We start from the raw sequence: 72,089 nt of genomic DNA, 5'->3' as shown, positions 1-72,089 counted from the left end.
TATGATTCACATTTAAAGATTTATTCCAAGATGGTGTCTTACCACAATTTCTGAACTTTTTCACAGACATTATTTCCTCAGGCTATTTTAGTGAAAACCCAGATAGTTTATTTTTCTGCCTTCTCAATTTGTGGGGCTACATATGCTTTACAGTTCAGAGATGTGTGTGATTTGCCAGGCACACAGTAATTTTGCACTTAGGTTATTTAACTATGCTGCTTAAGCTTCACAATAAACAATATAACTGATTATCTTCCTAATATAACTCCTTTATTACACGTCTCTAATCTCTTGTCAAAAAGGACACTTATTTGATATGTTTCCTTATCTCTCAGTGTGCATAAAACATCTCAGAGCTCTTGAGTAAAAGAAAACAAAGCAAAAGAAATAAACAAAAGATGCAAAAACCTCACCCTGACATACTCAAGTTAGGCAACCAGTTTATACCTCTTCATCACTATTATACTTTCTACTATTTAGAAAATTACTTACTTTTTCCTAGTTAGCCAATGCTCAAATTTGTGGATCTTAATAGCACGTAGTGACACTTTGCTCTCCCACAGATCTCTATTGTAAATTCAACTGTTTGAATTTCTAATGTATATATTTTCCTACCTTAATTTTTTGATGTGCTATTTGTTATATTTTATACCATTTTTGTTTAGCCTAGATTTTTTAGCTTACCATACTATATTTAGCAGATCATAAAATGTCATGATTAGTAAAAATCCCAAATATTCTTTTTTCCCCAAATATTCTTTTTAAATAAGATCTCTGAAAGATCAAGAAGATTCTGAGGGCTGGTTGTGAATTAAAAAAAAAAATGCACTCTGTTAGATTATGGATTAATTGCTAGAAAGCTGCCTCAAATTATCCATAAATTAATGCATTTGATCATACTTTCTACAAGTATTTACTGAATACATAGGATAATAAAGACACTGTGTTAATATCTAGCATGCAGCACAAACTAAACATACATAGCCCTTGCATTCATGAAGCATCCTTGTGAGGTGTGGATAATAAAAAACAAACAAGCAAACAAACAAACAAACAAAAAACTTAAGCAACAAACAAAAAACCTCCTTAGTTATGGTAAGTGCTCTAAATGATAATAGGGTATATATAAGAGAGAAAAATGGGGCAGCCCAGGTGGCTCAGTGGTTTAGCGCCACCTCCGGCCCAGGGCGTGATCCTGGAGCCCTGGGATAGAGTCCCACATTGGGCTCCCTGCATGGAGCCTGCTTTTCCCTCTGCCTATGTCTCACCTCTCTTTCTCTGTCTCTGTCTCTGTCTCTCATGAATATATAAATAAAATCTTCTAAAAAATATTTTAGAAAAATAGGAAGGATCTGTACTATTGTATCTTTGTCAAACAGTGAGAATCTCTTGGAAGGTGACATAAATTGAGAGTGGTAACTGAAGAATATCTAGAAAGAAGAATGAGGCCTCCCAGAAGGAGGACACACCATATGTAACATCCCTTAGGAAAATATGTGCTCATGAAACAAAGGAAAAGTAGGACAAAATGTAGGGAGAGTGGGTAAGGGTAGGATTAGATAAAATTTGACAGACTTTGACCAGAACTTGAACAATTTTTTGAAGTCATCATGAAGAGTCTGGATTCTCTTTCCATGTTGGAGGAGGTCATTAAAGGAGGTAACCACCAGTTGACTCTGAGTTACACTTGGGCAGTTAGAGGCTCCTCACCTGTCTCCTTTCTTTGGAATATATGTTTTGTCCATTATTCTCTTCCATTATTCAATGGAAGCCATTTTTAAGGTCATAGCCTTGAGAAAGCAATGTGTTGTTGAAACCATCTGGATATTATACATGACAAAACCTAGTTAAGGCCTCCATAGAAACTTTTAAAATTTTGGCAAGTGGGTCCAGAGATCTACTTGTCTTGCAGCCACCCAAGTTTGTATGTAAGATCCCTTGCTTATTAAAACTACCACCTACTAATCTGGAATGGTCTGCCTCTTTCTCCCATTTTCCTCACCCTCAGTACACAGGGATGAGTTCGAGAACCATCATACCATTGCAATGTGATGTAGTTTTTAATGAAATGAGGTGACTTTATTTTCTTAGAGAGCACCCTAGGTACTACGGGAAAAGAGATGGGAGTCTAGATATTCCCATTTTAAAGTAAAAAAACAATAAACAAAAACAAACTAAAAAAATACACTGGTTTTGTTATTCTCATTGTTATAGTCAATAAAGTTGACAATTTAATTTTTAAACATATTTTATTTATTTGAGAGAGAAAGCACAAGCAGATGAGATGCAGAGGGAGAGGGAGAAGCAGATTCACTGAGCTGAGCACGGGTGCCATCCCAGGACCCTGGGATCATGATCTGAGCCAAAGGCAGATGCTTAAGCAAGTGAGTTACCCAAGCACTCTGATCATTTAAATTTTAAACCTGTAACTATTTTCCATGAAATCAGTAATTTAATTTAATTTAATTATTTAATTTAATTTAATTTAAGTGAAAGTAAAGCCACCCAAAGATTCTGATTTGTCTTCAGTTGATTTTTCTTCATAAACTGTTACTCAATCCAAAACAGTGAAAGCATGGAAAACATTACATGTCAATTACTCTGTTTACCCTCTTAGGAAAGTTGTGTGGCTAATCTTAATACAGCATATTCTCAGTAGAGATTACTTTATTTTTTTCCCTTTTATAATGCTTTTATAAAATTTCTTTTTTATTCTGGATCTAAAATTATTGCTCTATTTATAGATAGTGTGTTTCTTAAAAGAAGAAGACATCAGATTTTGGACAGATTTGGATTTAGGCCATTATATTTCCTCCCCATCACATACAATTGATTCTTAAATTAAAATCCCTAAATAGAATTTTTCCTTAGTTTACATGCTAACAATTATTTACATCTAATGTAAGCACCCTAAAGAACTAAATCTTAATGCGTAAGTTTGAGGCTAGACAAACAGATGTCTCCAAATATAATAAGATTTTGCCAAAGATCTGATTAAGAAAATGAACATTGCCTAATATATTATAAATAAGGAATAAATGCCAGTCAGTGAGTAGCAATCAATCCAAATCTCAATAAGTTCTATGCAAATAGAGATGTAAAAATGATTGTTTGCTATGGCATGCAGTAGCAATAATTATAGTACTGCCAGGAACAACAGCACTAATATAAAGAACACCAGTAGGATCAGGAAGAGGAAGAGGATGTTGAGGAAAAAGAAAAAGAAGATGGGAATGAGTAAGAATAATAGCAACAGAAGCAATGTTAATAATAATCTGAATTCAAGTAAATTATGGACACAAATGGATTTCTAGTCAAAAGTCATAGCTGATTGGTCTTAATTAGCTTGGATACTACATGGTAATTTCTTTCATTCTTTTTGTTGGCTTCACTTTGGTTTCATCAATTTGGATAATTCAAAATAGGTTCTGCCAAGAAGGCTGTACTGGCCACTTGTAAATTCAGTGAGAATTACTCTCAGTGACAGCCTCAGTGGTTTTATTCAGGTTGGAAGCAGTGAAGTTTAAATGAGTGATTAATTCATTAAAACTTATATCATGAGAAATATAGTAACAGGCTGAATACATTTCTCGCCTATAAAACTAATTAATCTGAACTATACTTGTCTTGTAAACACTTGTCATAAAATAGAACTGACTTAAAGAATGAAAGCAGATGTTCTTATTGTTTGTTTAATGATCTTTTTAGTGGAATGACTTATTAATGGAGGACCGCAAAACACAATTGTAACAAAACTTTGTTGTGTGTAGACGAAATGATATGGAGATTTGTGTAAATTATCTTTGTTGAGATTAATAGATGCTCTTTTGCTGGAAATGTTAGATATCCATGAGCATAATATAATTTTATGTTGTGTTGACAGGGTAAATATCATATAAAGATGCAGAGTTAATTATTTAAGGAAGTAAGCAAATGGTATCCCCATTTTACAGAGTTCTTCCAAGAAATTATTCACTGTTACTTAAAATATTAAGTCCAGGTATAAAAGCTAAACAAATATCAATGTAGAAATCATGTAGTTTCTCTCACATTCATTATGGTCTATCAAAATCTAATTTTTATATTTAATTTTCTTCTAGTTGCCTGGCATTAATTTGAGAGTGCTACTCTTGCAATTTTCATATTGATTTTCATTACCAAAAGAAATGGGTCTTTTTATAGCTGTTTCCTCTTCTTGCATTTGTTCCTAAAAATTACAGCACTTTAATTAAACATTTGTGTTAATGGGCTTAGGACTAGTCCCTACCTCAATAAATCAGAACTACCAAATCTGTTCAGTTTACTCAAAGTGCAATCAATGCTAATTTCCTTTTGGTTCAGCAATTTCATTTACTTGTGTATTGGAAGTTCAATTATTTGCAATTATAGTTTCAGTGTGTTAAGATAAATGTGACATACATCTAAATTGTAAATTACTGAAGCTCAATTTTTATTATTTTGTGTGTTGGAACTTATTTAGAAATAATCATAGAAAATAAATATAAATGTTCTTAATTCTAATATTTGTGTATTTTTCCTAGACATTAATTATGCAAATCTACACATAAAACTTCACTTTCAACATATACATTTTAAATGATATGAATAGCAGCATCATGTAGCAAAAGTTGAAGTAATCCACATGTAAGCACTGTTATGTAGCATGAAGATTGATTTTCTGGTTGACTCATTCATTTTTAGTAGCATGGGGGTTACCCTCCATGTATTTGTGGCCTTTCCAAGTTGTTTTGTGTGTGTGTGTGTGTGTGTGTGTGTGTGTGTGTGGTTGACTTCTACTTTCATGACATTGTGGTCAGAAAATGTGCAGGTATGATTTCAAAAATGCATGGAAACAAATGGAAATAAAAACACAATGTCAAAAATCTTTTTGTTACAGAAAAAAGATCTTAAGAGGGAAGTTCATAGCAATACAGGCCCTCCTCAAGAAGCAAGAAAATTCTCAAATAATCAACCTAACATGACACCTAAAGGAGCTAGGATGATAACAACACATGAAGCCTAAAGCCAACAGAGGGCAAGAAATAATAAAGACTAGAGCAGAAATAAGTGATATAGGAATTTAAAAAACAATGGAACAAATCAGTGAATCCAGAAGCTGGTTCATTGAAATAATTATGAAAGTTGAAAAAAAAATTAAAATTGATAATTTTTTTGCCAGACTTATCTAAAAGAAAAAAAAAAAAGAAAGAACCACAAAAAATAAAATCACAACTGAGAGAGGAAAAAAATAACCAACACCACATAAATACAAACAATTATGAGAAAATATTATGAAAAACTACATGCCAACATATTGGACAACCTAGAAGAAATGGACAAATGCCTAGAAAACTTGAACAGACTGCTAACCAGCAAAGAAATTGAATCCATGATCAAAACACTCCCAACAAACAAAAGTCCAAGGCCAGATGGTTTCTCAGGCAAAAACTACCAAACATTTAAACAAGAGTTAAGACCTATTCTTCTCAATCTTTTCCAAAAAAAAAAAAAGAAAGAAAGAAAGAAAGAAAAGGGAGAAAAACTTCCAGATTCATTCTATGAGGCCGGTATTATCCTGATACCAAAACCAGATAAAGATTCTACTAAAAAAGAGAACTACAGGCCAATATCCCTGATGAACACGGATGCAAAAGTTCCCAATAAAATACTAGCAAACCGGATCCAAAACGATACGTTAAAAAAATCACTCATCATAATCAAGTGGGATTTATTCCTGGGGTGCACGCGTGGATCAATATTCACAAATCAATCAGGGTGATACACCACATTAATAAAAGAAAGGATAAGAACCATGTCATCGTTTCAACAGACGCAGAAAAAGCATCTGACAAAGTACAATATCCGTTCATGATTGAAAACCCTCACCAAGGTAGGCTGAGAAGAAACGTGCTTCAACAATATAAAGCCATATGTTCAAAACCACAGCTATTATCATCCACAATGGGCAACAACTGAGAGCTTTCCTCTTTGGTCAGGAACAAGACAGGGATGTCCCCTCTCACTAGTGTTATTTAACACAGTCCTGGAAATCCTAGCCTCAGCAATCAGACAACAACAACAACAACAAAAATAAAAGGCATCCAAATGGGCAAGGAAGAAGTCAAACTTTCACTATTTGCAGATGACACGATACTCTATACAAACAGCATTTTCACAGAACTAGCACAAACAGTCCTAAAATTTGTATGGAACCACAAAAGACCTTGAATATCCAAAGAAACTTTGAAAAAGCAAAGCAAAGCAAAGCTGAAGGTATCACAATTCTGGATATCAAGTTATATTACATGGCTCTGGTGATCAGAGCAGCCAAGTGGTATGTACTGGCTTAAAAATAGACACATAGATCAATGCAATAGAATAGAAAACCCAGAAATGAACCCACCAAATATATGGTCAATTAATATTTGACAAAGCAGGAAATATATCCAGTGGAAAATAGTATCTTCAACAAATGATGTTGGGAAAACTGAACAGCAACATACAAGAGAATGAAACTAGACCACTTTTTTATACCAAACACAAAAATAAATTCTGAATGGGTGAAAGAGCTAAATGTGAGACCTGAAATCATAAAAATGTTTGAGGAGAACCTAGTAACCTCTTTGACATTAGCCATAGCAACTTATTCCTAGAGGCAGGAGAAGCAAAAACAAAAAATGAACTATTGGGGCATTAAATTAAATTAAAAAAAACCTTTTCACAGTAATGGAAATGATTGAAAAAACTAAAAGGCAACCTACAGAATGGGGGAACATATTTGTAAATGACTTATCTGATGAAGACTTAGTATCCAAAATATATTAGGAAGTTCTAGAACTCAAAACCCAAAACTGAATAATCCAATAAAAAAATGGGTAGGAGACATGAATAGATATTTTCCAAAAGACATTCAGATGGCCAATAGACACACGAAAAGCTGTTCAATATCATTCATATACAGGGAAATACAAATCAAAACTACAATGGCATATCACCTCATACCACTGAGAATGGCAAAAATCAACAACACAAGAAACACTATGTGTAGAAATGGGGAACCCTCCTGCACTGTTGGTAGAAATACAAATTGGTGCACTTACTGTGGAAAATAGTATAGAGGTTCCTCAAAAAGTAAAAAAAAATAGAATTATCCTATGATCTAGCAACTAGGCTACCAGGTATTTACCCAAAGAATACAAAATTACTAATACAAAGGGATACATGCACCCTGATGTTTATAGTCGCATTATCTCCAATAGCCAAAGTATGGAAACAGTGCAAGTGTCTATGGACTGATGAATGGATAAAGAAAAAGTATTAATATGTATACACAATGGAATATAAATCAGCCATAGGAAAGAATGAAATTTGCAAATATGTGGATGGTGCTGAGGCTATTATGCTAAGCAAAATAAATCAGTCAGAGAAAGACAAATACCATATGATTTCACCCGTAAGTGGAATTTTAATAAAACAAATGAGCAAAGGTGGGGAGGAGTCAGAGGCAAACCAAGAAACAGATTCTTAATATAGAGAACAAACTGATGGTTACCAGAGGGGAGGGGAGTGGGGGATGAGTTAAATAGGTGATGCGGATTAAGGAGGGCACTTGTGATGAGCATCAGGTGTTGTATGGAAGTGTTGAATCACTATATTGTACAACTGAAACTACTATTACACTGCATGTCAACTATCTAGATAAAAACTTAAAAAGATAACAGGATCAAAAAATGAATATATTATGTACGACCATGAAAAATAAATAAAATAAATGACATATTTTTAGAAAAAATATGTATTTAATATTCAGGTGAAATTTTTTTAAGGGCTCTTAAAATAATTTAAGATATTTCTGCCATCGGGAAAAGGAGAACTTTTTTACTTATTTTCCCTTGCAGTCTCCCTATGTTTCTTATATTTCTAAGGAAAAATTTTCAATCTCTTGAGATTTTAGCTTAAAAAACAGAACATTTTGGGCTCTCTTAATAAAGCAGATCTTTGAAATGGGAAGTATAACCAATTCTGAAAGTAATACTTGAGATTTTTACCATACTGGATTGCCTTCTAGTTGTCTTCTAATATTTTTACATTTATATTAATATCTATAAGTTTTTTATGTTTCTGACATTCAAATATTTGGTTAAGTTTTTATATTCTCACAATGATTCACAACTCTAACTCTGTGAGATTTCTGTTAGCTACACAATAAATGGTTACAATAATAAATGTATTACTTTAAGGACATGTAAATATGATTCTTAACTTCTATGTCTATTCTTTTATTAAAAACTAACTGTATCTCATGTTGAATTAAAAGCCAGTGAACACAGACAGAAAACTCCTAATAATGATTTTTAAAGGAATAGCAACATTTGGGCACTTTACTGGTTAGCTGAAAGTTCACTGGTTAATAACAAGGAATGCACTTATTTTAAAGCTCTAGCTTGGACTCTGTTTACATGACTATTGATGTGTAAAATAGTTGTCTTACTCTACCTAAAGTTACAAACAATTTACTCAGGTTTTTTTTTTCTTTCAAGCCAGTTTTTGACACAGTCTTAAGTTAGAGAGTTGGAAAAAAAAACTCGGAAAACTATATACGACATGGTATTTACAGTTGTTTGCTATTAATTTTAGATGTAATATTTATAGATAATTAAGATACTTAAATTATTAATGTTGATATTTTCCAAATGTAGGATAAGTTGGCTTTTGTGTTATAAGGGACATTTTTAAAATCCCTGTCATTTTATAAGTACTTAACTAAAAGATAAGCTTATTTTATTTTGAAGAAAACACCCATTAATAATTATCTAAGAGATTATGATTACACTTGAGAATATTCAGCAAGATAGCTGGATGTAATATAAAGCAAAAATGAAGAATGCCCATGGTTAATTAAATTGCATTTCTTGAGCAAAACAGAAAGTATGCCAATCAGATATGAGGTTCCTACTCTATCTCCCTGCTAAGCATTTAAGACATCGGAAAAAAATAAAGGAGTAAGTTGGGTTTAGCATTATTAAAGATGTGAACCACATCACAAGGAGATAATACCATATTATTTTTCTGGAATGACAATGAGGACATTCACCTTAAGAGCCTCCTTTTGGTTCAGTCTTTAAAATCTTGAGTGAGAGATGAGTTAGGAACAAAATAGAACCAAAGGTGGTGTTTTGGTTCTCAAGTTCCTAATGCTTCAAATAGGAAGAGTGAATTAACAGATGAAATACAGAATCTGTAGGAAGTCTGGAAGAAACTGTTCAAATATTTAATTTACCTGTTTAGATCTTATTAACAACAAGAAAACACTTTATCACAAACATGAGCAGGGTTCAAGTAATTGCCAGTTAGTGTCATTATCATTTGTGTTCTATTATGTTAATTTTGAGTTTTGTTTTTTAGGACAAGTAAACTCTTCTTTTTTGAAAATTTACTAGTGAACACTTGTTTATAATACTTTAATCACATTTTCTTTAGAGTGCTTTTTTATTATTATTTTTAATCCATTGAGACTTTCCTTCTGGAGTAAAATTTAACTGAGGGGATATTTTTGTTTCTCTTTCCTCGCTATTAAGCTAACAGAGCTATAGTAGATAAGAAGTGCTGTGGATTTCACTTCCGGAAAAGTGCCTCACTGTCAATAACTTGTGGGTGTAGTGGCTAACAGGGATTATCAGTTTGATAGATTATCAGTTTGATTTAGCTCTTTAGCTAAAGAGCTAAAGTCATGTTAACAACACTCCTGGAGTATTTGTAAACTGTTTTAGTGAGTAATGGGAATACTGCTTGTTTTTCTGGGAGACAATAATATATAATGCAAAGGATAAATAAAAGAAATAAAGGAAAACCTTGGAGAATCCTGACCCTCCCCCATAAATTAATCACTTTCAAAAAAAATAATAAAATTCATATAAACTGAAGAAATATGAAGAGAAAAACTGTAATAAACTTCCAGATAATTGTTCAAATGATTGCAAAAGTCATCATTAAAAAGCATACACTTGAGGGCTGTTTTTTATGAATGTATAATAGTATATTTTATGGTAAAAGTTATTACTAAAATGAGGAACATTGTGGTTTAAGACTTTTGTAAAGTCACACACAGGTGGCCTCTGAGACAAAGACAAAAACTTCAAAGATTATATTCCACTATTTCTTCAGTAAAATAATACCTAAAAACTTATGAAAATGCTATGCCTTTATTAAAACATCTAAGTAACTGACAATATCACTTGATTCTAGCATGCGGCTCTTTTTTCAGTCCTTGGCAATGTGTTAAAAATAACCTTTTGAATATTTAAATAATTTAATATGTGTATTTTTTAAAACCTAACTATGTGACTTAAATAATAAGAGGTATTAGGAAATATATCATTGCTAATTTTTGAATAGTTTGGTTTTGATCCTTCTATAAACAAAAACCATAGCAGAGATGTGGGTCCAGGCAGGACTATAGGGTAAATTAAAGAAATTAGCTAGTAGGTCAAAAATCAAACCTTTGTTCTATCAAAAAAGGGTACCTGAACTCCGATATAACATACTGTTCTGTGAAATGTGGGTCAACGTGGCCAAATCTTCTGGTTTTTTTTTTTTTTTTAGAAAGAATAGGAATTCAGTTTCTATGTCGAGTATCCTGAGAATTAAATACAAGCAACAAAATCAAATGTTTTTGAACATTCTGTGCAAATCACGAAATAATGGGTGAGGTTTGTATTTGCATGCATGCCTCTAGTTCTTCTTCTCACGTCATTAAAACAAGAGGGATAAAATATTTGTTTTGAGTGTGTCATTCTCTTCACTGAGATTATTTGTTCTTGTGTGCAATTTATTCAACATTTTAAAATTCTTTGGTATGTTCAAAAGACTATTGTTCAATTTCTGAGAGTTGCAAAAATAAAATTTTAATGATCATCTAGTCTTTAATGGGATACTGCCTAAGTATACATAAGTGCCATAATTTATATGAAGTAGTTTAAGAGTTTGGAAGAGAGATTACATCTGTTTAGTGACACTGAAAAAGTCTACTTATATGGGGTAGAACTAAAATTTGAAATTGAATATTCAACTTAAATATAGCATTTGAACTTGAATATTTTCTTTTACTTCAAACAATTTAGTTTTAACTAATACTATGGCACATCGTTGAAATAAATGTACAATGCTAATAACATTTGGAACAAGATTCCTAATTTTATCCTTTAGTTAGTTTTAAGACTATGAATATTCACAAATTGTTATTTTGAGGTAAATTAGTTTGAGGACTGATTATTCTATTAAGCCCCTATACTCATTCAGATTTCTCACATGCTGCTTCTGTTTACTAAATATTAATCTGGTCTCACAAGTTCTAATGAATTTTTAATTGTGAAGTGATGATATGGCTTTCTGCTAACATTCAGAAGTCATCCATCATTAAATATATTTTACAAACTGATTCTCTTCAGCTCCTGATCATTTGAAGCTTACCTACACCTTTGACAACTTATCGTTTGACTTCTTTGAAATAAAACAAGAAATATAATATTTTGCTTTTGGATTTCTTCCTTATTATGGCAACTTAAATTGCAGTTTCTAATTTATATACAGTAACACCTTAATTGGATTGTTATTTTAGTTTCTCCTGGGAAATCCTCTCTTCATATGAAACTTTGCATTTTAGGCTCATTCTTGTTGATCCTGTTTATTTGCAAACATCTATCTATTTATTATTCATTGAAAAACTGCTTGTTCATATTTTGGATATTTTCATTTTTTAAGCTAAGAGAATCTTTGCAAACTATTTAAATATGTTTAAGATTCTGTCAATTTCCCAATTTAAAAAGTGCTGTTTAGGTTACCTAAAAGATGCCATAAGATTAGTTATGAATATAATCTTCTCACTTCTACATTTGAATAGTCTGCTTTAAAAATGATTATAGCTAGCAGTGAAAACTAGTTTGACAATCAGAAAATATATGCACTGTATAACTAAGATCAAATTCTTTTTTATTAGTGTGGTGTTTTGGATGACATGATTTTCAGGTTTTAGTTTAGAACATTACCATAGGAAAAGAAATATGGCTGATTTAAGAAAAGGTAAAAGGTGAGAGAAATATTAAAATAAGAATAGTTGCAGGGCATTCAAAGAGTCATGAGTAGAGAATCCTAAATTCAATAAATTGTTCTGCATCTTGGAATTAGATGAATTGGCCTTTTAATGTGAATTTCAGTGTAAGTAATACTACTTCTTAGAAATAATTTCAATTAAAATTAACCATTTTGGAGGGTACCTGGGTGGCTCAGTCTGTTAAGCGTCTGCCTTTGGTTCAAGTCATGATCCCTTGGTCCTGGATTTGAGCCCTGCATCAGGCTCCCTGCTCAGCGAAAATCCTGCTTCTCCAGCTTGACTCCTGCTCTCTGTTGCTATCTCTGTGTCTCTCTTTCTCTCTCAAATAAATAGATGCAATCTTAAAAAAATAATGTTTTGTGTAGTCTTTAACCCTAAAAACATATTGAATTTCAAATATGTAATGAGTGGAAATATGTAACTGTTTATATGGTTATTTATTCATCTCTTACTTTGGTTAGATATGGCCCTTATTCAAATCCTACACTAGATACAGGAAATACTAGATAGAACAATAACTCTGAAATTAGGTGCACACAGCACTATGTAAGAAACAAGTTTCACCTTTTATTTTATCTATCCTTTCAATTCTTGTTTCAAAACCTACCCTATGAACATATGAGCCACCACTTTCTAATAAAAGCTTCCTTATGAGTTGAGACCATAGTGGATAATCACAATCTCCAGAGCAAAGCTAGACTTCTGGTTGGAAGACTTGGTCACCATAATTTCTCCCTGATATGCCTGCCAAAGTAAATTCTAACAATTCAATGTCCATTTCTCTGGTTTAAGGTTTTGCCTACAACTGGAAAGCAAATTAAGACATAGTAACCATTAAGCCTCAGCTTGAATTATGATTCCCCAAACATGTGTCTGATCACTGTCATTTCAAATATTAATGTTGAAAACATTAAGCTGGTAGAAAATCACATAATATAGTATTTTGGAAAAACAAAGTTTTGGAGGGGAAAAAAGTATTTGATTTTAATTGCTAGGTCTTCTATTTATGTATAATTTACTTACCTATCTATCCATAACTGACCTGTCTATAAAACTAGGAATGCCACCTCACTTCGCAGGTAGATGGTGGAACTGAAATGAAACAACATACCCATCATGGAATCTGTCCTAAATCAATGGTCTCTCCAAATATTGATGAAGAAGATTAGGGTATGTGGAGCTGAATAGGAGACAGATGTGTGGAGAGAGATGTGAAAATAAGGGAAGAAAGAGCCAAACCTAACAAGTTGAACAGGAAGCATATAGGATCAACAAAGGGAGATAAGACTTTTTTCCCCTAAGAGTTTACTTATTTATTTGAGAGAGAGAGAGAGAGAGAGAGAGAGCACAAGCAGGAGTGAAGGGTCAGAGGGGGAGGGGAAGTAGACTTTCTGCTGAGGAGAGAGCCTGACTTAAGGCTTGATCCCAGGACCCTGAGATCATGACCTGAGCCAAAGGCAGATGCTTAAGTGATTGAGCCACTCAGGCACTCAAGATTATGTAATTTCTATTCTTTTCCTCCTTTAACATTCTACTGCACTAAGAATGAAAATCTATTTTCCATTCTCTGATAGCTTCCACCAATGTGTCCATTCTTCCCTAATAAAAGTAATCCTGACTTAAATTTTGAATCTTTTCTAAATATTTTTAAAATAAAATAATGAAGAGAGAAGACACATAATTAATTTCCCAATTATCTGTTTTCAGAGAAAGGAAAAGCTGAATACCACACAAACTAATTAATTTGGAACATATATATGTTGTTTTTATACCCTTACCCACAAATATCTTCAAAGTTCCTGAGTATTAATAAAATCAGTAATTGGGCCCAAAGGAAAGGGAGAGAAAAACTGTTTTGGTCTCTAGGCTACAAAATTTGCAGTATTCAAGGTAAGAAGCTTTATAGAATATATACAGTTCCTTTTTTTTTTTTTTTGTCCTAGGCTCATTAGCAAATTATTCGGTCTCTAAACCTCATTAAAATCAATAGCTAAGGGAGTGGTTTAAAAAGAGATAATATTATAATATTGTTATTATAGAATTGAATGTATAATAAGCATTTAATAAAGTAGTGAATATTAACTATTTACTCCATATAAGTCACGTTTAAAGTGGTTACAGGGATTAGTTCATTCAACTCTGTGCCAATCCCATTAAAGTAATGCCAGTTGAATACTTGAAATATTTTTTGTTGCTTCGTTAGGATCTGAAGATAAAACTATGAACAAATAGATTCTTCTGAAGACAGGTCTCCACTGTTTCATCTCCCACCAAAACAACTCTGGGTGACCTCTGCTCATCATTCTAGTAATACAAGTAACTTTCATGTGTCTTAAATACAATAAAGATATTTTTAGTCATTATTTTATTTAACTACTGGGAACCGCAAAAATGTCCTGTGCTCTGCTTTGCTAAACTCTTCTTGTTTGTAGTTACTCTGTAACTTTCTTTAGCCATTCTCTGTGGTTATCTCGACAAATTTCTTCATTTCATGAAAGCCAGTGCTTGGCTATTTTCTCTGTGCAGTCTCTCTCTCTGTCTAGGAGGGATTTAATGCATGCCTTGGTTCAGAAGTTATTGAATGGCCCATGTAATATTTCCATTTGGATGTCTTAAAAATATTTTACTTAAAATTCATGGCAAAAACCAGTCTTCATATCTTAAATGGGCTAGTCCAAAAAACAAGTTAAGACAGGGGTTTAGCAGTGGGTCGCTTATTGGAAAGTGTCTTCAGGAAATGAAATGAAGAACTAGAGGGAATGAGAGGCTGAAGAAAGACTGTGAAGTGTGTGTGCCATTGAGCTAGTCCTGTCACTTAGGGCTTACTTCCTCTGGTGACCTAACAAGGGAATGTGTAGAATACATCAGCTTAGACCCTGGAAGGGTAGGGTATTGAAAAAGGAAAGAAAAAGATTAATGAAATGAAATGAAAATTCTGTCCTCTAAAAACACTAACTACCAAAAATTAAAGGATAGAAAAAAAATATTAAGGACTAAATATTGGCTGGGTTTTTTGTTTTGTTTTGTTTATTATTATTATTTTTTATTAGGTTGGCATATGAAGGATTACTTTGCTTTTTCTTACGGCACATTTCTCCATGGGGCCCTATGGAAGCTAAGGCTCCTTTCAGTCTTAAAAATAATACCCTGCAGCTATTTACCTCTTGTGGCTATTACGCTGATAATGTGATCGCTACAAATGGATGTAACAGGTGGCCATCTGCCTTTTCTTGTGTACAAACAAAATCTTCATAGTAGATTGGTCAGTGAAAAATGAAATGTTGTTAGACATTAGAGTATGATTTCTTGAATGATTTTAATAATGAACCAATGTTCATTCTACAACCTATACATTGATTATACGTCCATCAAAAATTCTACTAAGACAGACTATTATGCTTTTTAATTATTGTCAGTTTAATAGCCAGAAGACTCTGTCTTTTCAGTCTCAATTAAGCTTTTTTAATTTTTTAAAAATAGGCTTTTTGGGGATCTCTGGGTGGTGCAGCGGTTTGGCGCCTGCCTTTGGCCCAGGGCACGATCCTGGAGACCCGGGATCGAATCCCACGTTGGGCTCTCGGTGCATGGAGCCTGCTTCTCCCTCTGCCTGTGTCTCTGCCTCTCTCTCTCTCTCTGTGTGACTATCATAAATAAATAAAAATTTAAAACAAATAGGCTTTTTGTTTTGTAAAATATGATTTCCAAAATAGAAGAAGAGAATGAGTTATATACTATTTGACTTTTTCGTTTAATCTAGAGAAGTAAAAATACAGAATAAAATTGATACTGACTACTGATCTCAGTGGTGATACTGTAATGTTTTTGTATAATTTTGTATAATTTGAAAAATGCTTTCATGTTTTTATGACCCCTTCATAATTCTTTATAGTTGAATTTCCAGGTCATTTTCTATCCACATGTTACTTTAGTTTTCTAAATCTCTGTTTCTAATTTATTCAGGAGCTCCTCTTTTTATATATTAGTGTATATATATATGTATATATTTTATATATACTATATATTGCATATTATATCTTACTGTTCTTTGATGCTAATTATCAACTCCAAGCATTTTGAAGATATGGAGCAATCAGAAACTTTGTAGTGGGGGCTTGAGATAGCACACCACCTTTGGAAAATTCTTTGCCAGTTTCTTATTAAAACTAAGCACATACCTAACATATGACTTATAAATTCCACTCCTAGGTATTCACCCTAGATAAATGAAAAGACATGCCCACACAGTGCATTTTTATAACAACTTAAATCATAAAAAAAATACCTAAAAACTGGAAACAACATAGGTCTCCATCAATAGGTGAATTGATGTATGAAGTGAGGCATATTTCTATAATACTATTCATCAATTTTTAAGCACTTACTGCTATGGGAAAAAAACATAAATCAATCTCAAAAACAGTATGTTGAGTGTAAGAACCTTATGCAAATGATTATACATTATATGGTGCCATATTTATGAAGTTACAGAAGAGGGAAAAAAACCCTAATCCACTATGGAAAAAATATCCCAAGTCATTGAACTCTAGTTCAATGCAGTTTATAATAGGGGTGAGGAATGACTGGTAGCAAGAAAGACGATCTGAGGCTGTAATGGGAATTGTTCTAAATCTACCTATAACTTGTGCACACAGATGTACACATTTGTAACAATTCAGTAACTGTATATTCAATATTTTGCATTTTATGTAAACTTTACCTCATATCTACAACTGTAAACACACATTGAAATATAGTTAATGATATTTATGATGAAAAATTTAGGGGGAAATATGCTTGTTTCTGAAATTTATTAAAATTCTTCCTAAAATAAGATAGATTAACTAATAAGCACCTGGGTGGCTCAATCCATTAAGCGTTTGCCTTCCACTCAGGTCATGATCCTGGGGTCCTGGGATCAAGCCTCATATTGGGCTCTCTGCTCAGCAGGGAGTCTGCTTCTCCCTCTGCCTCTCCTCCTTCCTCGTTCTCTCTCTCTCAAATAAATACGTAAAATCTTTTATTTTTTAAAGATAGATTAGGGAAGCCCTGGTGGCTCAGTGGTTTAGCGCAGCCTTTGGCCCAGGGCCTGATCCTGGAGACCCGGGATCGAGTCCCATGTCGGGCTCCCTCCATGGAGCCTGCTTCTCCCTCTGCTTGTGTCTCTGCCTCTCCCTCTCTTTCTCTCTCTGTGTGTCTCTCATGAATAAATAAATACAATCTTTAATAAAATAAATAAATAAAAATAAAAAAGATAGATTAATAGATAAATAGAAGAATGACTAGATTAATATATATGCAACAAAGCAAACATGGTAATTTGTTAATGTTAAAATTTATGTATTGTCTGTTGTATAATTCCATGCTTTATATATGTTGGTGCGCTAATTACTTTTATTTGTCAACCTGATTAACCCACAGTACCCAGAGATTCTGTCAAATATGTCTAGATGTTGCCTTGAAGATATTTTTTAAAGAGATTAATGTTCAGATTACTAGACTTTGAGTAAAGCAGATCATCCTCCTTAATATGGATGGGTTTTATCCAATCAGTTGAAGGTATTAAGAAAAAGATTGAATTCCCTTGAGGAAGAGGGAATTTGGCCAGCCTTTGCCTTCAGATTTTAACTGCAATATAATCTATTTCCTAGGTTCAGACTGCCCATCTATGCTGCAGGTTTTAGACTTGCCAGCCTCTGCATCCAATCATGGGAGCTAATTCCTTAACCATCAATCAGTCATTCTCTCCTCTCACTCCCTCCCTTTGTCTCTCATTAAGCTAGTTTCTGGGTAACTCTCTGAGAATAATGTGCATTGCCCACAACCCTAAGTTTTCTAATTTAAGTGGCTGGATCATGGCATGTTTTATGGTTAATTTTTTCTTTTACTAAAATATTTTTGCAAAAAAATATGCAGTGGAAATTTCTCCATGGTCATTGGTCATCACTATATTTATTAAGTTTGGTTTGGTTTATAATAATAAATTCAAATATATATTATTAGTTTGTAAAGTAAGATAAAGTTAAAATAAGTAAAATACTAAGCTAAAATGGATTAAAATGCAATTCAGCCTTCCTTTTTGCTGGAAAAGAAGAGTTTTCCTGCAACTCTGCAAAGAAGCTACAGGAAAATTCAAAGACCAAGAGAAAATGTGCTCTGTCAGGTAGTAGATTAATGCTATGGGATGTTTGCTCAACATGTCCAGAAATTTAAGACAGAACTATTAGATATTTGAATCTTGGAGAATGGATAAGATATGAAGAGGAGTTGAAAAGCCTTAGGAGTATTTCTATAATATTTGGTAAGAAAAAATATTCATAAAGCCAAAATTTTGCTCCGCAATTAGACCTTAAAAATAATTTTGCTTTATTATGAGGATTTGGCCTTTGCTTTATTTATATTAGGATGTACCTGCTTTATCTTCGCCTTGCCCTTAACTTTTAATTTTTTGATATTTTTATGTGTGTTATTTATGTCTGGCATATTTTATATATATCTTATTTGATAGATTCTCATTGGATATTTAATTTTGAACCAACTGTAATTATTTTTAATAGGAAAGTTTCATTTTTGTATGAAAAGATTTGTGCAAAATATCAAGCTATAAAATATTTAGAATCTATTCACATAAGTAGGATAAAAACATTAACTTATACTTATCAAAAATGATCTATAACTTTCTTTCAGCATTGAGGTGTTATTTTTTTCTTAAAGATTTTACTTATTTATTTGACAGAAAGAGAGAGCACAAACAGGGGGAGCAGCAGGGAGAGAAAGAAGCAGGCTCCCACAGAGCAGGGAGCCCCTGATCCCAGGACCCCAGGATCATGACCCACACAGAAGGCAGATAGATACTCAACCAATTGAGCCACCCAGGTGCCCTGAGGTATGTTATTTTTTCTACTCTTTTTTTTTCTCTTTCAGCTATATGTACTTTATAATGGCATATTACTTATATCCTCCAAAAAGTTTTTGTTTGTTTGTTTTCTTGGTCATTTGAGTTTTTGCTTTTAGACACAATCAAAAGAACTTCTATCAGCTTATAAAGACTTGTAAACACTCTTAATGCAGCAATTAAAAGCAAAAATCTCAAATTACTTGGATATATTAACTATAGGAATAAAATTGACAGTTATTACAAATTTGAAAATCAAATGCACAGCAACATATATAAAGACCTATACACAAAGATCAGATACAATGAGTCATATATATGCAAGGCTGGTTTTATGTCTAGAAAACAATTAATATAAGGCCTCATCATAATAGGATAAAATAAAAAAAGATTATCTCAATAGGTGTAATAAAATAATTTGCTAACATCTAAAACATTCACATTTTTAAAAAAGAGAACCCTCAATAACTAGTAATATAAATTATTTTTCTTACTCTGAAAATGGCATCTACAAAATAAATAAATAAATAAATAAATAAATAAATAAATGACAACAAATAGCACACTTTAAATATTTCCTCTACCCCTAAGATTGAAAAATAAATAAATAAATAAATAAATAAATAAATAAATAAATATTTCCTCTACCCCTAAGATTGGATACATGCCATACAGGAAGTTTTATCTCAGTACTTCTGCTTAACAGTATAATAGAGATTCAAGACAATATAGTAAATTAATAAAGAATAAATAGATTGAAAAAAGAAGAAATAAAAATGGTCCTTTTTCACAAACAACACAATTTCTTATGTAGATATTTTAAAATAATTTACAAATAAATGACTAATAAGGAAATTTTAGCAAAGATGCAAGATACAATTAATGTAAAATGTCAATTGGATTTTTATCTCCTACCAAAAAAAGTCTCTGAATGTGAAATTAAGAAAGCACTCTTATTCACAATGACATAAAAAATAATAAAATATTTAAGAACAATTTCAACAAAAAAGTATAAGACAGGTACACCGAAAACTACAAAACACTCCTGAGGGAAATTAGGTATCTCTAAGTGAATGGAGAAGTATATCAAGCTCATTGATTGGAAGAATAAATATTGATAGTATGGCAATTTTTTCAAACCAATCTGCAGAATCAGTGAAATTCCTATTGAAATCCTTATTTTGTAAATTAGCAAGCTGATGATAACACTTATTTAGAAAACCAAAGGATAGCTACGGCAGTATTTTAAAAATAAGTACAAAACTGAAAGACTATCTGAATTCAAAACTTACTCGAAAACTAAATTAAATCTTACTAATAAAGTATAATATTTTCATAAAGATAAACATATAAATCAATGGAAAATAATAGAAAGTCCAGAAAAACACCAGCATGTTTTTGGTCAGCTGATTTAGGGTAAAAAGTGCCAGAAGATTCAATGAAAAGAGGTCAGCTTCTCAACAAACAATGAGGAAACAACTGGGTGTCCCAAAACATACATACATTTAGTATAAATGGAATGAACTTAGATCCTTACCTCACACCATGCACGAAAACAAAAACAAAAGCAAACAAAAAAATCTAAAAATGAGCAACAGACCTATACACTATATACAAAAACTAAAATTATAAAACTAATAGAGAAAATGCAGGAAAATTTTGCGTGGTCTTAAATTAGGCAAAGGTTACTTATACATGACATCAGATGTATAATTCACAAAAAACAACATTAAAAGTGCAACTTTATCATAATTAAAAACTGACTACTCTGGGGGCACCAGCAGTGTATGAGGGCTCCTCATTATAGTATTATCATTTTGCTGAAGACTAAAAAAGAAAAGGATATTTTCATATACTTATTGTCCATTGGATTTTTTTTTTTTAAATAAAGTTTCTCCCTCCTTTGTAGGGACTGCTTGACGGGAGCAAGCAGTTCAAGGACTATTAGCTGATGGATGTGTCACATTTTAAGTAAAAGTGTTTTCGGGAATAAGTCTTCTCTCTTTTCTTTACTCTTAGGTATTAACTCCATCTGTTATTCTTCACTATAATTTCTCTGATGCTGTCAAAAAAGTTTTTTTTAATAGTTTGCCAAGTTTTTCTAATTCTTCTCAGTAGGAATCTATTAGTCTAATTTACCTAGACCTCCTTTAATAGAAACAGAACATACAATTCACTTTTCAACAATGTCAAGTATTTTTGTTATTTCTAAAAGCAATTATCTAGACTAAAATTTTCACTTACCAACTTACATGATGTTGTGTTGGAAAAGGTTTTTTTTTTTTATTTCCAAGTTTTATAATTTGGGGTCCAGGGTCACCCCCATTTTATTCATAAAATGAAATAAAATATTTTCATCATTTTAAATTTATAATATGTGTTAATTCTTTACAGAAAGATAGAATTAAATGAAATTTTATTTTTTAAAGGTTCTATTGATTGATCAATTTATTAGAGGTCACACAAGTGGGGAAGAGACAAAGGGAGAGGGAGAAGCAGACTCCCCACTGAGCAGGAGATCCCAGGACCCTGAGATCATGACCTGAGCCAAAGGTAGACACTTATCATCTGAGCCACCCAGGTACCCTGAATTAAATGAAATTTTAGTTTATTAAGATGCAATTTTCTGATAAGTATCAGTCTAAACAAGTATTGATATTGATTTTATACCACAGTGGCACAAGAGCAGCCTTACTGTATTACAATCATAGAATGTTACTGAACAAAAATGGGATAGATTAACTAGAGTAATCATATACATTGTTCACAAAGAAAACCTCTGAATAACTTCCAGCTATTTTTACCTTCAAAAAGACCAAATGTCATTTTTTTAAATGATGTGTAGTTGCCTAAAAGCCATTTTTAATGCAAGGAAACAAGAAGGGAGTTTTACAGACTACTGGATTAATCAATTTTAATAAGATATTATTTTATGAGGCTTTTATTTTATTATTATTATTATTATTTTTAATGAACAGATATGTTCACACATGATTTTTTTTTATTTTTTTATTCATGATAGACAGAGAGAGAGGGAGGGGGGCAGAGACACAGGCAAAGGGAGAAGCAGGCTCCATGCTGGGAACCCAGCGTGGGACTCTATCCCAGGATAGAGTCAAAGGCAGGTGCTAAACCGATGAGCCACCCAGGCATCCCCTATAAGAGATTTTTAAAAACCACATCAGTGAATGAAATAATAGCCTAATTGATATAATTAACTTCTACTTTTGTTACAGCAGTTCTCATTTGATTATGCATGGTTTAAGAGTTACTTGAGTTAATTACTTGCTTTTTGTCCTTGTTTATAATTTATGTCATACGACTATTCTCTATATATTCAATACCATGTTAAACATTCTAGATGGAAGATAATCTTTCCATCATTTGAAAGTTTAGTTTGTACTTTTATTTTAGCTTTGACTGCATAATTTAAAAGGTTATAAGAGCTAGTACAGGGATCCCTGGGTGGCGCAGCGGTTTAGCGCCTGCATTTGGCCCAGGGCACGATCCTGGAGACTCGGGATCGAATCCCACGTCGGGCTCCCGGTGCATGGAGCCTGCTTCTCCCTCTGCCTATGTCTCTGCCTCTCTCTCTCTGTGTGTGTGTGACTATCATAAATAAATTTAAAAATTTTTTAAAAAAAAGAAATGAAAAAAAAGAGCTAGTACACAGAACATATTATTTAGAATAATGTTTTTACCCATTTTCTCTTTAGCACAGACTATTTTATAAATTTTGTCATTTGTTAGTATAATATTTTCTTATAGTACTTCAAAAAACTATCATTTACAAATTACTAACAGATTTAATCTATTGTGAAAACAATTTGTGCTATATATATATATATATATACATATATATTTTTAGTATATTTGATATAGCTTATATCTTTGGCAACTATTCATAAAATATTTATTTGTTTTAAAAACACTTAAAAAATAAAAATAATAAATAAATAAATAAAATAAATAAATAAAAACACTTAAATATACTGGCATTTTTCAAGCCTCTAGTTTCTTTAGCTTTGAACTGTCCAATTTATGTGACCTTTGGCTAGCTTTTGAAAATATGCTCTCAACACTTAGTTCACCACTGAGTTCCAATTTGTGATACACAGAGGGAACTCTAGGAGTCCATTTATATGACAGATAGAAACGTCCTTTTTCATTCACTGAATATCACTTTAAGAACCGAATAGGGGGAATGTAGCTTTCAAAATATCTTCAGAGCCTCAAAAACTCAGCTAACTCTATTTTTTTTTAATTAATTTTTATTGGTGTTCAATTTACCAACATACAGAAAAACACCCAGTGCTCATCCCGTCAAGTGTCCACCTCAGTGCCCGTCACCCATTCCCCTCCAACACCCGCCCTCCTCCCCCCTTCCACCACCCCTAGTTCGTTTCCCCGAGTTAGGAGTCTTTATGTTCTGTCTCCCTTCCTGATATTTCCCAACATTTCTTCTCCCTTCCTTTATATTCCCTTTCACTATTATTTATATTCCCCAAATGAATGAGAACATACACTGCTTGTCTATTGAAAATTAGAAGACTGTAGATAGCTGATTTCCCCAACTTTACTCAAATGCACAGTCAACTTTGTATATTTCATGTATTCAGTGTACATTGCTAGCTTTTAAAAGTGTGTATTTTTAGTGTGATTTTAGATCAACTGTAGTTAACCTCTTTTTAAATCTGTTTTTTAAAATGTTTATTTTATAATCTTCTATTGAAATAAAGTCAATAACTAGAGATAGTGCATTAACATATCCAAGATAATTGAGAAACAAACAGATTTATATGTGCCACATCCCTCAAGAATCAACTATATTTTGAAATAATTTTTGCCAAGAAAAATTTTTTAAAACTCCACATTCCCTCCGTAATTAATGAAGTTAGTTATGTCCCCTCTTCTCCAATATGGGCCTGTGTGCAATCACATTGGATTTAAAAAAGACTCTTTCTATAATCAAGCACTTTATAGTATCAGACCTAAGGCATCTTTATGAATAAAGCATGCATGAGCAACAATGTTGGGAATTACGTGTGGTCAATATGAAGTCTTTGTAGCACTACGAGAAAGGTTCTTCCTCAGCCGTGAACTGGTGAGGTGAATAATTCAAGTAAGAATTGACATTGCTGGAGGCCAAAATGCTGAAATATCTCTTGATTAGAATTATAAGAACATGAGAGATTTTTGGAGAGAGAATAAAGGTCATTTGGTCCATCAAGGCATATCCTTTTTAGTACTCCATTTCCCCAAGGATGGCATCTAATTGTTTCTTAAATGACATCCCTGCTTTTTGCCTCAACAACTTTGCCTGCAGGCTCTTCTAAGCATTAATTATTCTCCACATGAAAACGTACTTTCTGAAATATGTGCTGCATTTATTTTTTAATTTCCATTTATGTCTTTTTGCCCTATAATCTGTATTAAAATGGAAATAATAATTTGGGTTGACATTATCTGTGGCAGTTAAGACTTTATATGCCTCAAAACAGACAGCTCCAACTCTGTCCTTAATATTATATGCCCAGATTTATGGTCCTAACCACCAGCACTGCATAGCAAACAGTGGTAGGGGTCCCAGTGAGAACATTTAATACTTTGAAAATTCATAATCCCTCAAGTATATATCTTTTCTTTGTAAAATAGAGATGGGTACTTACTAAAAATAACTGAAAAGTAAATGAATTCATTGGTGTATTCCCTATCACTTGCATATATACATATATATACATGTATTTTTATATACACATTTTTTACCCAAGATCAAATAATTATTTCATATTTGACCAAATATTTACAAAATATAAAATATAATCACAACTTACACAAATTTAGAAATATGCATGTAAAATACATAGTATTTTCAAGTTAACTGAAAGCAAAAAGAAATGCTATTATTCTGTAGACACAGAAATCTGAAAACTCATTTTTTCTAAACAGCAACTAACACCCTTTTATTTTTTGTTTTTTGAAATGTTAGGAAGGGGAAATAATTACTTATACAATACACGTCTCCCTTTTATAACATTAACTAAATTTTAGAAGATCAATTATTCTGTTGCAATGACACTAGTTAACATCTTACTTAGGCCAAATGCTGTAATGAAATCTCCATGACAAAGACAGATCCAGAGTGAGTGGTAATCCAGGAGAGCCAGATAGTTAAACCAATCATTGCTTGACATTATGCTGACCACAGTGATTGGTTCTAGTTGATCCATTTAGATCAATGTTCCAAAGTTTGTTCTGACTTGTGAAAAACAATTATTTGTCTTCCCTTACAAATGAAGGAGGAAATACGTGGCTTCAACTGGTGTCAGCAAATTGCCAATTATAAAATAATCTAAGACATGTGAAAATGTGAAATAGAGCCCTCCCAAAGTGGGAACTGAAGCCCTGGAGACCAATCGAAATTTCAATTTTTCAGTTACAGACCAGAGAAATTTGTTTAAACTCTTTTAGTTTAGGTGTCATTAACTGCAAATGAAAGCATTCAAGCTGGTAATCTAAATTTCATTTTTAAATTAAAATATATCATTTTTGTGTTTATATAATGTTTATGTGCTTCACATCTGTGTGAGTCTAGATATTCATAGTTATATCATAAACTATTTTTAAGGATCATGATAAAATTATGAATAATTAAGATACTCCAATGGCAACAGTTTAAAGGTAGGCAACACACACACACACGCATGCACACGCACACACACACACACACACACACACATAGATATATGCTGGAAAAGAGGTAGATGGACTAAGGAGCCTATGAACATGGTCTACTGGCTGGTCCTGGCAGCATACCTACCTCAACAGTAGCTAGTAGAAACATTAAATCTAATTTAAACTCCCCCACCCTTCGCTTTTTCAGTTATTACAGTATGGTCAATACCAGCACAGTAACCCAAAATAAACTTATCCACGGGATTGACCATTCTTTACAATATCCTGAAATAGAATGTCAGTTTAGACTTCTCACTTACATGTTACTTCTGAAAAAAAAGGACATAGGTGAAGAAAATAATTCTTTTACTATTATTATTGCTTTCACGGCCCTTGTCATTAGTTTTTATTGTCACAAAAGTAGAAGAAAGTTTCATATGATCATGAGAGATTGTTTAATCACAAAGGAAGAGGAAAGTTATGACAAGAGAAGTCTTTTTCTTTTATCACAAGAGCAGCAGGAGTCTCCCTTTATCCTGAGAAAAGTGAATCTCTTTTCCCATTTCTCTTTTTGAAACACCTTTTGGAATAGAGGATCATAAATTTTAGGAAGGAAGAATTGATTCTGAGACAATTTAGAATTTTTAGGCTTATTTTCTAATTTGAAAAAGTTGTTTAACTTCTAAGATTGCTTTTTCAACTATAAAAATCATCCTAATGTATTAAACCCTAATGGCCAAGGAATTAGAAAAATTAAAATAGAAAAATATAGTGATTCATAAATTTGTTTATTCATTCCTGTGATTCCTTGAGTTCTGCAGAACATTCTATGGGCACTTGGTTACTGGAGATAAGACAATATAAAATTAAAGTATGCAATATGTGCAATGTAAGACAAGGTGAGACTTTAGAGTAAGAAGAACTCTTGAAATTTAGTCAACAGTCATTAGATTGAAATGACAAGTGAAAATTGACTTTTTAGTGGGTAAACTATACATTTCTTATCACACTATGTACACACTGTTCAAACTATCCCACTTCTGATTTTTATATTACCCATTAATTATGACTTTATTTGTAAACAAAAAATGGTAAGTAGTAATAGGACTGCTTGAGGACATTCTCAAACTTATATATTCCTTTTTATGACAAATTATACTATTTTTCTAAATCATTTTAGTAATAGAAAAACTGAATTCAATACATTTTCACCATGCCAACTATTCAAATACACAGTTGAATTGATCTTGCATTTTCAAAATAGTTTAAATAAATTTTTGCTATAGTAATGAAGCATAGAGTAGAAATAAACATGCACGCTTCTAAAGATTTAAATATTACATATATTATTCAGCCATTTTTCAATGGCTAGCAATTTCATATAGTTAATAAACACCTATTAGCTATATTAACATAGTTAATAGAAAGACTTTTTTTTTTGCTAATATGTTTGGAAAAGCCAAAAGTCATGAGTATGATTAGAAAATTATATGAGTAATATTCCATTGTATACATAAACCACATCTTCTTTATCCATTCATCTTTCGATGGACACCGAGGCTCCTTCCACAGTTTGGCTATTGTGGCCATTGCTGATAGAAACATCGGGGTGCAGCGATTAGAAACGACAAATACCCACCATTTGCTTCAACGTGGATGGAACTGGAGGGTATTATGCTGAGTGAAATGAGTCAATCGGAGAAGGACAAGCAGTGTATGTTCTCATTCATTTGGGGAATATAAATAATAGTGAAAGGGAATATAAAGGAAGGGAGAAGAAATGTTGGGAAATATCAGGAAGGGAGACAGAACATAAAGACTCCTAACTCGGGGAAACGAACCAGGGGTGGTGGAAGGGGGGAGGAGGGCGGGTGTTGGAGGGGAATGGGTGATGGGCACTGAGGTGGACACTTGACGGGATGAGCACTGGGTGTTTTTCTGTATGTTGGTAAATTGAACACCAATAAAAATTAATAAAAAAGAAAAGAAAATTATATGAATCCTTGCTTTTAATAATTCAATCTAAACAACTGATTTATATTATTTGAAGTAAATGAAGATACGCTTGCCCTTTAGGTGTTAATTATTTCAGCAAAACTATAAATGCTTGATTTACAATGAAGCGTAAAGATTACTGTTCTAACATGAGCTTCATGCTTACCACATACCACAGTTACTCGAATAAATGACACCAGATTTCTTTCTTTTTTTTTTTTGACACCAGATTTCTAAAGCAAATAATTCCCTGTGAGTAAATTGCACTTTGGCTTGACACTGCCTCCCACAGAAGCGGGTATATCTCTTGCCAGTCTCTTCCTTCCCCATGATCTATCCGTTTTCAACAAACACATTTAACAGCTGTGGATACAAACAAGGCACATTTGGCAAAAGTAGGAACCAGATGCCAAAATCCGAATGTATGTTCTATTCAATGCATCCGGCCCTGTTGCTAAGTCCTTGGTGTCACCACTGTTGGCTCCCTCTCTTAATCATCTACTGGCAGGCAACAGAGGCGCATCTGGGGATATTGTCGAGGTGATGTAGCTGTGCTCTGGCTACCTTGTGAGTTGCAACCATTTTGAGGTAGCTTCCTATTTCTAAGAATGTTTTGAAAAAACTATTATGAAATATGTTATACATTATGACATATATTTATATTTTTATACTATATGAAATACACACACACACACACACACACACACATACTGTTATGAAACACTAAAAGAGCTCATTGAAAATAAAATTCCCAAATTTAAGACTTTCAAATTTCTGCCTGGGAGTAAGACACTGTTATCTGAAATAGTTAAAATACATCCTTACAAAGTATGTGTGAACAAATGAAAGGTACAAATTAATAGTGAAATCTGCATGATAAATGACTTTAGCTACCTAGGCAGAGGATTTGTTGTAGCTCAGATTCTCTTATGCCTGAGGCTAGCTTGCATGTGTGGAGTTTATTTGGAATTTGAGCCCAGAGAGCAGAGGGGAGGAACAAAGTAGTGAGGTGAGGTGGGAAGGGGCAGGTAGTTAAAAAGGGAAGTAGGAAATCCAACAGTAAGGTAGGCATCTCTTGATTTTTGCTGGATCCCATGGTACACACTCTGGGGACGCTCCTGAAATATTTTTTTCAGAGATACATATCTGAGGGAGGAAAAGGGGAAACATTGATTTTTATTCCCGCATCTGAGAATTATTTCCTGCTTCCCTGTGCCACTTAGAAATTTTGGAGTTGTGCATGTGAGAATGTTGACTAGATTACTGTGGTCTCCTCATTGTGTGTAAGAGAAGAAAGGAGTATTTCACATGGCACGAGCTTGTGTCAAGGCATTGTTAAATTACACCCAAAGTTGCTGGATTCTGGAATCTAAGGTGGAACTTATGAGATTTGAGTTGGTAAATAAGCAGTAACAAATACACAGCTAATATTTCCTTAGCTTTCTACATACATTGTCACATTAATGTTCACAGTAACTCTAAAAGTAGATATTCTTATCATTATGCTTCTATTTTATAGTTGAAACTAAGGATGTAGAAAAGTAAGGCAGTTTTCCCAGGATCATTCAGATAGAGAGGCCCAAAAGTAGAATTTGACCTTTTTCTGGATGCTGTACAAGATTCAGTCCCTGTTAACAGAGGCTCTTATCTACCAGTGACTTAAAGATCTATTCCTCAGCACAGATGAAATTCTTTGTTCATTCCAGGTGATAGAAGGTCTGCCAGAGTTGCTACACTTGAAAATTACTCCCTAATGCTGACTCCCTAATGCTCATGCCTCATTCTCATCTATCACCCCTGCTCAGTTGACCTTCATTTTTTAACAAGATTTTATTTATTTTTTGAGAGAGAGAGAGAGAGAGCAGGGAGAGGGGCAGAAGGAGAGGGAGAGAATCCCAGGCAGACTGTACTGAGTGCAAAGCCTAGGCAGGGCTTGACTTTCCCAGGACTCTGAGGTCATGACCTGAGCCAAAAGTAAGAGTCAGACACTTACCCAACTGAGTCATCCAGGTGCCCATTAGGTGACCTTCCTATAGTGTCTCCTAGCTCCTCCCTCTGCCCCTAGGCCCTGACCCATTCACATAGTCACTTTCTTAGGGTTCTCAAAAAAGAATTGATAAATAAATCATAGCAAAACCTAACCAAACAGATTAAATATGTTTTTTTTTTCTTTCCACAGTATTGAAATAACCATTTATTCTTCAAAGGAATTATGGGTGCTGTTCAGTCACTGGAAAAGGAAAACTGAAGAAAAATAGACCAAGAAAAGGAACTAAATCATCTATATTACAACCTACCATCATTTTATGTGTAGAAGAATAACCAATTTCTACAAACTATCCCTTTATGGTTTGGTTAAATTTAAGGTCAGAAGCAAGAAAATAATATGAGTGAATTAAATGTGCATTGGTTAACATAGATAATTTAAAATAAAATGCAGATATACACAGAAGTATATGGAAGACAACAGTTATTTTGAGTCTTAACTAGAGGAAAAAGAGTTTGCATTTCATAGGCAGAAGTGAAATCAATCTAAGTCCTCAAAGAGGAGTATGGGAGTATAGAGCATTTGAAAAAAGAAAATCTTTGGGCAGCCCTGGTGGCCCAGCGGTTTAGCCCTGCCTTAAGCCCAGGGCATGATTCTGGAGACCTGGGATTGAGTCCCACATCAGGCTCCCTGCATGGAGCCTGCTTCTCCCTCTGCCTGTGTCTCTGCCTCTCTCTCTCTCTCTCTCTCTCTCTCTCTGTGTGTGTGTGTCTCTCATGAATAAATAAATAAAATCTTTAAAAAAAAAAAAGAAAAGAAAATCCTAATAGCTATGTTAAGGTCTGGTGTGAATCGAAAAATCAAATTACTAAAATAAAAGAAATAAAATAGCTGATTTCTATAAAGTGAGATATGAGTTGGTAAGGGATCCAGATTTATTAAGGACAAAATTACCAAGATTTATTGATGGGAAAAGTTATGAAATACATGTATATATGTGAGTCTAAGTCACATATTAGAGCATCAAGATTTACTTAGAGTGATAGAGACATTAGATAGGACTGACAATTTCTAGGAAAATACATGATGGATGCTACTTTATTAAGAGAAAGAAAAAAGAGACTAGAAATGGCTGATCCTGGTAGAAAAATAAATATAAAAAGAGTTTTATTTTTTTATTTTTATTTTTATTTTTTTTATAAAAAGAGTTTTAGATAGAATGTTGATCATACTACAAGCCTTCAAATGTTTTTCTAGTTAACAATTAAAGGGGAAAAGGTAGTAATGAATGAGACATAAGGTTGCCAGAAATTGAATAGGAGAATCGGGGACATTATCAATATAGAAAAAATAGTGGTGTTGGCATCCAGTCCTGCCAAAAATCCCCCCAAAATATGGAAAAAAAATCCTTAGTGTGAAGTAATTTATATCATAGAATGATTCCAGTGACAAAGAAAGAGCACCAAAATTTAAGAGATGAGGCAGGCATATAGACAAATGCAATGGAATGTTATATCAAGTTAATCTTACATTAACCAGGAAATATGATTCATCTTTAAATCTCTCAAAGTTCATTGTAGTGATAGTTGAATACAGAAATTTATTAGGTATAGTAAAATGTTTTTACTGAAACATTATAAAGTGAGCAAAATAAATGAAATATCTACTGTACTTCTGAAGGATGACCATGAAATTTTAATGCACTATAAGATTAATAATATAGCTCAATAAGATTGATATATTAAAATATATAATCTATTAATACTTAAGGAATTATAGTAGTATTTTTTTAAATTTTATTTATTTATTCATGAGAGACACAGAGAGAGAAGCAGAGACATTGGCAGAGGGAGAAGTATGCTCCCGATGAGGAGCCCGATGTGGGAAGCAATCCCAGAACCCCGGGATCACAGCCTAAGCCAGAGGCAGACATCTAACCACTGAGATACCCAGGTGCCCCAAGGAATTTTAGTAGTTTGTCAGATAAACATGCAACTCCTTTAGTTGTAGACTTCAAAATTTTAACTTCTACACCAGTGAAATTAAGATACATAATTATGTACGTAGTCCATTTTGCTAAGTAACATGCCTACATGCATTTGAATAGATTTTTATCTAGTGAAAGAACTAACAGCATGACAGCTATTCACTGCCTCCTATGAATTGGAAAAACGGTATTGATGGTCTAAGACATGCATTTTTATTGTTGTTCAGTCAGAACTTGAAATATACTAAGAATTCCAGGACTCTGAGAAGTATTCTGAGAAGGCAGATTATATTATTTTAACATTTGAAGCAACTAATAAAAATGTCTATTCTAAACTGACATTCAAGTTTATTAATACATTAATAAGGGCAGCAATATGTTGTCATTTTTTCCTTACAGTCATGAGGAATTATTTCAAATATGAAGCTACATATTATTGATTGAGAAACTTAATATATAAAAATTAAAGATGTCACATGTAAAAAATAAGATGTTCATCAGTTCAAACCAAAATCTCTTTAATATGGTTAAAATTTTATTTTACTAATCATGTATGTAATATGCTTAAGAAGCATGGCGTTCAGAACTATATATGTTAAATACTTCACTTAAGAATTTTATTATGAGGGCAGCCCTGGTGGCTCAGCGGTTTAGTGCCGTCTTTAGCCCAAGGCATGAACCTGGAGACCCGGGATCAAGTCCCACGTCGGGCTCCCCGCATGGAGCCTGCTGCTCCCTCTGCCTATGTCTCTGCCTCTCTCTCTCTATTATGTCTCCCATGAATAAATAAATAAAATCTTTAAAAAAAAAGAATTTGATTATGAGGGACAACTGGGTGGCATAGTGGTTGAGCATCTGCCTTCAGCCTAGGGCATGATCCTGGGGTTCCAGGATCAAGTCCCACATTGGGCTCCCTGCATGGAGTCTGCTTCTCTTTCTGCCTGTGTCTCTCCCTCTCTCTCTCTTTCTCATGAATAAATAAATAAAATATTTTAAAAAAAGAATTTAATTATGACCATGAATGCCTTTTTTTATTTTAAAAGGTAAAGTTATTTTAACACATGCAATAGAGCAATGTCCATTCGTTGAATCATTTTTTTGTTTTTGTATTTTAATGATAAAGTTATAGGTGGGTGCAAGTATTATTTTTGCAATTTTAAATTTTTTTTTTTAATTTTATTTATTTTATGATAGGCACACAGTGAGAGAGAGAGAAGCAGAGACATAGGCAGAGGGAGAAGCAGGCTCCATGCACCGGGAGCCCGACGTGGGATTCGATCCCGGGTCTCCAGGATCGCGCCCCGGGCCAAAGGCAGGCGCCAAACCGCTGCGCCACCCAGGGATCCCTATTTTTGCAATTTTAAAATTGAAAACTTTTACTTTACGAATACTAAATGGTCAACAACTAAACATGAAGAGATGAAAAAAAGAGCAGCAGATGGGGAGGATGTGAAGCCAACCATACTTAAGAAGCCGAAACCAATTAGAAAGATATCACTGAAAGCTATTCTACAGAGCCGACCTAAAATGGAGAGCAAGTATAATAATAAAATGCCATGGTTGATAGCTCCTAAGGCCTGTGGAATGTCAAGAAGCAGTATGAGTGTAATGTTAGCACCTTAATAAGCAATTTATGAGTAATTCAATGCAAGACTGTTTCTGTTTTTGGAAATGAAAATAATCGATCGAAACGAGAGAAGTCAAATCGAAATGAAAATAATCAAATCGAAACGAAAATAATTGAATCGAAAAGAAACGAATTGAATCGAATCGAAAAAATCAAATCGAATCGAAATTAACCAAACTGAAACGAGAGAAATCAAATCGAATCGAAAATAATCGAATCGAATCAAAAATACACAAATCGAAATGAAAATAATCGAATCGAATCGAAAAAATTCGAATCGAAAAGAAACGAATTGAATCGATTCGAAAAAATCAAATAGAATAGAAAATAAACAAATCGAAACGAAAATAATCAATCGAAACGAAAATAAATGAATCGAAATGAAAAAAAATCAAGTAGAAGTGAAAAAATCGAAATGAATCGAAAATAATCAAATCGTATCAAAAATACTCAAATCGAATCAAAAATAATCCAATAGAAACTAAAATAATCGAAAATAATCAAATCGAAACGAAAATAATCGAATCGAATCGAAAATACTCGAATCGAAATGAAAATAATCTAATAGAAATGAAAATAATCGATCGAAACAAGAAAGTCGAATTGAAACGATAATAATCGAATCGAAATGAAAATAATCAAATCCAAACGAAAAAAATCAAATCAAAACGAAAATAATCGAATCGAAAAGAAAAAAATCGAATCAAATAGCATCAAATCGAAAAAAATCGAATCGAATCGAATTGAAAAAATAGAATCGAAACGAAAACAAACAAATCGAAACAATAATAATCGAATCGAAGTGAAAATAAATGAATCGAAACGAAAAAATCATGTAGAAGGAAAAAAAATCAAATCGAATCGAAAATAATCAAATTGAATCGAAATTAATCGAATCAAATCGAGAATAAACAAATAGAAACGAAAATAATCGAATTGCAACGAGAAAAGTCAAATTGAAATGAAAATAATCGAATCGAAACGAAAATAATCGAATCGAAAAGAAACAAATTGAATTGAATCAAATAATATCAAATCGAATCGAAATAATCAAACCGAATTGAAAATAATCAAATTGAAATGAGAAAAATCAAATCGAATCGAAAATAATTGAATCGAATCGAAAATAAACAAATCTAACTGAAAATAATCGAATCAAATTGAAAAAATTCGAATCGAAAAGAAACGAATTGAATCGAATTGAAAAAAATCAAATAGAATCGAAAATAATCAAATTGAAACGAAAGTAATCAATCAAAACGAAAATAATCGAATCGAAACCAAAATAATCAAATCGACATGAAAATAATCGAATCGAATCGAAAATAAATCGAAACTAAAATAATCGAATCGAATCGAAAATAATCAAACCGAATAGAAAATAATTGAATCGAAATGAAAAAAATCAAGTAGAAGTGAAAATAATCGAATCGAAACCAAAATAATTAAATCGACATGAAAATAATCGAATCGAATATAATCGAATCGAAATGAAAATAATCGAATCGAATCGAAAATAATTGAATCAAAACGAAAATATCTGAATCGAAACGAAAATAATTGAATTGAAATGACAAAAATCGAATCGAAACGAAAATAATCGAATCGAAACGTAAATAATCAAATCGAAATGAAAATAAATGAATCGATTTAAAAATTCGAATTGAAACGAAAATAATCGAATCGAATCGAAAATAATTGACTTGAAACGAAAATAATTGAGTTAAAACAAAAATAATCCAATCGAAATGAAAATAATCAAATTGAAACGAAAATAATTGAATAGAATAAAAGAATACAATCAAAAGAAAAATAATCAAATCGAAATGAAAAAAATGGAATGGAATAGAATCGAATCGAAGAAAATCAAATCGCATCGAATCGATAAAAATCGAATGGAATGGAATTGAATTGAAACGAAAATAATCGAATCAAAACGAAGATAATCGAATCAAATAAAAACATAATCGAAATGAAAATAAGCGAATCGAAACGAAAAAAATCGCATCAAAACGAAAATAATCGAATCGAAACCAAAATAATCAATCAAAATGAAAATAATCGAATCGAATCGAAAATAATCACATCAAAACAAAAATAATCGAATCGAATCAAAAAATTAGAATCGAAAGGAAACGAATTGAATCGAATTGAAAAAAATCAAATCGAATAGAAAATAATCGAATTGAAATGAAAAAAATCAAGTAGAAGCGAAAACAATTTAATCGGAACCAAAATAATTATTTCGAAATGAAAATAACCAAATCGAATCGAAAATAATCAAATCGAATTAAAAATAATCAAATCGAAACGAAAATAATCAATCGAAATGAAAATAATGGAATCGAAACCAAAATAATCAAATCGAGATGAAAATAATCTAATCGAATCGAAAATAATCAAATCAAAACTAAAATAATCGAATCGAAAAAAATCAAATCGAATAGAAAATAATCGAATCGAAATGAAAAAAATCAAGTAGAAGCGAAAATAATCAAATAGAAACGAAAATAATTGAATCAAAAAGAAACGAATTGAATTGAATCGAAAAAAATCAAATAGAATAGAAAATAATCAAATCGAAATGAGAAAAATCGAATCGAATAAAAAATAATTGAATCGAATCTAAAATAAACAAATCTAACTGAAAATAATCAAATTGAATAGAAAAAATTCGAATCGAAAAGAAACGAATTGAATCGAATTGAAAAAAATCAAATCGAATCGAAAATAATCAATTGAAACGAAAATAATCGAATCGAAACCAAAATATTCAAATCCACATGAAAATAATCGATCGAACCGAAAATAAAGAACTCAAAACTAAAATAATCGAATCGAATTGAAAATAATCAAATCGAATAGAAAATAATCGAATCGAAATGAAAATAATCAATCGAAACGAAAATTGAATCAAATTAAGAATAATCAAATCGAAACGAATATAATCCAATCGAATCGAAAATAATCAAATCGAAACGAAAATAACCGAATCGAAATGAAAATAATTGAATCGAAACGAAAATAATTAATCAAAACGACAATAATCGAATTGAAACGAAAAAAATCAAATTGAAACAAAAATAATCAAATCGAAAAGAAAAAAATCGAATTAAATAGCATCGAATCGAAAAAATCGAATCGAATTGAATCGAAAATATCGAATCGAAACGAAAATAAATGAATCGAAACAATAATGATTGAATCGAAACGAAAATAAATGAATCGAAACGAAAAAATCATGTAGAAGCGAAAAAAATCGAATCGAAAATAATCAAATCGAAAATAATCAAATAGAAATGAAAATAATTGAATCGAGATGAGAAAAGTCAAATCAAAATGAAAATAATCGAATCGAAACGAAAATAATCGAATTGAAAAGAAACGAATTGAATCGAATCGAAAAAAATCAAATCGAATCGAAAATAATCAAACCGAAATGAGAAAAATCGAATCGAATCGAAAATAATCGAATCGAATCGAAAAAATTCGAATCGAAAAGAAACGAATTAAATCGACATGAAAATAATCAAATCTAATAGAAAATAATCGAATCGAAACAAAAATAATGAATCGAAACGAGAAAAATCTAATCGAAAAGAAAATAATCGAATCGAATCGAAAAAATTTGAATCGAAAAGAAACGAATTGAATGGACATGAAAATAATCGAATCGATACGAAAATATTCAATCGATACAAAAATAATCGAATTGAAACCAAAATAATCAAATCCACATGAAAATAATCGAATCGAATCGAAAATAATGAAATCGAAACTAAAATAATTGAATCGAATCGAAAATAACCAAATTGAATAGAAAATAATCGAATCGACATGAAAAAAAATCAAGTAGAAGGGAAAATAATCGAATTGAAACCAAAATAATTAAATCGACATGAAAATAATCGAATCGAAATAATAAAATAGAAACGAAAATAATCGAATCAAATCGAAAATAACCGAATCGAAACGAAAATAATCGAGTCGCAACCAAAATAATCGAATCGACATGAAAGTAATCGAATCGAAACGAAAATAATCGAATGGAATAAAAAGAATAGAATCTAAACAAAAATAATCAAATCGAAAAAAATGGAATCGAATCGAATCTAAGAAAATCAAATCTCATCGAATCAATAGAAATCGAATGGAATTGAATCGAATCGAATCGAAACAAATCGAATCGAAATGAAAATAATCGAATCGAAACGAAGATAATCGAGTTGAATAAAAACATAATCGAAATGAAAATAATCGAATCGAAACAAAAAAATCCCATCAAAACGAAAATAATCGAATCGAAACCAAAATAATCACACAACATGAAAATAATCGAATCGAATCGAAAATAATCACATCGAAACGAAAATAATCAGATAGAATCAAAAGTAATCAAATTGAACCAAAATAATCAAATCAAATCGAAAATAATCGAGTCGAATAGAAAATAATCAAATAGAAACGAAGATAATCGAATCGAATCGAAAATAATCAAATCGAATAGAAAATAATCAAATCGAAACGAAAATAATCAATCGAAATGAAAATCAAATCGAAACCAAAATAATCAAATCGACATGAAAAAATCAAATCGAATCGAAAATAATCAAATCGAAACAAAAATAATCAAATCGAATCGAAAATAATCAAATCGAATCGAAAATAATCAATCGAAACGAAAATAATCGAAACTAAACCAAAATAATCAAATCGACATGAAAATAATGGAATCGAATCGAAAGTAATCAAATAGAAACTAAAATAATCGAATCGAATAGAAAATGATGAAATCGAAACGAAAATAATCAATCGAAATGAAAATCAAATCGAAAACAAAATAATCAAATCGACATGAAAAAATCAAATCGAATAGAAAATAATCGAATTGAAACAAAAATAATGAATCGAAACGAGAAAAATCGAATCGAAAAGAAAATAATCGGATGGAATCGAAAAAATTCGAATTGAAAAGAAACGAATTGAATCGACATGAAAATAATCGAATCGAAACGAAAATAATCGAATCGAAACGAAAATAATCAAATAGAAACGAAAATAATCGAATCGAAAAGAAACAAATTGAATTGAATCGAAAAAAATCAAATCAAATTGAAAATAATCAAATCGAAATGAGAAAAATCGAATCGAATCAAAAATAATTGAATCGAATCTAAAATAAACAAATCTAACTGAAAATAATCAAATCGAATCGAAAAAATTGGAATGGAAAAGAAACGAATTGAATCGACATGAAAATAATCGAATCGAAACGAAAATAATCAATCGAAACAAAAATAATCGAATCGAATCCAAAATAATCAAATCCACATTAAAATAATCGAATCAAATCCAAAATAATCAAATCAAAACTAAAATAATTGAATCGAATCGAAAATAATCAAATTGAATAGGAAATAATCGAATCGAAATGAAAAAAAAAGCGAAAATAATCGAGTTGAAACCAAAATAATTAAATCGACATGAATATAATCGAATCGAAATAATAAAATAGAAACGAAAATAATCGAATCAAATCGAAAATAACCGAATTGAAACGAAAATAATCGAGTCGCAACCAAAATAATCGAATCGACATGAAAATAATCGAATCGAAATGAAAATAATCGAATGGAATAAAAAGAATAGAATCTAAAGAAAAATAATCAAATCGAAATGAAAAAATGGAATCGAATCGAATCGAATCTAAGAAAATCAAATCGCATCGAATCGATAGAAATCGAATGGAATCGAATCGAATCAAATCGAAAAAATCAAATCGAAACGAAAATAATCGAATCGAAACGAAGATAATCGAATCGAATAAAAACATAATCAAAACGAAAATTATCAAATCGAAACAAAAAAATCGCATCAAAACGAAAATAATCGAATCGAAACCAAAATAATCACACAAAATGAAAATAATCGAATCGAATCGAAAATAATCACATCGAAATGAAAATAATTGGATAGAATCAAAAGTAATCAAATCGAATCGAAAAAATCAAATCGAATAGAAAATAATCGAATCGAAATGAAAATAATCAATCGAAATGAAAATAATCAAATCGAAACCAAAATAATCAAGTCGAGATGAAAATAATCAAATCGAAACTAAAATAATCGAATCGAATTGAAAAAAATCAAATCGAATAGAAAATAATCAAATTGAAATGAAAAAAATCAAGTAGAAGCGAAAATAATTAAATGGAATCGAAAATAATCGAATCGATATGAAAATAATCAAATTGAAACTAAAATCAAATCGAATCGAAAATAATCAAATCGAATCGAAAATAATCAAATCGAAACAAAAATAATCAAATCAAATCGAAAATAATCAAATCAAATCGAAAATAATCGAAACCAAAATAATCGAAACGAAACCAAAATAATCAAATCAACATGAAAATCATGGAATCGAATCGAAAGTAGTCAAATAGAAACTAAAATAATAATCGAATAATAATCGAATAATCGAATTGAATAGAAAATGATCAAATCGAATAGAAAATAATCAATCCAAATGAAAATAATCGAATCGAAACCAAAATGATCAAATCGACATGAAAATAACCGAACGAAATGCTGTGGAAGCGAACCGTACAGGCAGTCAGGATGCGGGAGGGACAGGCCATGAGCTCAACTCTCAGACGTGTGTGAGCTGTGCAGGCCAACGTGTGCTGGACACTTACTGATGGGAGCTAGGACCGAGCTACACTCTCATTGGAGAAGGCTGTTTGCAATCTCTGCATTGAACTCAGATACACGAAGTAGAGTCCTGTCACTTCCACATGCTTTTCACACAACCTCTTCTGGCACCTCACATAAATAAAAAATCTTTTAAAAAAATGAAAGAAGGTGTTCTTGATGTGCTCATAGTTTTAATTAAACATGAATCAAGTGACCTTTTGGCTCCTTGACATGCAGGATTCTATGTATTCAACATATAAATATTACACAGAGGTTGACGTCTAAATATTACAAATAGAAGGAGAGCTAAAGAAAAAAAAATGTGATTTAGCAAGAGAAAGGGGATCCCTGGGTGGCGCAGTGGTTTAGCACCTGCCTTTGACCCAGGGCGCGATCCTGGAGACTCGGGATCGAATCCCACGTCGGGCTCCCGGTGCATGGATCCTGCTTCTCCCTCTGCCTATGTCTCTGCCTCTCTCTCTCTCTCTCTCTCTTTCTCTGTGTGACTAGCATAAAAAATAAAAATAAAAAAATAATAAAATAATAAAAAAAAATTTAACAAGAGAAAGGCAGTAGGTAAAAAGAAGAAAAAAAAAGTAACACAGAATACAAACCCAAAGTGAATGTACTATAAATATATTGAAGATCTTAATACCATCAATATTGCATAAATGTAAATATTAGGCTAAAAGTATTAGGTCTAATAAAGATGAACTTTATTGGGGTTAGCTCAATCAAATATTTAGAAATTAAGATGTCAACTTATGTTAAGAGAACCCCCCCAAAATGCCAAATATCTGAATTATTAAAATGATATAAATATGTACTATAAAGTACATCTCAACTGTGAAGATCTTTTTACCTTTAAATATAATAAAAGAAGGACAATAGAAAGAAATTTTAGTATATAATACAGTTCTTCCTCATTATATGGTAATGGAATTACTTTAAATGAGAATCTGTGTGACATCCTATATGTAACCTCTGTTCTACCTTTATCTGTTCTATCTTTATGAACTTCTTGGTAGTTTCACTTATTAAAAGATTCTAACAGTATTTCGCTCTCTCTAAAGGGACCTTTGAGACCAAAATGGTTGCAACAGAATCTTTCTTTCTGTAAAAGATACCATAAAACAATTAAATGTTACTTGAGTCCTCACTGAAAACCATTTTCACTAAAACTAATGATTCCCTATGTCAATATTAAAATCTATTTTTTAACCTCATTTTGGACTTATAAAAATATTAAAATATATTTAAATATCTCATACTGAATATCTAGCAATAGCCACAAGGAAAAATAGCACAAATTTAATACTATTATACTAAAATACATTTTATCTTTATACTTCAATGTTTTAATATTAATAACAGATTCTATACTGCTTTATATTTTTTCTTATTTAATCATCTCAACATCCTTGTAAAAATAGTACAGATTTATTTTAAAAATAAGGAGAAAAGCTCATGGAATAAAATATTTTGTCAGATGAACATGCATCCATTTCTTCTATATTTGTTTCTCTATAATTTATTATTGTTGTTCAACTTACTTGAGATTATTTTTTTGAAAATGTTTTACACTTCCATAGTACAAATTTATGGGAAATAGAAATTATTATTTTGTTCTTTCACTCAGTAAAGAGTTTTAAAGTCAAAACAGTATAAAACTGAGCTTCAAGGGAAGAATTCTGTGACTAAGTAGAATCATGTAAGGATGTACTTAAGAGTAGGTTTTGTGGTTAACTGATATCACCACTCCATTACTTCTATAATTTTTCATGATTTATATTGTCTTCTCCAGATATTTCCAAGCTAGTGAGGAAATTCAGAACACAGTTTCAGGGTAACTACTATGTTTCCTTTTAACTCCCTATAGTTTAACTTCCTTCACATTTTAGGAAGGACAAAGTCTAAGAAAGGCATGTTCAAAGAGAAGACATTGAGGAAACTTACTCATGGCATTTATAATCTTGTAGATTTATTTTTTTTATGTTCAAAATAAACAGAACCTGGAAAATTACTGAAAAGTACCTATGGGATAAAGTTTGGCATAATTCTAAAAACAGAATGAAAAAAGAAAGAAGGAAAAGAAAGAAAGAAAGAAAGAAAGAAAGAAGAGAAAAAAACAAAGAAGAAAGAAAGGAGAAAAGAAAGAAGTCATGTGAATTAGAAATGAAAGAACTAGGAGTAAATTTTTTAAAAAGGAATAAAAACATTTTTTAAAGTGTCTTCCAATATTTAAATACTTTATTAGAAGAGAAAATAGATCAATTATTCATGATTCATGACTATAGTTTTCAGATTAGTGTTTAAAAATTAAGGGGCTACACTTTTTTGACATTACAGAATAGTTAAGGTTGTCTAGAGATAGAATGCGATAGCTTTCTAGGCTTGTTTTCTCATTAATTTGGATGAGGTGGTTTCTAATATCCCTTTCAGTTTTACTATTGCAGTGTTATCTTTTTAAAAAAGATTTTCTTTATTTAATAAAGAGAGAGAGAGACCACATGAGCAAGGCAGAGCTACAGGAGAGGGAGAAGCAAACTCCCCTCTGAGGAGTGAATCTGCTGTGGGGCTCCATTCTAGGACTCCAGGATCATGACCTGGGCGGAAGGCAGATGCTTAACTATCTGAGCCACCCAGGCACCTTGCACGATATTATCTTCCTCTGGATATTTAGAGTGAGTGTAACATGAGACAACCCACCTGCATACATCTGCTAAGCAGTTTACAACTCCCCGAGATTATCCCCCTCTTTACATTATCCCTGATGAATACTCTTAAAAGTCGAAGTGAATTCAAAACAATCCTAATGCTGTCCCTGATGCCCATACCTCTCTTATTGCAATGTACCACTTTTTACCATTTATTATGTTTGTTTAGACATTCATTTATTTCCTTGATAGACAGTAAGCACTGCTTATAAATTGTAATTTGGGGGGAAGGATCTTCCATATTGAAATCATTTGGGGTTTTAAAAGGCAAATTCCTGGAATTGATTCTAGAACTACAGGAAGACTTGCCATTATTTTCTGTATAATACACTGAACTTTATTCTTTTAAATGCTTAGTGTTACAAAGCTACTGCTATAAATTCTTTTATTTACCTTTGTCTTTTCCAACTTCTGTCAACTCTTGGCCTAATCATTACTAATACCCAGCCTCAGCCGTACCGAGCTGCTGATTTATTTCTGAATACATCTTCAGGATATCAGGATATCCTCAGACGTCATCGTTCTGGGCAGGCTGATGTTAATCTTGTTATAAACCTTGCTCCCTAGGAGCTATTTTCTGACTGCTTTCTCCTATTTATGCCTTACTTAGGATCCTGTTTCAAAATAGACCAAATGGAAACACACTCTTGCTTGACTGATGCTGTGATCTAGAATATCCTATTACACATTTTATCCATCAAGGTGAACCACACAGCATCTTGAAGATAGCCTAAATCATGCCCACATGTGCTACCTCCCTTTAATGATTCTAATTAAGACTCCTTTTCTTCCAACAAATGACCAGCCCTATACCTAAGACTCTTCTTCAGTGGCCCAGTCCTAATCACGAATATGCAATTTTACTTCTTGCTGTACCCTCAATGAGTGGAAAGCCTGGCTTCTTGTAAAAGATGAGAGAGGGTAGTCCTAGCCTCAGTGAGAGGGGGCATTTATTTATTTATTTTTTTATTTATGATAGTCACAGAGAGAGAGAGAGAGAGGCAGAGGGAGAAGCAGGCTCCATGCACCGGGAGCCCGACGTGGGATTCGATCCCGGGTCTCCAGGATCGCGCCCTGGGCCAAAGGCAGGCGCCAAACCGCTGCGCCACCCAGGGATCCCTTGAGAGGGGGCATTTAAGGTAACATTGTCACAAACCTCAAAACAGTTTGTCCCCTTTTCTTTTCACCTCTCTCCCCCATATGCCTAGACAGGATGAAACAGATGCTCATTAATTCTTAAAATCCCTTTAAACTATATAATGTACACTCTCAGATTAGTGAGATTAAAACACATGGTAGTTATATAATTTATAATGTGTCCAGAATTAATCAATAGATCAACAGGACTATTTGCAAGGTAGGCAGTCAGGCCTGAAGATTTTTTACCAAAAGCCCAAAAAGGAAACACTTCTCAAGTTGCTGTTGGTTATCATGATCTGAGCAAACAAATGGTATTGCTGCACAATGTCAATAGCCCACATTCTACGCCTTGCTTTGCTTTTTAACAAACTGTGAAAAGACCAACAGCTGTTACTGATCTAAGAACTAAAGCATTTACAGTAGGTGGTACCACCTGTGCTTTTCTTATTCCACCCTTAAAAATCTGCTACTTTATTTTGGAGCTGGATGGAGAATATGGCAGTGACTCAATGTCAGGGGGAGTGAGTAGTCAACTGTGGCTTAGTTCTGATAAGGAGTAACATGACCTTTATAAGTCACAACAATGTGTGTTGATGAATATCTTCTCTTGATTTTGCTTTATCCGTTTCAAGAATCTAAGAAAAGACCATAAAAAAAAGGAAATTTGAATTCAGCTGACTTAACTGAACGAAAGATTTACAACCCAGATAAAATGCAAGATTCTATATATATGCAATTAATGATCTTAACTATTTCATGTTTCATTTTAGCTTCTTTACCTTAAACACTAGAAAAAATACACTTGCCAAGTTACTGCCTTCTTGATCCTATAGCTGTGGAATTTTAAATTTAAACAGGCAGTTGGTGAAACATGTCTTCTATTTCCAAGTGAAGTGTTTAAGAGATTATGGAAAATAGAGAATTAACTCAATTGGGGACAAAAATAGCTTTGAAATTTGGTAGCTTGAGTTACCTAGCACTTATATATAAAGTTTCCTCTAAATGCTAAATTTCAAAATGTTATATACAGAATAATTTAAGTCATGTAATACAAAACTTTTGACAAAAGCAAATGTATCGAGTGATACATTTACTTCAACTGAATCAGGGGATCCCTACACAACCATGAGTTGATGTTTCTGCATCTTGGTGTTCTAATTTTTTTTTTTTAATTTATGAGAGTCATACAGAGAGAGAGAGAGAGAGGCAGAGACATAGGCAGAGGGAGAAGCAGGCTCCATGCACCGGGAGCCTGACGTGGGATTCGATCCCGGGTCTCCAGGATCGCGCCCTGGGCCAAAGGCAGGCGCCAAACCGCTGCGCCACCCAGGGATCCCTTGGTGTTCTAAATTAATCAATGTTATAGAAATTCAACTAGAATTTAATTGTTCAATGAAAAAAGCGAAGTAATAATCTCTTGTCATTTTTTTTTACAACTTTTCACATTTCCCATAGTAAATTGGGGGAGTAATTCCCCATAGTAAATTCCCCATAGTAAATTTCCTGAGTAAATTGTTTGCCAATATGGTATATTCTAACCCTGCCTATTTTTAACAACCTTTCTTGCCTTCTGAAGCAAAGAAACAAAAAAGAAACCACTCTAGGACAATATATATATATATATATATATATATATATATATATATATATATATATATAGCTTGAAAGCATTTCCCTTTAGATGAATTACTTAAAATTCAGCCAAGGACAGACACTGTTTTTTAATTGCTGTTTTAGAAAACATTTGGACCTACCTGGAAATATTAAATATAAGTCTCATTTATAACACTAACAATAGGTTTCATTTATAATCATGAATAGAGTGTCAACTCAAAGAATGGCCCACATTTACTCCATCTGAGTTTTGTTGTTTCTGTTATTCACCTCACACTTCTCTGTCAGTTTTTGCTTGCTGTTTTCCAATATAATAATATTGATAAATATCATATCCAAATAGTTCTTAATTATGCTAGCACATTCTTTACTGATGGAGTGTTTAGTCAGAATTTTGTGTGTTTTTTAAAATTTTTATTATTTATTCATTCATGAGAGACAGAGAGAGAGAGAGGCCGAGACATAAGCAGATGGAGATGCAGGAAGCCCAATGTGGTAATCAATACCGGGATTTGGGGATCATGCCTTAAGCCAAAGGCAGACACTCAACTGTTGAGTCACCAGGTGTCCCATAATTTTGTGTTTTTCTTTCCAATCCAGTGAGACACATTTTTCCCTATAGAACATGTTGGCAACAGTGCTATCACACATACAGAAATCTTATACTATTATTACCACATTATATGTTGGTATTACAGCAATGAATTTGTCTGGATAGCTGTAAAATATTTTTCTCTTATTACTATTTGTCATGTCCAGGGCATAGTCACTGATGTTGGTGACACAGGGCTTAGATTCAGACTGCAAAATTTGGGGATTTTCTGAAAAGTGACTCTCACACTGACAGCTGAGACCCATTGCTAGGAATAGAGAACATCTCCCTGAAGGCTACATAGTTACAGTTGTTCTACATTAAGCCACCACTTACCGAGAATTACCCAATGTAAAGAACAAATCCTTTAAGTGTCTTGTTGTTGCTTCAAAAAGAATGCCAGGCTTTCCTTTACTCATCCACAATTAGTTTTGCTAACTTGAAAAGCATATGACAAGTCAACCGATCTATGAACCAGCTGCCCTCTGATAGCTCACCTCTGCAAAATGAGAAGGGAGCTGATACCAAGATGCAGATTCATGAAAGACACCCTGAGAAAAATCAATGTGAAATAAAATAAAAGTGGATAAATGAAGTCTGTAATTAAGGACTTAACAGGAGGGATCCCTGGGTGGCGCAGTGGTTTGGCGCCTGTCTTTGGCCAGGGGCGCGATCCTGGAGACCCGGGATCCAGTCCCACGTCGGGCTCCCGGTGCGTGGAGCCTGCTTCTCCCTCTGCTTGTGTCTCTGCCTCTCTCTCTCTGTGTGACTATCATAAATAAATAAAATTTAAAAAAAATTTATAAAAAAAAGGACTTAACAGGAAGCATTTACTAGATGGAATAAGTTCCAAATGAAAAATACTTTGAAAAGATAAGTCACAAAACCTGTGCTAAAATAAAAGGTAAAAGATAAAGAGGGCAAAGTACTTAGGAATTTCTATTTTACTACTGATAAGGCCACAAATGAGAATGTTCTGCCCAGAATTAATACAAAATTTAGGTAAATATGTTGGGTTACATCTCAGTCCTCTTGGACTCTTGTCTAAGTTTTTCTTTTTGGCAGACCAGGCTTTCAAATTTTAGTAGATGAGTGAAAAATCAAATCATATTTCAGATAGTGAAATGATATCAAAGTGCCTAGCCTGTCTAGAATGGGAAAAGGATAAGACCATTAATTATAAAGTGAAACCACTTAGCAACTCAAGAATTTTATTTAGGATGCTGAATGTATAGTTGACAATAGTCATCCCTAAGAGCAGAGATCATATAATTTCATCTAGAAACAAGAAAGTAGATGTGCTTACTATACCTACTTACCATGCAATGTACCTACTTGATAACCTTCCATGTACTTATTTGCTTTTTAGCAGTTCATTCAATTAGATAAATTTGTATTAAGTACAAATCGTGTTCAAGGTACCCTTGAATGTCATGAAAATAGGTAAACATGGTCACAGTTGGCATCACCTGTGTCAGTTGGCCTTAGGTTGCCAAATCTATTTTCTCTCTCCTTGAAGCTGGGTTGCCCAGATTCCCCTTCAAGGGAATACTTACTGACTAGCTATGAGATATAGTCATTAGAGAGCTTACTGTGATCATTCTGCCTCAGTTAGAAAGAACCATTATTACCTAAAGTAATTCTTTTTCCTAATTTCAGTGCCTGAGCAAGACAGGAGAATAAGAATCTAGTCTTTGTGGCCTAATGCAGGATACTCTGACAGATAAGCCTTACTCTGAAGCTTTCCACATTGGCTGAGACTGTTGGATCTACATGCAGATCAACTTCTTCCTCCACCCAATCCTATTTCCTCTCTTTTTCTTTTATAGATGTTAGTTCATAATAAATAACTTACACCCCAACTACCATCACAGTATCTGCTTCTATGATGCTTGTTCTAGCCAATAAAATGTGGCCACTGTACCAGCTCTCAGACTAGACTTCAAAAAATCTTGCAGACTTTCACTCTGGGAACCCTACCAAGGCATCCTATCAGCATGTCATGAGAGGCCAATAAAACAGCGATGAACCATATCAGAGGTCTTCCAAAGCAACAAGAAAAACCAATCAACCCAGCAGCTCACTGTACACACGTAAACAGACGCATTTTAAACTAGAAGAAGAGGGATCCCTGGGTGGCGCAGCGGTTTGGCGCCTGCCTTTGGCCCAGGGCGCGATCCTGGAGACCCGGGATCGAATCCCACGTCAGGCTCCCAGTGCATGGAGCCTGCTTCTCCCTCTGCCTGTGTCTCTGCCTCTCTCTCTCTCTCTCTCTGTGACTATAATAAATAAATAAAAAAAAAATTAAAAGTTTAAAAAAAAAAAATAATAAACTAGAAGAAGAGCCTAGCTGAGCCCAGCCCAAATTGCTAAATAGCAGAATCAGGAGCTAAATAAATGATTGTTGTTTTAAACCATTAAATCTTTCGGATGATTTTTCATATAGCCAAAGCTATCTTATTATACAAGCATACTTAATATTTCTAAAAAGGCAATTTGTTTGAATTTTGATATTTTTATTATTTTTATAAAGACCCTATAATAATGAACATGCAATTATCATTTAGTATAGAGTTATTTTCAGCTCTAGTCACACAGCTCTGTGCTTATTGTGTGGATGCCTGGAAATCCGGCACTGTCTTTCAGCCAAGATAAAGGCATTTACCTTTACGCATTTACTAATGATTTATCATGTGCTATTTAATACCTGAAACTCCCTTGTGGCTCTTAGGCCCAGTTGGTTTATTGATAGCTTACACCTTGTGTAACCAGTTAGCCTGAATTAATTATGTAAACAGGGTCATGAAAGACCTCACTGTAAACTTTCGAGTTGCTCTCCCCAAATTAGTATTTGTTTTACAAATTTTGGTAATTCAATCTAGAAACAAAATACATCCTTGTGTTCATAGCAAGGCTTAAGGCAGGTGCTTCTGGAAGTTTTGGGGCCCCTAAATCTTGCCTGAACTCTCTTTTTTTTCTGCTCTATAGTAATATTTTCCCTTATTAAAAGATTTGCATTAATATGCTCTATGGTGACTCTATAAGTCTTTTCAATTAACCGATGTGTTGCACTCTGCAGGCTGTGTGTGAGTGTTTAGGTGCTCTTCAAAAATTAAGAACAAGATTTGTGAAATTTTTCTTAGTATAGATCTAAGGAAACCATAGCTGCACAAGATCAAGATCAAAGTTAAATTTGTTTTGTTTTTTTTTTTTTTGCTTTTTGATAAGGGTCTTTGTGTATGTGTGTTTATGTGGTTACATTTTGTTTGAAATTCTGGTTCTGGAGCAGTGTAAAGAAGTTCAAATTACAAAAAAAAGGGAAAAGAGAAAACATGAAAGTCAGCTTCAAACACAAAAAGTAAACATATATTATTCACAAGTATAAGGACAAGAAAATAGAAAATGATTTAACATTATAATCCAATGACAAGTCAAAAGAAAAATAAAACATTTAATAGAATCAACTTCACACATGACAACAATAGAACATGATTAAAGGATATTAGGGCTGTAAACAGAACACATGCCCAAAGTAATATCTTTTAAATACTGGATATGTTGCCTGAATATCCCTTGATAAAAATTCCCTGAAGTTGATGATTTAAGGATTCCTGGTGAAATTCAAACATGTTACTAAAATATGGAAACAGGGGATCCCTGGGTGGCGCAGTGGTTTGGCGCCTGCCTTTGGCCCAGGGCACGATCCTGGAGACCCGGGATCGAATCCCACGTCAGGCTCCTGGTTCATGGAGCCTGCTTCTCCCTCTGCCTGTGTCTCTGCCTCTCTCTCTCTCTCTGTGACTATCATAAATAAATAAAATTTAAAAAAAAAAGAACATTTAAAAAAATAATAATAATAAAATAAAATATGGAAACAGCTTATTAATTAAGCAATATATGCCCCCAAGACTATGAGCAAAAATATAATTATTTTTGTAAATTTCCTAGAGAAGAAAGTTCTTGATAAAGTTGATTGTAGCACAAAAGAGTTATGATTAAGCCAGCAAGAATATTTGAAGGTGTAGTGGAATAAAAGGACTAGAGGGTATGCTAGAGCATAAAGTCCTAGAAACACAGGAGTAATGACTGAGAAGAGAAACATGGAAGATAATAGTTATTTCGAAAAAGGAAGTAGTTACTTAATGTGGATCATGGTTTCTTCATAAATGTACAAGAGTTTACATTTACCCCATGGAGGTGTACTACAACCCCACAGATCTCTTAGAGTATACTACACCTCGAATACTGAGCTGAACACAGTGAAAATACTCAATGGTTTATTGAGTATCCAACATCCTCCAAGTGCAAAATACTACTAGAGAGTGGCTTAATTCCACTAATATTATGTTACTAAGTATTATGGGTAATAGATTAATGAAACCTTTTATCCTTCTTCATGAGAATTTGACTTTAGGTTAATTTTCTAACTCTGTTCCCCTGGCAACTTAATAAGGTGGTATGTCCTCTATGTTTCTAAGCAACAAAAATTATGATTGAAAATAACCTCTGTTGGCAAATTTAATCTAGACTCAGAGATCTAAAAACTACTAGATAAGAAGCCATAGCTTTTTATGAGTATGATGATTCTAGGCATTATGTCTTGAGAGGCCTCTAGAAGCTATGTCTAAGAAATTGTAACAAAATATATTGGCTCCTATGGAGCATGATACTTTTACCTCATGTCAGATCCTGCACCCATCGGACACACACATCCTCTTCTTGCAAGTAAGTAGTACAGGCCACTGAAATGTGCAGAAAATGAATGCTTGATGTTTCCATCAAGCATTGGAAACTATATTTTTCATTCTATATCCTCCTCCTTAGTAGTCTGGTATCATATATGGCTTATGAGAGTCTTGGAACCTATTACTCGATTTGGCAAAATTCCCTGGGTGAGTGTTACACTTCACATGTATGAAGTAATATAGTATGCTAATAAAATATGAACAGTTCATCACTATTTTGAACTTCATCATCTACAAAGGCCAAATGAGATTACATTCATAAAAACCTGGGGTTAAGAACTGGGGATTGGGAATTCAACACCTTTTGGGGAAACAAAATTCAACCCATAATAGAAACATAACCTTGCAGGACTAAAATCATAAAGGTCAGATACATTGTCTCATTATTTAGGCATCCCTGAATTTTGTCAGGTATTTTTAAAATTAGAAGTAGCATAGAAATAATAGATACTTCCTTCGATCACCATTGCAACTTTCTTCCTTCAAGAGTCCAATGATTTCCTCACAAGATGAGACCAAAATGAAGTGAACACTTCCAACCCTTTCTTACCCTCAAAAGCTTATTCTGATGCAATTTCAAGACATCAAATTCAATAAACATGACAGATATTGAATAACAAAACTGTATAAGCAGAACATTTAGAAAAATCTGCAATAATTTGTGAGAAGTGTCTATACAAGTGCAAGACACTGGTCTTTTTCACATATTCCATGAGTCAAGCCTTTGTTACAGTATATTTCTGATTTATATACTTGTTAAAAGAGATACAGAGAAATGGGGTACAGTCAGTTGTATGAAATCAGTAAATATTTAAAAGGTGTAAAATAGAATTAAAATGTCAAAGTCAGCTTTATAATTAAAAAAGCAACTTACAATATGACAAATGACATATTCATTACAATTTGCTTCTCAGAAAACTAGAGGTTACCAATTAAAAACCTAAGTTTAAGTCTCTTATTTAAGTTTCCAAAAGCTGCTAAGGAACTCTTCCAAAAATCATCCAGATATATGTTTTCATCATATTTTCAGTCATAATTTCACTTTTTTAAAGAGATAGTTATATTTGGCTATTAGAAATGCTATCTGAAACATATCCCTAACTTATTTAATGTTACATGTCATTGTTTTCCATTATGATATGCCATAAGGAAATATTTAGTGCCAGGTTGAGTACTCAGGAAAAATTATAAATACACACTTGGCAAAGTTCCTCGGTTAATGATCTATGGGGTAAATACCCAAACACCTCACGTTAAGCAAACTATTTAAAATATCTTTGTGGTGAAATTTTTTTAAAAATGTTATTGTTAAAAAAATTTATGAAAATCACATGGGATACTACTCAATAATTATCAAATAAACCACTAAAGTTTACCGTATGCTTTTTTTTTTTTAGCTTTTTTCTTTTTATTTATTTATTTCTTTATGATAGTCACAGAGAGAGAGAGAGAGAGGCAGAGACACAGGCGGAGGGAGAAGCAGGCTCCATGCACCAGGAGCCCAATGTGGGATTCGATCCCGGGTCTCCAGGATCGCGCCTTGGGCCAAAGGCAGGCGCCAAACCGCTGCGCCACCCAGGGATCCTTACCGTATGCTTTTGCAAAAAGATCTACTTGTGTAAAGTTTCTGAGCATGTTTGTTCCACATTGTGCTAAATTATCATCCTGAAAATACTCAGAAAGTTCCTCAGATAAATGATTCTATACATATTATGTTTCATTAAAGCTATCCAATATGTCACATAAAGCTATTGCTTTGGACACATATCTTTTAAAAAATACCAAAATGGTAGGAGAACTTAACATATCTTTCCATATCCACAAAACTTCTTTTCTTTTCTTTTCTTTTCTTTTCTTTTTTTTCTTTTCTTTTCTTTTCTTTTCCATTTTTGAGATATTTGACAAGATTTACTGTAGTATAATATGTCTTAACTCCTACATTGAACTTGAAGCTAGAAAAAGTCACAATAAAGACAGGGTAAGTCCTTACACCTCTTCTAGGTGGACTGGGCTTATTATTATTATGCTTTGAAGGATAACCATGTTAGTCCTCTAGGTTCACATTAGCTTTCCTTCCTCATTTGAAAAGGAACTTGTCTATGCTATTTTTTTATTAACTATCTTCTAATTAATCCAAATAGTCTTTGCACTGCCACTCTGAAAATTCCAAAAATTCTTCAATTTAATCCATGTTTAAGTACCTGTGAGAGAGGAGGGAAGAGCAAGATGGTGGAAGAGTTGGGGCCCTCAACTCACCTGGCCTGACAAACTTACCTAGATAAATTTCAAAACATCCTGAACACCTACTTATTCGACCTGAGATTCAAAGAGAGAATAGCTGGTATGCTACAGAGAGAAAAGTTTTGGCTTTCTAAAAGATAGAAAGGCTAAATAAATAAATAAGAATAAAGTGGGGAGGGGCACTAAGGGGAGCACAGCTCTCACTGAGCCCGGCACCTGGCAGGGGATGGGGCATCTCCCCCAGGCACAGACACCTGAGAATCAGCACAGCAGGCCCCTCCCCCAGAAGACCAGCTGGAAGAACTGGGGAAGAGCAAGTTTATTGACCAAGCAGCACTGAAATCTCCATGACTGAGGGAAAATCAAGGGAAAATAGAATCTAGAACTAGAGGGCCCCTTTTTTCCCCCTTTTCCATTATGACTCATTTTCATATTAGACTAAAAATTTCCAGTATTTTTTCTCTTTTCCCACCTTAACTATAATACTTTACCACCTCTTCATTTTTAAGTTTTTTCCTTTTTGACTTTCATATTTCTACAATTATATGTCTTTGATGTATTTTTCACTTCTGGATTCCCTTCAACATAATTTAATTTTGGGAGATATATGAGTTATGGGTTTTTGTTTCTTGCTTTTTCTGCCTCGTTTTGTTTTACAATGGTGTAAGTTAATACCTTTTAACACACGTCAACATACACCCAGGAACAAGTGGAATAATGTGCTGATTCATTCTGTGAGATTATATTCTCTCTTCCTTCCCATTCTGCGCCCCCCTGTTTAATCTTGTTTATGTTTTGGTGTTCAATGTTGGGGCTTTAAATAAGTATTGATGGTATATATAAATTTAGCATAGAGCATCCTCTAACATACAGAACAAAATACACTCAAAACCAAGAGGATTACACTGTAGGACCGCTCAGGTAGACTACATTATCTCCACTGTCATTTATTCACCACCACCATCCCACGCACCCCCCCTTTTTTTCTCCTTTTACTTTTTTTTATTTTCCTTTTTTTTTCTTATTCTCTGTGGTTTTTGGCCTTTATTTTTACTAATTTGTTTTAAAATTGGTTTTTCACTTTAGTGATCCTTTTGTTTTATGTTGTTCTGTTTTTTTTAATTATTTTTATTTATTTATTTTTTATTTTCTTTGGTCTCTGACCTCTTTGGAATCATCTAGGGTATATTTTACTTAGGGTGTGGTTGATATTTTTGTTTCAGCCCACTCATACAGCCACTCTGCACTGGACAAAGTAACTAGAAGGAAGAATTCACCAAAAAAGAAAGAACCAATAACAGTACTCTCTGTAACAGAGTTACAGAATTTGGACTTAAATCCGATGTCAAAAAGTCAATTCAGAAGTACAAATACAAAGCTACAGGTGGCTCTGGAAAAAAGCCTAAAGGACTTAGAGACTTTGTTATTGCAGAAGTGAGATCTAATCAGGCCTAAATTAAAAAGAGACTAAATGAGATGCAATCCAAACTGGATGTCCTAACTGCTAGGGTTAATGAGGTGGAAGAGAGAATGGGTGACATAGAAGACAAGCTGATGGTAAGGAAGAAAGCTGAGGAAAAAGAGAAAAACAATTAAGAGCCAATGAAGAAAGGGTTAGGGAAATAAATGATAGCTTGATAAGGAAGAATTTACATATAATTTGACTCCAGAAGAGACTGAGAGATAGATAGGACCACAAAGTATATTTGAACAAACCATAGCTGAGAACTTCCCTAAGTTGGGGAGGGAAACAAGCATACAGATCCAAGAGTTAGAGATGACCCCCCCAATCAATACAAACCATTCAACACCTCACATTTAATAGTGAAGCTTGCAAATTTCAAAGATTAAGAGAAAATTCTTTTTTTCATAATAAATTTATTTTTATTGGTGTTCAATTTACCAACATACAGAATAACACCCAGTGCTCATCCCGTCAAGTACCCCCCTCAGTGCCTGTCACCCATTCACCCCCACCGCCCCACCGCCCTCCTCCCCTTCCACCACCCCTAGTTTGTTTCCTAGAGTTAGGAGTCTTTATGTTCTGTCTCCCTTTCTGATATTTCCCACACATTTAAGAGAAAGTTCTTAATGCAGCATGAGACAAGAGATTCTTAATTTATATCGGGAGAAATACCAGATTAACAGCAGACCTCTCCACAGAGACCAGTCAGGCCAGAAAGGGCTGGCAGGATATATTCAGGGTCCTAAATAAGAAGACTTTCATTCAGAATAGGAGAGAAAAAGAGCTTCCAGAATATGCAGAAACTGAAAGACTATGTGACCACCAAACCATCTCTATAATAAATATTAAAGGGGACCCTGTAAAAGAAAGAGGGAGCTCAAGGAAATAATCCACAAAAACAGGGACAGAATAGGTATTACGATAACAGTATAAATTCATATCTTTCAATAGCTACTCTCAATGTGAATGGGCTAAATGATCCCATCAAAAGACACAGGGTATCAGACTGGATAAAAACGAAAGTCCCATCTATTTGCTGTCTTACAAAAGACTCATTTTAGACCTAAGGACACTTCCAGCCTGTAAATGAAGGAGTGGAAAACCATCTACCATTCAGATGCTCCTCAAAGGAAAGCTGGGGTAGCAATCCTCAAATCAGATCAATTAAAGTTTATCCCAAAGACTGTAGTAAGAGATGAAGACAGACACTATATCATACTTAAAGGATCAATCCAGCAGTAAGACCTACCAATCATGAATATGTATGCTCTTAATGTGGGAGATGCCAAGTATATCAATTAATAATGCCAAGTATATCAATTAATAACCAAAGTAAAGAGATACTTAGAAAATAATGCACTAGACTCGTGGGCCTTGGCGATCCGTGGGGTGCACCTGCGCAGCTGTGGATGCCACAGGTTTTTTTTTTTTTTTGCCACAGGTTTTTGAAACATGAATTGTTCACTCTTCTTGACTGCTCTTTGCTTGGGAATAGCCTTAGCAGCTCCAAAACTTGATCAAAGCTTAAATGCACAATGGTACCAATGGAAGGCAATGCACAGATTATATGGCATGAATGAAGAAGGATAGAGGAGAGCAGTGTGGGAGAATATGAAAATGATTGAACTCCATAATTGAGAATATAGCCAAGGGAAACATGGCTTCACAATGGCGATGAATACCTTTGGTGACATGACCAATGAAGAATTCAGGCAGGTGATGAATGACTTTCCAAACCAGAAGCACAAGAAAGGGAAAGTGTTCCAAGAACCTATCTTTGCTGAGATCCCCAAATCTGTGGACTGGAGAGAGAAAGGCTACGTAACTCCTGTGCAGAATCAGGGTCAGTGTGGTTCTTGTTGGACTTTTAGTGCAACTGGTGCCCTCAAAAGACAGATGTTCTGGAAAACAGGCAAACTTGTGCCACTGAGTGAGCAGAACCTGGTGGACTGCTTTAAGGCTCAAGGCAATGAGGGCTGCAGTGGTGGCCTGATGGATAACACCTTTCATCATGTTAAAGGCCTGGATTCAGAGGAATCTTATTCATATCTTGGAAAGGACATAGAGACCTGTAACGACAAGACTGAGTGTTCTGCTGCCAATGACACTGGCTTCATGGACCTCCCTCAATGGGAAAAGACCCTAATGAAGGCAGTGGCAACTCTAGGGCCCATCTCTGTTGCTACTGATGCAGGCATTTCAAGTGCTACAAAGCAGGCATTTATTTTGATCCAGACTGCAGCAGCAAAGATCTAGATCATGGTGTTCTGGTGGCTGGCTATGGCTTTGAAGGAACAGACTCAAATAATAAATTTTGGATTATCAAGACCAGTTGGGGTCCAGAATGGGGCTGGAATGGCTATATAAAAATGGCCTAAGACCAGAACAACCATTGTAGAATTGCCACAGCAACCAGCTATCCCATTGTGTGAGCTGATGGACCACAAGATTAGAGGACTTGAGGACAGCATATCTGGAGGAAGTTTATCTTAAAATTGACCAAACTCTTATTGTGTAAGATGAGACACTTGAATCATTGAGAATCCAAGTTGTGATTTGAATTCTGTGACATTTTTATCAGGGTAAACATTACCACTACTTTAATTACTGTTATATATGGCTTTATAATGTTGAAGACTTATTACTTCTAAAATTTTTGACTTCTTATTTTATCAAAGGATATATAAACTTTACCTTTTGAAATAAATTTTAATTCAATAAGTAGAGGAAGAAAAAAATAAAATAATACACTAATAGTAGGAGACTTCAACACAACACTTGTCAGTAAATATCAGATCTTCTAAGCATGACATCACCAAAGAAACAAGGGCCTTAAATTATACACTGGACCAGATGGATTTCACAGATGTTTACAGAACTTTCTTTTTTTATTTTTATTTTTATTTTTTTTTAATTTTTTTTTTTACAGAACTTTCTAACTGAACACAACTGAATACACATTCTTCCCAAGTGCACATGGAACTTTCTCCAGAATAGACCACACACTAGGTCACAAATGAGGTCTCAACTGATGCCAAAAGATAGGATTGCCCCCCTGCATATTTTCAGACCAGAATGCTTTGAAACTAGAACTCAGTCATAAGAAGAAATTTGGAAGAAATTCAAAATCATGGAGGTTAAAGAGCATCCTACTAAAAGATGAATGGGTCAACCAGGAAAATAGAGAAGAATCTATGGATTTAGGGAAACTAATGAAAATGCAGATAAAACCATTCAAAAAATTTGGGATACAACAAAGAGGTCCCAAGAAGGAAATACATCTCAATACAAGCCTCCTTCAAAAAATTGGAAATAACTCAAATACACAAGCTAAACTTGCACCTAAATGAACTGGAGAAAGAACAGCACATAAAGCCTACACCAAGCAGAAGAGGGGAGATAATAAAGATTCAAGCAGAACTCAATGAAACAGAGACCAGAAGAACTGCAGAACAGATAAAAAAAGAAAAACAGGAGATGGTTCTTTGAAAGAATTAATAAGATATATAAACCCTTAGCCAGCCTTATGAAAAAGAAAAAGAAACCTCAAGGTAATAACCTCACAAAAGAAAGAGGAGAGATCGGAACCATACCAAGGAAATACAAATGATTTTAAAAAACATTTTATGAGCAGCTATAAGCCAATAAATTAGGCAATCTAGAAGAAATGGATGCATTTCTGGAAAAATCACAAATGACCAAAACTAGAACAACAAAATGAATTAGAAAACCTGAACAGGCCAATAACCAGTGAGGAAATTGTAGCCGTTATCAAAAACCTGCCAAGATGCAAAATTCCAGGGCCAGATGGCTTCCGAATGGAAGTCTATCAAATGTTTAAAGAGGAAATAATATTCTACTAAAGATGTTCTGAAGGATAAAAAGGGATGGAATACTTCAAAATTTGTTCTAACAGGCCAGCATCACCTTGATTCCAAAACCAAAGACCCCACCAAAAAGGACAATTATAGAACAATATCCCTGATGAAAATGGATATAAAATTTCTCAACAAGATACTAGCCAATAGGATCCAATAGTACATTAAGAGGATTATTCACCATGACCAAGTGGGATTTATCCCTCAGATGCAAGGTTGGTTTAACACGGATAAAACAATCAATGTGATAGATCACATCAACAAGAGAAAAAAACAAGAACCATAGGATCCTCTCAATAGATGCACAGAAAGCATTTGACAAAACACAGCATCCATTCCTGATCAAAACTCTTCACAGTGTAGGGATAGAAGGAACATTCCTCAGCATCTTAAAAGCCATCTATGAAAAGCCCACAGCAAATATCATTCTCCATGGAGAAAAACTGAGAGCCTTTCCCCTAAGATCAGGAACATGACAGGGATGTCCACTCTCTCCATTGCTATTCAACATAGTACTAGAAGTCGTAGCCTCAGCAATCAAACAAGAAAAAGAAATCAAAGGCATTTAAACTGGCAGAGGAAGGCAAACTCTCCCTCTTTGCACATGACACGTTACTGTGTGTAGAAAACCCAAAAGACACCACCCCAAGATTGCTAGGACTCATACAGTAATTCAGCCATGCGGCAGGAGTCAAAATCAATGCATAGTAATCAGTGGAATTCCTATAAACTAAAATGAGACTGAAAAAAGACACATCAAGGAGTCAATCCCATTTACACTTGCACTTAATAGCATAAGATACCTAGGAATAAACCTAACCAAAGTGGTAAGGGATTTATGCCCTAAAAACTACAGAACACTTCTGAAAGATTTTGAGGAAGACACAAAGGGATGGAAAAATATTCCATGCTCACGGATTGGAAGAATTAATACTGTGAAAATGTCTATGCTACCCAGGGAAATTTACACATTCAATGCAATCCCTATCAAAATACTATGGACTTTCTTCAGAGACTTGGAACAAATCGTCTTAAGATTTGTATGGAATCAGCAAAGGGAATATTGAAAAAGAAAACCAGAGCCAGGGGCATCACAATGCTGGATTTCAAGCTGTACTACAATGCTGTGATCCTCAAGACGGTGTAGTATGGGCACAAAAACAGACACATAGGTCAATGGAACAGAATAGAGAACCTAGAAATGGGCCCTCAACTCTATGGTCAATATTCGATAAAACCAGAAAGAATATCCACAGGAAAAAAAATAGTCTCTTCAGTAAATGGTGCTGGGAAAATTGGACAGCCACATGCAGAAGAATGAAACTAGACAATGCTTTTACACCATACACAAAGATAAACATAAAATGGATGAAAGATCTAATTTTTTTAAATTTTTTATTTATTTATGATAGTCACAGAGAGAGCGAGAGGCAGAGACACAGGCGGAGGGAGAAGCAGGCTCCATGCACCAGGAGCCTGATGTGGGATTCGATCCCAGGTCTCCAGGATCGCGCCCTGGGCCAAAGGCAGGCGCCAAACCGCTGCGCCACCCAGGGATCCCTGGATGAAAGATCTAAATGTGAGGCGAGAATTCATCAAAATCCTAGAGGATAACACAGGCAACACCCTTTTTTAACTTGGCCACAGCAACTTCTTGCAAGATAAATCTATTAAGGCAAAGGAATCAAAAGCAAAAATGAACTATTGAGACTTAAGATAAAAAGCTTCTGCACAGCAAAAGAAACAGTCAACAAAATAAAAGATAACCTACAGAATGGGAGAAGATATTTGCAAATGACCTATCAGATAAAGGGCTACTATCCATGATCTATAAAAAACTTATTAAACTCAACAGCAAAGAAACAAACAATCCAATCATGAAATGGGCAAAAGACATAAATAGACATTTCACCAAAGAAGACCTACACATGGCCAATAAGCACATGGGAAAATGCTCTGCATCACTGGCCATCAGGGAAATACAAAACAAAACCACAATGAGATACCACCTCACTCCAGTGAGAATGGCAAGATTAAGAAGATAGAAAACAGCAAATGTTGGAGAGGATGTGGAGACAGGGGAACTGTTGGGAACTTGGTGGGAATGTGAACTGGTTCAGCTACTCTGAAAAACAGTGTGGAGGTTCCTCAAAGAGTTAAAAATAGAGCTCCCCTACGACTCAGCAATTGCCCTGCTGCGGAGTTACCCCAAAGATACAGATGCAGTGAAAAGCTGAGACACCTGCTCCCCAATGTTTATAACATCAATGTCCACAACAGCTAAACTGGAATGAGCCATGATGTCCACTGACATATGAATGGATAGAGAAGATGTGAGATATATATATATATAATATGTGATAGATATGTATATATAATATGTGATAGATATGTATATATAATATGTGATATATATAATATGTGATAGATATATATATGATATATATATATATATATATATATATATATATATATATATAATGTGTGTGGAATAATGGAATATTACTCAGCCATTAGAATGGACAAATACCTACCATTTGCTTCGACGTGGATGAGAGGGTATTATGCTGAGTGAAGTAAGTCAATTGGAGAAGGACAATCATTATATGGTTTCACTCATATGGGGAATATAAGAAATAGTGAAAGGGATTATAAGGGAAAGGAGGGAAACTGAGTAGGAAAAAATAGAGAGGGAGACAAACCTTGAGAGAATCCTAACTCTGGGAAATGAACAAAGTAATGCAGAAGTGGAGATGAGTAGGGGGTTGGGGTCACTGGGTGTCAAGCATTGAGGAAGGCACTTGATGGGATCAGCACTGGGTATTATAGTATATGTTGGCAAAAGAAACTTCAATAAAAAATAAATATTAAAAAAGTACCTGTGAGAGTTCTCTTATTCTATAAATGCTCTAATGGGGTAAGAGTATTTTCTCTTCTGGCAGAGGGGCTAACATTGAGGATATTTTTAAATCTATTGTTCTAGGACTTTCAAGAATATGCTCTCTTTTAACTGCCACAGCACAGGACGATATCAGAATTCACATATTCATGACTGTGTGGCTTAGAGCATTAGGTTAATTTCTAAGATCACAGATCTATGGTGAACTGTCACTCATGGATGGCTTGTATCATTTTTTCTGTCCTATGAAGCTGTGTATTTCTATCATTAATTAGCAATGTCATCATAGTAAAGTTACCACACCAATCAGAATTTCATTTTTTTTATTTGTAAAATAAAGGTTGGGGTGGGCAGCTGCTACCTTGTAAAATTTTGATACATACAGAGGCTTTATCATCTATTACCTAAAATGAAGCATTTTTTACAGTGAAAGGGCACTGCTTATAATTATGCCAGAGAACAGGCATACATGAGCGAGCAACGTCGTTCTGAACAAACTTCTAACTGGTGTGTTTTCATGCACTTTTAATCCAATTCAGTACATCTTCCATAGAATAATTAGCTGTGGCTTCTCCCTCATCATGGATAGTAAAATTCACAAAGGCAAGAACCTTTCTGATTTGGTCACCCCTTTATTCCTAGAACCTAATACACATGCCTGGAATTTATAAGACAATAGACAATTTTTGTTTTTAATGTCTAAAAGAACGATTGGATGAGTCCATGGTTGTTTGGGAAAATGGATTAATGGTTAAAGGAAGAAGAAAAAAGAAGAGAATAGGTGTTAACCAAATATAACTACATAATGCAGAATTTCTAAGTATCAGAGATGGCTATGCAGGAAAACACTGGACTTTGGTACATATTAGTAGAATCTACTCCAGATAATTCCTGTACTATCTTAGCTTACCCTAAGTAGCCACGATTTTTCATAGTAGCCCTTTTCATCAGCCCTTAGATGTAAGCATATAGAACCTATTAGTTTATTGACAGTCAATATCAGAACTTGAGTCTCCTGATAACCTCCCTGTCCAGAATCTTTCCAATACACAACATGCTCAGAACTGATAACAATGCTGTGTACCTATACACATTCTGTAAGTATGTTAATGAACACAGAGTCCTTAATAATTATTAGGGCTCTGTTCCTGGAAACGATTTTTGGGTAGATAATGACTTGGGAAACAATTATAATTTAAAGTTAATTAAATAAATAAACTTTCACATGTAAAATGATCAGCTATTTGATAATATATGTTTAAGACAGATAAGAAAAAATGAAATCTTATGAGGGTTTAACAGCTCCCTCTACAAGATGGAACTCTAGGTGATATTTTGTCTGCCCCTGCCTATATATATATACACACACACACACACACACACACACACACACACACATATATTCATTCACTCATTCATTTTAAACATTTATAGGGAGACAGTCACTTTCAGTAGTTCTTCAGTGATGGTACTTTGCTGGTGTAAACTCCAGGCCAGGCTCCGCCTCTGAGTGGTGACCTCTAACCTGTGCTCCATCTCTGAGGGGTCACAACCTCCTGGCCTTGGTCTCAGAGGGGTGAACACACAGTCTGCAAACCAAGCAAGAAAGATTTCTTTCTGACCCAGCAACAAACTGCTCAAAACTTGCAGCTGAAATCTATGCCAAACCACATATACAGGTTTTTATACAACTAGAGATTTCTAGTTAAAAACCTAAGTTGAGTCTGTTCTTTATGCCTATAAAAACTGTTAAGAAAGTTTTCCAAAAATAATCCAAATATATGTTTTAAAAATATAGTCCACTAAAATGTCGATATATATGTGCACATGTATTTATAGGCAGCGATATATATTCCTCCCTAGTGTTCAGATTTTCTATGTAAAAATAATTTAAAAATAAATTACAGGTAAATGTTTCTTATGTGCACATGTATTTATAGGCAGCGATATATATTCCTCCCTAGTGTTCAGATTTTCTATGTAAAAATAATTTAAAAATAAATTACAGGTAAATGTTTCTTATGTGCACATGTATTTATAGGCAGCGATATATATTCCTCCCTAGTGTTCAGATTTTCTATGTAAAAATAATTTAAAAATAAATTACAGGTAAATGTTTCTTAATAAGATGCATAGAAGCTGAATTACCCAAGACTTTAAGTTTCACCATCCCAAAGTAATGACATAGGAATTTCTCTACCAATTACTGAAGTTTAAGAAATTCTCATTGAGACGTTTTGTTTTGTTTTCCTACTTCATTTTTGAGTTTTCAGATTTGGGGAACACCTGTTGAATAAGTTTAAGTACATGGATAAGGGGGGGGCGGGGAAAATGGGAGTAGGGTCCCCAAGTCACCTGCGCTCATCCAACTTACCTAGATAACTTTCAAATCATCCTGAAACCCTATGAATTCTACCTAAGATTTAAAGAGAGAACAGCTGGAATGCTACAGAGAGAAGAGTTTGCACTTCTAACAAGGTAGGAAGCCGAGGGAAGGAAAAATAAAAAAGAATCCAGTGGCGGAGGGGCCCCGCAAGGAGCCGGGCTAAGGCCAGGCAGCAAAAGCCTCCAGGACAGGAAAGCCCAGCCTGGAGAAGCAGGAAGTTTAAAAATCTGAACCGAATTCTTTCCAGAGGGGAAGGTGCTCAACAGGGAAACCAGGCAGAACCGCAGGAGGGGCAATGGAACCTCCAACTCCCCGGGGTCACTAGGAGAGGAGGGCACCTGGGAGAGAGTGCACCAAAGACCACGGGTTGAGCTCTGTGAAGGGCTGAAGCACGCACCTGGCGGGACCTCGGGAGAAGCTCAGGCAGCGACTCTGGCTGAAGGAGGCTGCACCTTGCTACCTTCGGGAGCCCGGGCCCCAGGAGTGCAATTCCAGCAGAACAGGCCCTGGGTCCCAGGGGACAAAGCAGACACAGCCCAGGATCCTGTGCTCCCCCTGGGACAGGCAGAGGCAGGGAGGGCAGAGGACAGCAAGGACCCTCCTGCTGCCAGGCACCCCCAGGCTGTGCAGATCAGCGCCCCCTGCTCCTGGGAGTATCCAGGCAAGTGCAGACCAGTTGCTGCGGGAGTTACTGGGAGAGCTGACCCCAGAGCTGGAAGGGTGGCCGCGCCAGTGTGGTTGTTCCTCCTGGTGTCACCCTGTGCCTGGAACAGAGTGGGGCCACCAGGGAACTGGGGCCTCAGGGGGTAAACAGCTCCACTGAGCCATGCACACACCTGAGAGTCAGCACAGCAGCCCCTCCCCCAGAAGACCAGCTGGAAGGACAGGGGAAGAGCAAGTTTTTGGCTGAGCAGCACTGGAAAGCCCCAGGGAAGTTGAGGGACTTACGGTATATAGAACCAGAGGATACCCCTCCTGGTCTTTTGTTTTTGTTTTTTCTTTTTTTTCTTCCTTTTTTTTCAGTACAATTCATTTTTAGCCACTCTGCACTGAGCAAAATGACTAGAAAGAAGAACTCACCACAAAAGAAAGAATCAGAAACAGTACTCTCTGCCACAATTTGATTACAATTTGATGTCAGAAAGCCAATTCAGAAGCACAATTATAAGGCTACTGGTGGCTCTGGAAAAAAGCATAAAGGAATCAAGAGACTACATGACTGCAGAATTTAGATCTAATCAGGCCAAAATTAAAAATCAATTAAATGAGATGCAATCCAAACCGGAGGTCCTAATGATGAAGGTTAATGAGGTAGAAGGAAGAGTGAGTGACATAGAAGAGAAGTTGATGGCAAGGAAGGAAGCTGAGGAAAAAAAGAGAAAAACAATTAAAAGACCATGAGGAAAGGTTAAGGGAAATAAATGACAGCCTCAGAAGGAAAAATCTACATATAATTGGGGTTCCAGAGGGCGCCAAAAGGGACAGAGGAACAGAAAGTGTATTTGAAGAAATGATAGTTGAGAACTTTCCTAACTTGGGGAAGGAAACAGGCATTCAGATCCAGGACATAGAGAGGTTCCCCCCCCCAAAATCAATAAAAAACATTCAACACCTCAACATTTAATAGTGAAACTTGCAAATTCCAAAGATAAAGAGAAAATCCTTAAAGCAGCAAGAGACTAATTATATGGGGAGAAATATTAAATTAACAGCAGACCTCTCCACAGAGACCTGACAGGCCAGAAAGGGCTGACAGGATATATTCAGGGTCCTAAGTGAGAAGAACATGCAGCCAAGAATACTTTATCCAGCAAGGCTCTCATTCAGAATAGAAGGAGAGATAAAGAGCTTACAAGACAGGCATAAACTGAAAGAATATGTGACCACCAAACCAGCTCTGCAAGAAATATTCAGGGGGACTCTGTAAAAGAAAGAGGATGTCGAAAGATATAACCCACAAAACAGGGCCTGAATAAAATAGGTATTATGATGATACTAAATTCATATCTTTCAATAGTAACTCTGAACATGAATGGGCTTAATGTTCCCATCAAAAGACGCAGGGTTTCAGACTGGATAAAAAAGCAAGACCCATCTATTTGCTGTCTACTGGAGACTCCTTTTAGACCTAAGGACACGTACAGCCTGAAAATGAAAGGTTGGGGAACCATGTACCATTCAAATGGTCCTCAAAAGAAAGCAGGGTAGCAATCCTCATATCAGATAAATTAGAGTTTATCCCAAAGACTGTAGTAAGAGATGAAGAGGGACACTATATTATACTTAAAGGATCTGTTGAACAAGAGGACCTAACAATCATGAATATTTATGCCCGTAATGTGGGAGCTGCCAAGTATACCAATCAACTAATAACCAAAGTAAAGACATAGTTAGATAATAATACACTAATACTGGGAGACTTCAACACGGCACTTTCTGCAAATGACAAATTTTCTAAGCACAACATCTTCAAAGAAACAAGAACTTTAAATGATACACTGGACTAGATGGATTTCACAGATATTTACAGAACTTTACATCCAAACGCAACTGAATACACATTCTTCTAAGTGCACATGGAAGTATCTCCAGAATAGACCATCTACTCTATGGTCAATATTCGACAAAACCAGAAAGAATATCCACAGGAAAAAGGATAGTCTCTTCAATAAATGGTGCTGGGAAAATTGGACAGCCACGTGCAGAAGAATGAACCTATACCATTCTCTTACACCATACACAAAGATAAACTTAAAATGAATGAAAGATCTAAATGTGAGACGAGAATTCCTCAAAATCCTGGAGGATAACACAGGCAATACCTTTTTTAACTTGGCCGCAGCAAGTTCGTGCAAGATAAATCTTTGAAGGCAAGGGAAACAAAAGCAAAAATGAACAATTTTAATCAAGATAAAAAGCTTCTGCACAGCAAAAGAAATATTCAACAAAATAATAGACAATCTACAGAATGGGAGAAGATATTTGCAAGTGACCTATCAGATAAAGGGCTACTATCCAAGATCTATAAAGAAGTTATTAAACTCAACACCAAAGGAACAAAGAATCCAATCATGAAATGGGCAAAAGACATGAACAGACATTTCACCAAAGAAGACCTACACATGGCCAACAAGCACATGGGAAAATGCTCTGCATCACTGGCCATCAGGGAAATACAAATCAAAACCACAATGAGATACCACCTCATACCAGTGAGAATGGTGAACATTAACAATACAGGATACAAGAAATGTTGGAGAGGATGTGGAGAAAGGGGAACCCTCTTGCACTGTTCTGAAAGTGTGAACTGGCACAGCCACGTTGGAAAACAGTGTGGAGGTTCCTCAAAGAGTTAAAAATAGAGCTACCCTAGATCCCAGCAATTGCCCTTCTGGGTAGTTTATATATATATATATATATATATATATATATATATATATATATATATATATCCTGCTTAAAGCAGGATAATTAATTCACCCTCCCAGAAAACTATGTGTTACCAATTACTCCTTGCATATCCCAACTGAAATACTATGGATAAGAAATTTTAGAAGATCTAGAATCCTAGAATCCTATGCACATTGTTTTAAACATTCCCCAATATAGTTCTCTGAAAGAATATATAAAAAATAAATATCAATGTCAAATAAGTAAGCTTCCAAATAGGTTTCTTTCAACTGTCACATTGAATTAGACAGGGCATAAGACAGCTTAAATAACTGGGTTGAAACCTTTTAAATAGTTTTAACCCCGGTAAGCCAGTGAAGACATTGATTGCCGTACATTATTGAAACCTTTGATTCTCCAACCAAATAACAATCTATTTTTCTTATTCTTCCTAAACTTAATCTGATGGAGAGATTACAAAACAGGCATAAATAGTATACATTCTATCAAGAATGCCTCTTTGTGCAAAAGGAAAAGTACTAGCTAGCACATCATTTTCAGAACAGTCTAATTTCTGGTCTGCTGGAGTCTCATAAAAAGAAAAAAAAATAATAAAGAAGTGTTTTTTTTTTTAAAGAAAAGGAAAGAAAGGGAAAAAAATACTAATGAAGCCCATCAAGAGAATGTATTTGACACCAGAGAATAAGAATTAAAAACTCAAAACTAATTACTATGCCTTCTTGTGTGAGCCCAGAAGAAAGAAATACTTGAGGAACAGAGTATATAGACTACTTTTACAAGGAAAGCCTATGATTTTTTTAAAGTACTGATTCAAAAATTGCTGTGATTTTAGCCCAATCTCAATTACAGTGCCATAAATTGATGCCCAGCATCATTATGCCATTTTCTTCCTTAAGTATACTCATAGAAGCAAGAATACTGAATAGAGGAGAATTTTAAAAATTACTATTTGCTACCTAGTATAGAGCAAATAGTCTTGACTGAAAATTTTATTTCATAAGGATAAATAAAAACTATTATATGTCCTGAAATCTTACGAAAAAATAGAAAAAATACATTTACCTTAATTTCATTTATTGCCATGATTTTACCAACAGTTTTGAAAATTTACTGTATATGTGTATGTATATTATGTATATACGCACATAAACACACACACACACACACACACATATATATATATATATATATATATATATATACGCTATAATTTGCCTTTGGTTTCCATTCTTACCGAACTTTCAGTACTGTAATATCTGGAAAGCAACATATTACAGACCTCAGACTTCCTCAAAACTAGAGTTACGGATTCAAATTAGATTCTGCAATGCGAGGCACTTGTTCAAGTTGTTGCAGATTAGTTGAGCACACTTAATCTTCCTGCTGCAGTTACTGCCAACTAGGAAGGTATCAGCCATGTAAGTATTTAGGGCTGCCCAAAATGTTCCAAAGTCTAGAGTCCAACTTTAATAGCATCTTGAGGCAGCTGAAGTAGATGTTCTTTGCATCCCAACCAATCACTAGCCATCAGCTTCATGAATGACAGACTAAGAAGCAGAAATAGTGTCTTCTCTGGATTAAAACTAAGGTTTTAATATATGCCTGACATCACTAATCCATTGGCAGCCACTTTACTTTTCTTCTCCAGACCTTCCAATAATTTGCAAGCATGAAATGCCTTCCATTAAGCTTTTTTTCTTTGGAAAAAAAGAATGTTTCCTGAACCATTATCCAGAATTATAACACAAAGACAGGAAAGTAAAATTCTCCCAAGATAGGCCATGGAAGACTGGATTCCCCCGTTAATTTCATCTCAATACTATACTCCCCTCCTTACACCATGTGCTTGAAAAATATCTTTCTTCAGCAGAGACTGTTGAAATGAGAAGGAAGAATACTACTCTGAGCATGAACTCTACACACATATCAGTGATAAAAGCTTTGAATCCTCAGTGGAACAGGTGGAGTGTGGGGATTGAAGACTTTAATTTTAAAGCTGAGAGCATTTCCATTTTTGCAGAAATAAAGACTTTAATTAATCGTTGAGCCTCTTTATTCTTTTGTTTTGGAAGTCATGAAATTACATGGATAATCCAGTTCTATGGAGACATGTCTTTCCTTGATTTGACAATTTTATAAACCCATGTGGATAAAGTATGCTGAAGCCCTGATTTCAGTGTCTTGGTAACAGATCCTTGACCCTGGCTGAAATATTCAGGAAGATTTATCATCCTGGCCATCAGTGTGATTCCAGTGTCTATCCAATCAGAGCCCTTCCTCAAATTACAACCTCTGATACCTCTTTAATGGCAACAAAAGCTATAAAACCTACTCAAGTTTGACTCCCAGGGTTACCCTATATTCTCTATCTATGTGGAAAGACTAAGTTTGTGAATTAATCCATGCTAAGATTAGCAAAACCAAGAGTAGGAGAAAAAGAAGCAATCTTAAAAATGCTTTTTGAATCTCTGGGTCCAAGTATGATTGGAGGGTAACTGTAATGTATATTGTGCACAAACATGTAAACTTTCAATTTGTTTTTAGCTTAGTTTTAAACTAATACTTCTAATATTGAAACTCAATGAATTCTAATATAAATCCATTCATTAGGTGAAAATTCTGAAGCCACTTTAAACAAATGTCTTAGGACGTAAAACTAAGTGTTCTGCTTATTAATATATATGCATTTGAGTTTTGCAGAATTTTATAGCCATTGTTGCTTCTCTAGGAAAGTTTGTTTTGTTTTGTTCTTCACTAGGGGTTTTATTTGTGTCTCTCCTCCCCTACCCAGGAAAACTGCCTGGGCTTAGAAAATTTGGGTATACCTCTTAGAAAGTTTTGCTCATATTGAAATTATGAGTAGACTCCAAAGAATAGTCTGTGAGTAAAAAGTGGAACTCCATGTAGAGAGGACATGCAGGATAAGCAATACCATATTGAAAGAAGCTGGTCTGTTCAAAATGACATTTTGGGGGCACCTGAGTGGCTCAGTTGGTTAAACATCTGACTCTTGATTTCAGCTCATGTCAGGTTCTTAGGGTCCTGAGATAGAAGTTTGTGTAGGGCTCTGCATTGGGTGTGGGGCCTGCTTAAGATCCTCTCCTTCCCTCTCCGTCTTCCTCTCCCTCCCCCACTCACATGTATGCTCTTTCTTTCTCTTATAAAATAAAATAATTAAAATAAAATAAAATAAAAGCCAAATTTTATTTTGGGGAGAAAGAAATTCATCATGAAACCATCATAAGTTAGCAATGTTGCTCTCAGAAAAGCTACATTTAATAGAAATTGTATATTATATTATCAAACTATTTTAATTTCTCTAAATGGTTTACAAAATCTTATTGCATTTTAAGGCTTTGTATCAGCTATCACTGTAATTAAAATATGAGAGAGCTCCAGAAAGAAACCGAAATGCAACAAAACTATAAACATGGGAGATACCAAAATCCTCAGTAAGCATAATATATATGTAATAAGCTCACAGGAAGAATAGAGACATTTCACTAGATTGATAATTCAGCTTGAGACTACAGATAATAATCAGAGTCTGCAGGTGGATCATTTTTTTACTCCTCTGAGTATCACAGAAATATTTTTGAAGAGAGGGATTTAGTAAAATGACATCCAAAACTGAGAGAGAGAGAGAGAGAGAGAGAGAGAGAGAGAGAGAGAGAGAGAGAGAGAGAGACCACTATGTATCTACCAGATTGGTAAATTTAAAAATATTGACAACACCAAAATGCTAGCAAAGAGGAACAGAAATTGGATCACTCATACATTGCAGATGCAAATATAAAATTATATTGTCAACCTGATATATTTTTCAGGGTTTTTAAAAAAGATTTTATTTATTTATTCATGAGAGGCACAGAAAGAGGCAGAGACATAGACAGAGGGAGATGCAGGCTCCTTGCAGGGAGCCTGATGTGGGACCCAATCTCTGGACATGAGCCAAAGGCAGATGTTCAACCGCCAAGCTACCCAGGCGTCCCTCTTTTGCAGATTTTTATAAAACTAAACATGCAACTATCATAGGACTCAGTAATTGTAGTCTTGAGAGCATTATTTCACAGAGAATTTGTGTTCACACAAAAACCTGTATAAAAATAGCTTTACTTATAATATCCTCAAGCTGGAATCAATCCATATATCTTTAAATATGATAATGGTTAAACTACAGTACATCCATACCAGGGAATACTACTTAACAATAGAGAGAAACAGGGGGATCCCTGGGTGGCTCAACTATTTGGTGCCTGCCTTTGGCCCAGGGAGTGATACTGGAGCCCCAGGATCGAGTCCCACGTTGGGCTCCCTGTGTGGGGACTGCTTCTCCCTCTGCCTGTGTCTCTGCCTCTCTCTGTGTGTCTCATGAATAAATAAATAAAATCTTTAAAAAAATATAGAGAGAAACAGACTTGATAATATGCAACAACTTGGATAAACCTCCAGAGACTTATGCTGAGTGAAAAATGCTATTATCTTTTTTTTTTAAGATTTATTTATTCATGAGAGATACAGACTGAGAGATAGAGGCAGAGACATAGGCAGAGGCAAAAGCAGGCTCCTTCACAGGGAGCCCGATGTGGGACTTGATCCCGGACTCTGGGATCACGACCTGAGCCAAAGGCAGGCGCCCAAATGCTGAGCTACCCAGGCATCCCAGAAAAATGATATTCTCAAACTTTCCATACAATATGATTCCACTCATAGCATTTTTGAATTGACAAATATTAAAAGTGTAGGATAGATTAGTAGTTAACAGAATGAGGGACCAGGTGAGGGTTAAGGGACTATAGGGAGATGGATGTGGTTACAAAAGGCTGTTGAGTGTTGAAACTATCTCCTATCTTGATATATAACTTATACAGAGTAACAGATCCTTTAAAGTGGTATAAAACTTAACATACACACTCAAGGGACAAAAATAAGAGACATGTTGAATAAGATGGGTGGAATGATTCAGTGTCAATATTCTGGTTGTGATACTATACTACAGTTTTGCAAAAGGTTACCACTAGGAAAAACTAAGC

General features: G+C 34.1%; 1 pseudogene; it reads left to right on the top strand.

Annotated features, from left to right (window-relative positions):
* The first annotated feature begins 55,934 nt into the window (after positions 1 to 55,934).
* On the top strand, positions 55,935 to 56,914 carry LOC140593785 (procathepsin L pseudogene; annotated as a pseudogene).
* The last annotated feature ends 15,175 nt before the right edge of the window (positions 56,915 to 72,089 follow it).

This window comes from Vulpes vulpes, chromosome 9 (genome assembly GCF_048418805.1).
Source record: "Vulpes vulpes isolate BD-2025 chromosome 9, VulVul3, whole genome shotgun sequence".
In the NCBI taxonomy this organism is placed as follows: Eukaryota; Metazoa; Chordata; class Mammalia; order Carnivora; family Canidae; genus Vulpes; species Vulpes vulpes.
This window is presented reverse-complemented; position numbering and strand designations above follow the sequence as displayed.